A 72,089-nucleotide genomic window follows, 5' to 3' on the forward strand; every position below is an offset into this window, starting at 1 on the left:
TCTACCTTCTTTACTCAGTCTACCAACTCAAAAGTTAATCTCTTTAAAACACCCTCACAGGCATACCCAGAAATGATATTTTACCAGCTATTCAGGCATCTCTTAGACCAGTCAAGTTAACACATAAAATTAAGCCTCATTTCCTTACGGTGGAACACGACTTAGCAACAAAAGAAATAAACTATTAGGTACACAAAATGGCACGGATGACTCTCAAAAAATGTGCTGAGTGAAAGAAACCAGAAAAAAAAGAATACGTGGAAACTAAGACACAACTAAAATAAAGTGCTGAAAAGCATGCCAGTAGTTTTGGGGGATTGGGAGGGAGAGGAACTACACAAGGGCACATGGAAATTAGTGGGGAAGGTGATAAACATGTTCATTATTTTGATCATGATGATGGATTCATAGATGAATATGTCAAAACTTCCCAAATTGTACACTTTAAATACATGCAATTTATTGTGTTAATTATACCTCAATGAAACTGAAAAAAAATTTTAAGGATGTTATCTAATCAATTAAGAATTATGATCAATTATTGTGACTTGTGTCTTATTCAAAGGCAACTCATAGTTTTGCCTTAATAATAGTAATAATAAACTCAAGTTTTTATTACTGCTGTGCAGCTGACTTAATTTTATAATCAGTGTCACTAAGCAAAACATTAAGAAATGGTCCTTTGGTAATCTTGTCCATTGGAAATTTATTTTCATGGGAAAGAAAAATGGTAGTTTGAAGGGGTGACCTGAGTGGGCTTTTGTACCCCCATCATCTCCATGGCAACAGCCTCCTCCATTCTTTTAAATGGACAGACATTATAGACATAGTTTTTCTTAATGTCATGTAAAATGGTTAGAAGTGAATCTTCCAACCTCCAGTTCCAAACCAATAAGCTTCCTGACATACAATTCTGGGCCACCACTGGGAGAGATTGCCCCTTTTTAATGACTCTTCCTATACAATGGAAGCCACTTTGGTGGTTTTTATACCTGTGACCAGCAGCAGTAATTATACAGAGACTTGTAGAATATTTTGCTTCTAATTGGTATTCATGAAATTTCTCAAAACGTGGGCTTCAGGTGGGACCCTGTAAGTTCTTTGCTCCCACTGAAACTTTCTGCCTCACTTAGGAAACCACCTTAATTCCATTCTACAGCTTTGCCTTTCAAATGTTTGCTGGTTCACATAACAACAAGGATAAGAGAATTACTGAAGGATAAAGACTGCTTTGAAGCCAGTATGACCGCCATCCAACCCCAGAACCAATCTTGCTAAACTCAGAAGCACAAGTTCTCTTCCAGAGAGCTTTCCTTTGTCTTCTTCTTAAGCCACATGATTTACTTTCCCAAAGGGAAGTTATGTTCCATTATGTTTTGATAGTATCCAGATTCTCCAGATAGACTCATTTACAAGGTGGTAAACTCCTATAAACCAGGCCAACTGAATTATTTTCAAATTACTCACCCCCTTATTGAACTGGCAAAACAAGCTAGCTTGATTATTAACATAAAAGCACTGTAAAGTGATGTGCTTCTTCAACTTCAATAAAACATCGTTTTTATTAAAGAACGAGGTTTTCTGTGTGGTCAGGGTGTTACTTATCTGTGTTTACCACGGAAGGGAAAATTCAGTATTCTGTTAATTCCCAAGGGCAGGTAGCAAATTAACCAGAGGATTTAAAACCACTTCAATAAGAGTCTCAAACAATGAGTGGGTGGAAGCAGGGTTAAAAAAAAAAGTGATGCTCCTGATATAGAAGACTTTCCATCTTTTACAATTTGCTTAGTATGAGACGTTAAGAGCTCAGGAAGACCAGCCATTAAATGGCATTGGTCGATATTTAATATGAGAAGGTAGAGTTAAGGAGCAAGAACCGAAAGTCCGTGCTGTTCTTAGCTATATCAGCTATCTTTGAAAGGGCTGACTGTGTGTGGTTTTCCTGACAAACTTAAAGTGTTACTGAGCCTTCAGAAAGCAGCTTTGCAACAGAAGTGGTGTTAAATACGCTACCCAGTTGCCCCTTCAGGACTGAAGGACTTAATCCCTTGGGTGATGGGAGACCGTCCTCTCCAGAACTGACACAGCTTAAGAGTCTCCTTCCCTGAGGTCACTTCCTTTTCATGAGACAGCCTCATGCACCGACTGGTTGATGCCAGGGCCCATCAAGGTCTGGCCCTCTCACCCCGATGCTAGACAACTCTGCTGGGCCAGCTCAGCCTCAGAGATCCCCAAGGGCTTAGCTGAGACCGTTGTTGAGACTATTTCACATCCCATCTTCTTCCTGCCCAATCTTGCTCCCTTCTTTTCCCTTCCACAGATGTTGAACCCAAGAGTGCTCGCCAAGTAATAAACTTGCAGCACACTTATCTCTGTCTGAAAGCTGGCTTCCCGGGAACCCCCTTTTATCCCCAGCTTTAGTGAGATACAATTGACATATTGTGTAAGTCTGAGGTAGTTGAGTTGATACACTTATGTAATGCAAAATGATTGCCACCATAAGGTTAGCTAGTACCTCATCATATCACATACCACTTTTCCTTTATTTGAGGTGAAAACATTTAAGATCTACTCTCTTAACAACTTTCAAGTATATAGTACATACAGTATTACTAACTACAATCACTATGCTGTATATTAGATCCCCAGAATTTATTCATCTTATAGCTGAAAGTTTGGACTCTTTGACCAATATCTCCCATTTTTCCCCACACACCAATCCCTGGTGACCAATATTCTAGTCTCTTTTTCTATGAGTTTGGCTTTTCTAGATTCCTCCACACGTGAGCAATATTATACAGTATTTATCTTTCTCTGTCTGACTTATTTCACTTAGCATAATACCCCCAAGTTCTATCCACAAAGGGTGGAGTGTCCTTTCCCGTGCTGAATAATATTCCATTGTGTGTATGTATGAATGTGCGTGTGTGTGTGTATATATATATACACACACACACACACACACACATATATATATATGACATCTTCTTTATCCAAAATTCATCCAATAATGGACACCTGGGTTGTTTCCATATCTTGACTATTATAAATAATACTTCAATGAACACAGGACACAAAAAACCTATTTGTTTTCATCTTATTTTTTTTTAAATAGTTAAACAACAAAACAGGATAAAAAATAGAAGATTAAAATCCATAATTCCTACTCTCCTAGTTTCCCAGAGGAACAACTACTAACTATTGCTCATATATCCTTCCAGAAATGTCCTGTAAATCTACAACATGTACATATATGTCACTCTTTTTCACAGATGAGAGTCCAATATGCAAATTGTTGTACAACCTGATTGGTTTCATTTAAATATATTCTGTATATCCTTTCATATCAATATACACAGATTTCTTCCTAGTTGTTCCATATCATACCATTATATAGATACACTATAATTTTTTAATCAGACTTCCCTCCATGAATATCTAGTGTTCTGGTTTTTCTTTTCACAAATAATATTGCAAAGGAACATCGTCTAATAGTCTCTTTGCCCATTTGTGTAGTATATCCATAGCACAAATTCATAGAATTAGAATTCCTAGATCAAAAGCTGTAAGATTTTTTTTTTTTAATTTTAAGATACTGCCAAATTGCTTGCCTAAAATGCAGTCCCAATTTAAATTCCAAAAGTTCCCAAAATCTATGCGATACAATGCCTCTTTCCTTGCATCCTCACCAGTTGTGGGCATAACAAAAAGGTTCCATCTTTGCCAATAATAATACATGGGAAATATTACTTCATACCCCTTCAGACCTGTAGGATGCCTCTGTTTGAATTTTCAAAAACTGTCTTCTCTGGGCAAATGAATTTTCAAAGTTCCCTCCCCACCCCCAACTTTCTAGATGACACAGACCGCGCCAGAATGTGGAATTTTCCGTTCAGAAATCCATCTCCACACCACTCTCCCCTGGGCCAGTCACCTCTGCGCATTGCTCAAGCTGAACAGCTATGCATACATGGCGGCCCTGGAACCTCACTGTTGGAAACGGCATTTCTTTAACCAGGAGTTATGCACATACAACCCTTAGTATTTTTCTTGGCAATTTGTTTTTCATTTTTGCTTATGGAGAAAACTCTTCCAAGTAGCTCAAAACACATCAACGCAATATTTTCATGAATCTGTATTGGGTAGCCCTAACAGGACAGATGAATAGTAAATGAAGATATCATTTGGTACATTATTCACTGTGTTGAAATAAGTTGTCTTTAAATTTAATAATTCAAGACCATTAGCTCATCTGCCAGAACTAAAATTATACAACCAAATGTGTGAAGTGATTCCTAGACACTTGTCCTCTTTTAAGAGGACTAGAAGTAATGATGATAATAATAATAGATTCCATTAATCAAGTGTCTAGTAATGGTGAGCAGATTAGGAGACAGTGTAGGTTAGAGGCCTCACACCCTCCCAGCTCTGCCTAACCTATGACACAGATTCTGAGGTCTCATTGACTCTGCTCTGGCCTCTGTGCAACCTGGAGAATTTACTTAACCTCTCTGCAAACCCCTCCTTCCCTCTAAACTAAGGATAATAATAATAGCAGTAGTGGCTCCGTCCTGATGGAGTTATGGTAAAGATTAAATGATATAACGTACGTGAAACAGTTAATATGATACCTGCTGAGCAGTAATTGCTTGACAATTGTGATTTTTTTTGACTGGACATCTTACATACATTATGTGACTCTCCTGACTTTAACAAAAAAATCAATAAGACCCTACTGACAACACAACAATATTGTTTTTGAAACTGTGTTCCCTGGAACTGTGGTGGAACCCAGGAGCTGCCATATAAAAAGGATGGAAAGAAATGTGGCCAGTAAGGCATCTAGGCCCCTCCTCTTCAATTACAATAGTTTCATTCTTGTCTATCTGTTATACTGTGGTTCCAAGTAAAACTTTCTCTGAACCATAGGGGGTAAGTTCTGGCTCTCAAAATCTTCCATAGTTTGGCCCCAACCTATGTTTCCAGACTTACCCTCCATGATACTCAGCCACAAACGTATCATACTGTTCACTACAATGGTTATTTGCCGCCTGCACACTAGGCTACTCATTCCTTAGAAATGGACTGTCTGTCATTTTTCTCAATATTTTCAGAGACTAGCAGAGTATCTGACACCTAGCAGGCATTCAGTAACTGTCGTTAGATCAATAAATAAATCAGTAAATGAACCCTTCATTTGGGTTAAATTGGTGTCCTAGACACCTCTCAGATGTGTCTTGTATTTTCCTTCCGGTACTTTGTTCAGGAAGATTCCCTTGTCTGAATGTCTCCTCACCGTCTCACTTCCACCAAATTCTTAATTCAATCTTTAAGACTAAAATCAGATTGCTTGTTTCTTATAAATCCATACCTGACCCTCCTAATTGGAAGGCCTTCCTGCCCTAAACTCATATGGTTTATGAACTGTCTGTACTTTCTCTCAGTGCTTTAGCCTGGATTACTTCCTACTGACGTTATCTGCATGTCTTATCTTTCTGTTGTGGAGAGCAGCAACTGTGTCTTAAAGTTGTCTTTTCTCCTTCATGGCTTAGCCCAGTCTCCACATGCTCAAGAAACATTTAAGGAATGGATTAACGAATGAATGAATGTTCCGTCCCTTGATTTCCCAGCTAGGGTAGCACCAGAAAATGGGGGACACACAACAAGAAAGTAAGAGTAATATGATGTTTCTTAGAAATTTCAAACACCAGAATCCTGGAAATGAGCACTCTTACCCCTGGGGTAGGTGATTGAGGCAATCCTCAATTCCATACCCACCAGATGACAATCCTATAGATTTACAACCGTATAAGCTTAAATTCAGGTAACAAAGCAAATGTTAAAGGAAGACTTTCTTTACACTCTAGAGCTGTGCAATAACTTAATATGTTTGGAGAGAAATCCCTTCTTTCTTCAGCTTCCTCTTCAGCTTCCCCTATGAAGTAGAAGCTGTCTGGGCAGCCTAGGCGTCTACGAAGAGCAGTGTTTCAGATATCCATTGCTGTACAACAAACCACCCCCAAAACATGGTAATTTAAAATATCAGTGTTATACTGAGTGAAATAAATCAGTCACAAGAAGACAAATACTGTAGGATTCCATTTATGTAAGGTATTTACAGCAATCAAACTCTTACAGACAGAAAGTAGAGGGGTGGTTGCCAGAGGCTGGGAGGAGGGATAAGAGAAGTTACTATTTAACAGGTACAGAGTTTCAGTTTTACAAGATAAAAAGAGCTCTGAAGATGGATGGTGGTGGCTGCAAAACAAGATGAATGTACTTAATACCACTGAACTGTGCACTTAAAAATGGGTAAGTTAGTGAATGTTACATGTATTTTACCACAATTTAAAGAAAAAAAAAACAGAAAAAAAAAACAGAAAAAAAAGATAAAATATCAATGTTATATTATGTCTCACAATCTTGTGTGTTGACAATCCGGGCTCTTTTTCAGGTTCAGCTGGAATCCTGTATGTGGCTGTAGTCACCTCATCACTTGCCTGGAGCTGGAGGGTCCAAGAAGGTCTCACTCACAGGTCTGGCAGTTGGTGCTGGCTGTCTGTTGGGGCCCAACAGCTATCCCTCACGTATGCTAAACTGGGCTCCCACACAGCGTGCATCTCAGGATTGCACGATGACGAAGGCAGAAGCTGCAAGGTCTCTTAAGATCTCGGTTCTGAAATTCACACAGCATCACTTCTGTCACATTCTATTAGTCAAAGCAAGTCACAAAGCCAGCCCAGTGTCAATGGTGGAAAATTAGACTTCGTTTATTGATGGGAGGAGCAGCAAAGTCACATTTCAAAGGGACATGGACATTGGGAGCTGGGATTCATCGGGGGTCTCTATCATGACCTACCACAGGCAGCTCTAGACATTCATTTATACACCCGTGATTCCGGTGAATGAGAACCACCTGAGGATTTTTGGCTGATACACACTAACTTCTTATTTTAAAAAAAAGGAATATAGACTCTTGGGAGGAAATTTAGAAATACTATCAAAGCAAAGGAAAGAAAACAGCAGTCACCTATAACACCGCCACCCAAAATAACCATTGCTAAGGTTTAGGTTTATATCCATCCAGCCTTTGTTCTACATAAACTGTATATTACTGTACACTTTCTTACCAGGTGCTGCACTGTGTACTTTATATAGATTATCTCATTTAACACTCATCATAATCCTATGAGATAGATAACTATTATTATCTCCATTTTTCAGAAGAGGAAATTGAGGCCTTAGCTAACTTGCCTAATATCATGTACATACATGTATATGTAATACATATGCATGTATACACACTGACCATATTGTTGTAAACTCTCTTTTTAAAATATATTTTATCATGCAAATTTCTTTACTTGCTCACTTTTGAATGGGCTAAATCAAAACTGAAAAACAACAATGACTTTACAATATTTGAGATTCTGGTTCCTGGCCATGATCACTTCTTGAGTCCATCAGGTGGTGCAGATTAGAACAAAATAATAACATATGCCCTTTGCTGCAAAGTACTAGCTATGAAATTTTAATCTTTCATAAGAGCCTCACAGCTTGATTTTGACAAAGTTGGTTGGTGGAGAAAATAGCACCTGAATTTTTTGAATGTTATAACACATTTCCTAAAAGCCCAGCAGCAGACGTGCAAAGTTGGAACACGTCCACTTCTCCAAGGAGCCAAGGAGTGAGATATGACAGGCATCAGGGAAACTAAAAATCTTCCCAGGTGCAAGGTGTTTGTGGTTTGATACAAGATAATCCATTTCATTGATCACCCATCTCTCAGTATATGAACATGTCCTTCCAGTGACACATGCCTTACATTTCTATCTTTAATCTCTAAATGTTTTATATTCTAGGGCAAAAATTGGCAGGAGTGTGCGATAAGTGGTAGGGAAGTGACAGGTGGGAGTGTTTGGGAAAAGAAACACAACAAGGTCCCTGTTTACATGAAATTGTAGAGTAATAACATGAGAAGATGTGAAAATAGCAAATGCAATATGAGAAGCAATATGAATGTACAAAATAAAATTACAGACTTTACAATTACTTTGCAAATTTAGTGCTTATTTGTTTCTGTGTGTGAGACAATGACTTATTATGATTCAACTCAATTTCTACCTATCAGAAATAGAAGATTCAGTAAGCTTTACTGGAAAGAGTTTTTTAAGTGAAGCCCTTTAAACAGTTATTAAAATTATGTTCACAGTTCATTTCCAGCTAGCAATATAATCATAAAGGTAAGTTTATAAATAAAGCATTTTATTAATAAAAAGGAAAATCTTGTGTAGGCCTGATATTGTTTTTTGCTTAGCAGATACTATTGTGTTTTTAGCCTTTGAAGAAACATATAAGAAAAATAAACCAAATAAACAATGGAATTTCTATGTGTCAATTGTTCCGTAGCCCTCCTGTGGATACTTACCTTATCGAGGGATAATAAACCCTTGATTCCTAAATTTCTCTTTCAAACAGCACCATATGCCCAATCAATTAGAGATTAAATGCCATTGGTTTCTTTGTATTTTAAGGCACTATTGGTAAACAAGTTCTTTTTCATATGCCAACTACAATAGATTGGAAATAGTTGACAAGAACACTGAGCTGAAGTAGATTCTGAGGTTGAGTGTTCAAGCTCAGAGGAGCTTCCAAGATAATTTAGTGGCTTCTCACTGGTGAGTGATAAAAAGGCACGCCCTTGTTGCCATCTCTGCTAAGATGAAAAGAAATATTATTTACATGAAATATCTGTTTAATATTAATACTCTTTCTTCACAATCATTAATCATTCAACACATATTTACTGAGGACCATCTTTGTCCCAGAAAGTGTTCTAGGTACCAAGAATACAGCAGTGAACATACACACACACACAAACACAAACTGACATTTGAATATAATACTTTACTATTCTCAAAGGTCTTTTCTAGATGACATCTCATTTAATCCTCCTGAGCCTAGCAAAATAGGTAAAACAGGTGATGATACCTACATATGACAAATGAGGAGGCTGAAGCATTAAAAGCTTTAATATACTTCCTTAGCTTAAGTATATCCATCAAAAAAAGAATAGAGAAAAAAAGAGTAAACAAATACTTACTGATGAGTCTTTAAAGGCATTTTCATTAAAATAAAGAATAAGATTAACTATTTTCATTTAATACTGTACAGGATCAATATTAGAACTGGATAGGAAGAATCAAAGCTGTTCTTATTTACAGACTACAGATTGTCTACAAATTCTAAAAATTCTGCACACAATATGACGGCACAAGATTTCTGGATATGAAATCAACATATGAAAATCAATAGCATTTCTAAGCATCATTAGTACTAATCAGAAGATAACAGTAAAAAATCTCGTTCTCAACCACAATAACAATAGAATATAAATACAAATTTAACCAAAATCCCTGCTTAGTTATGTGTAGAATTTGACAAGCTCAACCCAAAGTTTACAATGAAATACAAAGGGTCAGCAATTGATCCACAATAATGAAGATCAAGATAGAGGGATACTCACACTACCAGATCTGAAGACCTATAAAATCATAGTGATTAAGGCAGCATAGCCTTGACCCAGGGATAGAAAAATAAACCAATGAAGCAGGTTAAAGGGCCTATAAACAGAACTCTCATAGAAGGAACCTTGATATATGGCAAAGTTGTATTACCATCAATGGGAAAGACAGACTAGTCAGTAAATGGTCTTGGGAAATTGGCTATTCTTATGGAAAAAAAATAGTGTTCGTACTTTATATCCACACACACACACACAAATACACATGCATACACGCTCAGAAACTTTTCCAGATGGATTAAACACTTAAAAATAAAAAGGTTTTAAAATTTTCAAAAGGAAATAAAGAAAAATATCTTTATGACCATGAGAGAAAAGAATTCTTACACAAAGCAGAAGAACAAGATTGGTCTATTTAAACTTCTATTTAACAAACTTTGAACAAAGAAAAAAGATAAGCTACAGATTTGGAGAAAGTATTTACAGGGAATGTAATTGATACAAGATTAGTTTTTAAAACACACAGAGTATCCCTAAAAAACACGAGGATAAGGAACCTCATCACCACCATGGACAAAGGAACAGGCACTCACAGAAGAGCTCAGTGACAAACAAGTGTTTGAAAAGATGCTCAGCATCACTCATAATCAGCAAAACACACATTAAAACTGATTTCCACCTTCAAACAGGCAGAAAGGTTTTAAAAGCTTACAAAGCTCAGTGTTGATGAAGATATGCAGCAAGGGAGATTCTCAAATAGTGACTCGTATGGTCATTCAGGGATACAGGCTAATGGAGGCCCCAAGGTCTTTGACACCGCCATTTAAAAACATGGATTCCCTGGTCGCTGCAGCAGAGGACAGAACACAGAGTTCATTCAGGGGAAGAGAGCACAGAGAATTTATTCTTCTCTGCTTACCTTGGAAGTTACACATACAGCACATCTGCTTACTGCCCATTGGCAGAACTAGTCTCATGGTACCAATCTCCCTGCAAAGGAGGCTGGGAGATCTAGTCTTTCCGTATGCCCAGAGAAGAAGAAAATGCAATAGAATTTCATGAGCACATGGTATTCTCTCCATCACAACTGACAAAATATTAAAATTTTACAAAACTGGGTGGTAGATATTTCTGTGATATTTTTCTGCCTGTCTGCATTTTAAAATAATTTTTTGAAAGAGAGGAAAATGAAGAGAGATTGAATGATCTGCCCAGAGCTTCAGAGCTAATTAGTGGTGAATTGGACTAGAATTGTTCTTTCTCTAATAAAATTTTCCTTCAAGATTCAAATCCAGGTACTGAATTCAGATTAATCATTTAAGACATATTTGTTGAGTTCCTACTATATTCCTGCTCTTGCAGAGGACACAGTACAAATGTAGAAGAGACTGACACACAAACAAATGAATACAATACATTACAATTATTAAAATGGAGCTGAAGAAAAATATGTACAAAGCACTCTTGATCATTATAACCTGGTAACATAATCACTGGAAACTTCTTCATGATGGTCTTAATTCCCAAAAAACTGAAATGTGCACTAGCAGTGCATGAGCTCAATGTAATCTTCAATTATGAGAGCCAAACTTTTGTGGAGAGTTATTTCAGGAAATTCCTGAAGCAAAACTTTGCCATGGACTCCACCCAGTTCATACTCAGCCTGTACAGACTTGCTGGAGAGGTGCTGATGAAACAATATATATATAGTCTTCTTTGACCTCATGTCTTCAAATAAGAAGCTAGTTGCTCTTCTGCACAAAGGCAGAATAGAAGGAAACAATGAACAGGAGAATTGTTCAGTTTACTAGTATTGAAGTCTTGTGCTTTGTTGGAGCATCTAGGCTGACAGCTCTCAAAGCAGTGCACACTCGTAGAGGTTAGAGACTAAAAACACTAGCATATTTTCCAGACCATCTTCCATGACCAAGTACTCAGTTGCTTCTGATAATTTATCTCCTTATATTCTCCTCAATGTAGTTTAAAAACATTTCCATTGTATATATAGCTCTGTTTGTCCAATGAGTTCCATAATCTAGTTCATTCATTTATTCAACACAAAGTTTTGAGTGGGGGTTACAGTGATTAGCAAAACAGACATAATCCTGACCTCATGGAGCTTATAGTCCAATTGGGGAAGGAGACGTTAATCAAACAAACACACCAATAAGTATTCTCATACATGGATAGGAGTTATGAAGAAAAATAAAGGGTCCTTTGAAGGAGAACACAGACAATTAGGGATTCTAACTTAGAAAAAAGGGATTCAGGAAGGCCAGTCTGGGGTAGTGACTAGTGGCTGCCTGGACTAGGGAAGTGGAAGAGGAAAGCTGAGATATTTCTAATATCTTTTGGTGGTTAAATTGATAGGATTTGATGATTCATAGATATGTAGGTGGGTGGAGAGGGAAGGTAGGTCCAGGATCACTCGTAAGCCCAATCCTCAATACAAAAATTTCCCTCATATTCTCAGAGTCCTTTTTCTCATCTAGTTTTACAAAAACACGCATTTTCATCTATATATTATTGCATTCCTTGCATGAGCATTTGATCCTTAGATACAGCTGTTTCATTATCTGGCAGGGGAATCTTTGGGATACTGGTCACATTTAACTCTGCTGCACTGAATACCACTTTTCTTCATTCTTTTTTTCTGCAGCCAAGATGATGCTAAACCCAGAGATACAAGGTCTCACCCCTGTACTGCTCCTTGCAGTTATTTGATACTCTCCAAGGATTTTACATTTGCGTTTAATTTATTGTATCACATTTACATGTATTTTACATGGTACGAATTTGACAAGGACAAAAAGATACACAATGAAAAGTAAGTCTCCTCCTGCCCTGAAGCCCAACTATCTATCTGCTCTCCTTGAAATCAGCCACCATTATAAATTTCTTGATTATTCATCAAGAGATAAGCTATGCGTATGCAAGTAAATGTTTTGTAAATAAATGGAAGGATACTATGAAGGCTAACTTTATGTGTCAACTTGACTGGGTGGGCTAAGGATGCCCCAAATAGCTGGTAAATATTGTTTCTGGGTGTGTCTGTGAGGGTGTTCCTTAAAGAGATTTGCATTTGAATCAATAGACTAGGTAGATCCACCCTCAGCAATGCAGGTGGGCTTCATCCAGTCCTCTGAGGGCTTGAATGGAACAGAAAAGCAGGAAAAGGGTGAGTCCTCAGAAGAAGGTGAAGCTGGAACATCCATCTTCTCCTGCCCTCAAATATTGGTGCTTCTGGTTCTCAGACTTTCAGAATCAGCCTGGGATTTACACCAGCAGCCCCAGATTCTAGGGTCTTTGGACTTGAATATACATTTTCAGCTCTTGTGGTTCTCAGGCCTTTGTGCTCAGACTGAATCACACCACTGGCTTTCCTGCTTCTTCAGTTTGCAGATGGCAGATCATGGGACTTCATGCCCTCCATAATCCCATGAGCCAATTCCTATGATTTTCTCATTTCTTTCTATCTATCTATCCATCCATCCATCCTTTTGGTTCTTTTCCTCTGAAAAGCCCTAATACAGATACTATACTCATTGTTCTTCCCCTTGCATTCTTCACTTAATATATCTAGAAGATCTTTTCATATAATCTTTTTAATCATAGCATACAATTTGACTTGATTTGATTTGATTAATCTGCTCTTTATTAATGGACATTTATGGTGGTTTCTAATTATAGGCCATTACAAACAATGCTGCAGTAAATAATCCTTACATACTTCATTTCACACGTATGTAGCTCCTCTATAGAAAGAATTCTTATAAGTAGAATGCAGAATCAAAAGGCATGTACCATTTGTAATTTTGGTAGCTATTGTTATAATTGTAAAGGATACTCCAATTTGCACTTTCATCTGCTATATATTGGAGTTCCTTCTTTCTCACATTCTCACCCACATGTTTTGTCATCAAACTCTTTGATCTTTGACAATGTGAGAAGTGTAAATATTACTGCATAATCCTAATTTGTATTTCTCTTAGAGTGAAATTAAGCATCTTTTCCTATAGCTATAACAGCCACAAGATTTTAGCTTTTCTGTGAAATTTGCACATCTGTTACTTTATGGGAAAGAAACTTTTCAAAGCTAAATGAATAAAAAGTGTTCTTTGATCAACTATGAGTGGATAGATTGTCAAATATGGTTGTACTGTCCTTTGAATATGAAGAAGCACAGATCAATTTTGATGAAGTCATTAACCAATTTACAGACTTTAAATCTTGAAATATTATTACTCATTATTGAGATGAAACTAAAATTGGCATATGTTCTTTCCTTTTTTTCAAAAGGAACAAGCTTTCATTTATGCAACAACGTGGATGAATCTTAAATGCACGTTGCAAAGGGGAAAAGAAGCCAGAATGTTAGTGTACATTCTAGAAAAGGCAAAATTCATAGAGATGGAAAACAGATCAGCCAGTCATTGCCAGGGATCTGGGAGAGAAGAGATCTGACTAGGTTAAGCGCAGGGGACTTATAGGAACCTGAAACTATTCTGTGTGTTACTGTAGTGGTAGCATATGACACTATCCATTTGTAGAAACCCACAGAGCTTTAATGTATGCAAAATGTTTAAAAAATCAATTAGGAGGGTGAGGGAATCCTGGGATGGAGTACCCTGTGGAAAGCCTGTGACAAAAGAATCTTAACTATATTACAAATATGCAACATAATCTCACTGAGGAGAATGGGAAAGAGAGGCTGATTTAGCTAACTTTGGAAATGACTGGAAACAAAGACTAAGGGCAAAAGAAACAGACAATACTCTGGTTGGTAAAGGTGTTTCTCAAGGTGTACAAGTTAACAATTCAGAAACTGCTGAATGAGTATGCTAGGAGTGAGCTAATAAGTAAATGGCTGGTGGATAGTGGGAGCCAGGGTTCTTTCTATCAGTGAGGGAGGTTACAGATCAGCAAAGGGAGGAGGCTAGAATGAACCCTGTTCTTCTGGATTTGAATGGGAGACATTAGTATGAACTCATGTTTATCTCAATATAGATATTAATGATAGATGTAGAAATAACCTATATCTATCCATATATAGATACAGATGAACAGTTTGGCTGGGTTATCCATGGGGCACTGAGAGCCCAAAGGGCAGCAGTTGCCATGGCAGCGTGGGGACCAGCAGCCTTGGCAGTGACTGCCCCGCCCCTGGCACAGCAAGGGCATCTGCAGGAGAAATCCGCGCTTTTGGCCCAGGCGTTGGCTACCTTGACCACAGACAGAATCGCAGGGAGCTGGAAGAGAGCCAGAGGAGGGAATGGTGATGCCACCTGGTATCTGAGGGAAGAGCCAAAGAAACACAGTTTTATATCAGGATCCCAATTTTATCCCCTTTCTGGGTTAGTCAAATCTTCAGGAGCACCTTTATATTTTCTATGCAAATTGTTCAAGAACAATTGTGAAAAGCATTGTTTTGTTGCCTTTTATAACTCATTTGGCTCATTTTCAACAGCTCCTCCCCACTTTCCTTATTTGTATAATGATAAATTAGATGTGCAACCCTGTTGTCAGCTGGGGCCTCCCCGCTCATTCCATTTTTGGCCCAATTTCCCTGGTTTTCTGAAAATTTCCTGGGTCCTTAGGTTCTCTGTTGCCTGAGGCATTAACTTCCATATTAGAGTCTCTGTTTTGTAGCGCTGGAGTTGGAATGTGAAACTCCACTGCCTCTCACACCCACGGTGGGAGGTACCTCTTCACGGAAGACTTTCGGAGGTGATGGAGGTGGATTTTACACGGCAATGCAAACGACTTCAAATGTACCGTCTGCTGGCTAGAAAGGCCCAAGTGATCTCCTGTCACCAGATCCTGGACTTGGTTCAAAGGCCCAGTTAAAGCTAGAAGTCTTCTCATTTACCAGCAAAAGGGCTGAAGCAGTATTCATGAGTGTGGGAAATGCTGCCTGCAGAACCCTAAGGGCCTACCAGGCATTGTTTCTTTCTTCCTAGTGGAAGGCATGAAATGCAAATTTGTCCTTTACTTTGGAGGGGATGCTCCAGTATATCCCAGCCTCTATACCCCTAAACATTTCACTGGTGTAGGAGAGCCCTGAATCTTGATAGCGTTTAACTGCCGCTCTCTGTTGCACAAGCATCTCACCCAGACCTTCAACTTACTGGCACTTCCTGCTCACCTAGTCTGATTAATATGATATCATTGGTATAGCAGACCAATTTGATGTGATGTCTTCTCCAAGCTTCTGAGAGTCATCCTAGCAATGTGATGGCACTACCTCCTGGGGTCCTTGGCAGAGTGAACTCCTACATCACAGGTGAATGCTCGCTTATGAATGAATTCTTCCTCATCCAACTTTATGTTCTCTCCACCTTGACCACATATATTCAGGACCTATCTATATATACTCTGTCAGCTTCCACCAATATAGCTCCTTTGAGACATAGTCCCTTTTTTCCATCACTCGTGTTGTGACTTAACCCTAGTTATTGGTTTTTGGGGTGGGGAGTGCAGGTGGCAGAGTGGGTTAAGATCCTTTGAGAAAAGGAAGTGTTTCCTCATAAGGCAGAAATCTCTGCATGAATTTCAGAAGTGAGGAGTGCTAACTTTTAACCTGGGGGGTGGGCCCCTCTTGCAGCTCAAAGGATTCAGAGGAAATCAGAAGAATGGAGATTTACAGGGACGTCGACCCATATGTCCTCATCCCACATTTCAGGATCTCATTCCTTCTCAATTAAGGCCATGACTTTGACACAGCTGACTTGTTAGGACTGAGAATTCTGTCTTCACTTGCTCTGCTACCTTAACATTTAAGTTCTGGGCCTCAGGAGGTCCAGCCTCTTAAGTTGGTGATTGGTCACTCTCCGCCCTTCTAACCTATCCCCAATATATTGACAGTGGCCAGTAACAGCCATCCCATTTCATTGTCCTTAAATTACTACTTTCCCTGGACCTCTGGCTGCCCAGGTTGCTGCATCCTCCAGTGCATTCCCGTCTGCTGGCATCCTACCCGAGTTTGCTACTGGTGAAAGTTTCACAATTGCACTGCTACCCATCAGGGACTCCAACTGCCACTAATGAGGGGTTTTCATTACCACCAGTCAGCAGGTGACCCAGCTCCAAAATTTTATTTCAGAATATGCTTCCCAGGACCACGCCACTTCTGTGCCAACTGTTGGAGGGAAGATTTCTCCAGACTCTCAGACTCTAAGGTTTGCTTAGAGGTAGGCATATATTAGGGAGGTAGGCATATATTAGGGAGTGCTTTCAGGAGCCGCCCCTGTGAGGAAGGGAGGGAAGAGGGATTGAGGAGAGGAAGAAGTTGAATTGCAAGGCAGTTGTAACATAGGCCTCAGCCGTCCCCCACAGGAATTTCTAGAGCTGGGATGGCCAATCAGAGATGTCCTGGATTGAAGACTGGGACTGCATCAACAGGCTACTGCTCCTGGGGACAGGGCATAATCTGAAGTGAGGCAGTGGCCTGAGTAGGGTCTCAACTGTGAGCCGACACTACCAGCAGCTGGTGAAAAGAGTGCCTTGGTCCTGAAGTGGGGATCTGGGTGGTATACCATGACATCTACTACAGGGAAGATGGCCAGGGGCAACCAGGCCTGAGGGACAGCCCAGGACATGGGCATATCAGTACTGAAGATGGAACAATCCCAAACAAATGAGGATGTTTTGTTACCCTAGAAGCCCTTGAAATACTAAAGGGAGCTGCAAATTTGCCACTAACACATTTCTCGGTAACAATGAATATATATTAGTAGAATATAAATCAGTAGTTAAGATGCTGGGCTATTGGATGAATATTTAAGGAGTAGCTTAAATACAAAAGGCTTCTAGAATATTTGTGACAGTATTTGACTTGTAAACTTTAGTAGATGGAGTCACTGGAACAGGAATATTAACATCTCTTCAGTCAAGTCCCTGACATGAAAACAGAATAGAAGTTGCTCAAATAAGGCCACTACAAGGAAATAAAAGATCATATCAGAAAACCTAACAACATCATAGACATCAGGTCAGCTAGCAAAAGCACCAGAATCATCTGGGATCACGTTGCAAGTGCAGAGTCCCACCAGCAGAAATACGGCTACGGCACCTCTAGGGTTGGGGTAAGGGACCATAGGGAGCTGTCTTTTTAACAGGCTCCATAGGGGATTCTGATGCAAGGGACACCAGATCACACTCTAAGAGAAAAGGCACTGTTTCGACCATTCGCCTTCTTTGAGCTCAATGATTAATCACCAATTATGTTTTTAAGTTTCTAGAAAGTCAGGTTGCTAGATATAACACAGGGCACCCAATTAAATTTGCATTTCAGGTAAATAATAAATAACATTTTGGTAAAAGTATGTCCCATAGTAACATAAAATAGTAATGTAAAAATATGAAATAATATTAACATGATGCTATTGAGATAGGCCATGTGAATAATATAAATTGTATGCAGAATTGTGGGAGATATAATGAAATATAATACAAATTATTAATAATAAGAAATTATTCATTATTTATCTGAAATTCAAATTTAACTGGGCATCCTGCATTTATTATTTGCTAAATCTGCCAACCCTCCCTGCTATCAAGGGAATTTCCAAACACACAAAAGTAGAAATTCACATGTAACCATTCCTCTGCTTGAATGATTATCAACATTTTGCCCCAATTATTTTTGATTTAATTTTTATGTCTACCATTACGTTCTATGCTGTGATACAGAAAAATTATGTCCTTAAGTAGCTTGTTGTCAAGTTGAGGGAACACAATCATTCAAGAAGTGCTAGTGCGGATAATGCTGACTGTAAGTTTCACAGGAGTTCAGAGAAGGGAGGATCAGTGGTGACTGGAATAGGCTTGGATAATGTGAACCTGGAGCTGAGATTGTGCTAGACCTGGTAATATCTGTATAAATAAGGAAGGGGTGAGCAGGCTTTCCAGGTAGGGTAACTGGCATGACTACGTTGTACTCACTTGGCTGTATAATGTCTCTCTCCACTTGAAAGCACTCACTCTCATGCTTCACACTTTAATCTTCAGGGCCCACAGCAGCTGTCACCCGTCAGGCTAATAGACATCGAGCACTACTGCAAATTACATCATCAGAACCGATTATCTCTTGAATGTGTCAGCACAATGGCTATTCAATCTTCTCTGGGTGACTCGTTAATTAGCCTCTGGAATATGCTGTCTTTGACATCATTGGAGAGTTCAATTTTTCCTTGATTGAAAGTAGCCCTGGGGAGAATTATAAATTGATAAGAGAAACAAAATTCTATTCCATTGGCCAGCTTTATGCTAATGCTTATGAAATGCTATGGCTACTTGAGTCTACAGGCATATGTCAAATAAGAAAAATACAGGATGATGCTGTACCTCATCTCTTGAATTGTATTATCATTTAAAATGGTCTACTCTTCTATGCAAGTGACAATAACACAGAATGTCAGGTCTTATAATCAAATAAGTTTTCATTTTTTAATTCCTCTCAAATTTAAATGCAACTAGTTCAAATACTAAGGATAAAAACTTGAAAAATATTTTATTGAAATAAAATACAGATACAGATGAAGAACTATTAAATGGCCAGTATCCTGAGAAGCCCCCTTCATGCTCCCTTCTGGAAAGTCATCACCCCCAACAAGAAAGTAACCACTATCCTGACTTCTAACACCACAGAATACTTTTGCCTGGATTTGCATTTTATGTAAATAGAATCATACAGAGTGTACTCTCTTTTGCATCTGGCTTCTTCCACTCAGCATTACGTTTGCGGGATGCTAATTTTAAAATGACTTTTGTTATTAAGTAAGTAATATCACTAAACATTAAAAATTAGAAAACACACCATCACTTTTAATTAGTTTAATGTCTCTACATAATTTACTTGATCAAGATTATAAGCTTGTACAAAGGTCCTGCATTAAAGAAAAAGGTTCTAATTTCTTTTTTTATTCTAAAGACAGCAAATCTCTGTTTCTTTTTTTTTAATTGAAGCTAGTTGATTTACAATGTTTTGTTAATTTCAGGTACACAGCAAAGTGATTCTTCTCTATTACAGGTTATTATAAGATATTAAATACAGTTTCCTGTGCTATACATTAGGTCTTTGTTGTTTATCTATTTTATATATAATAATGTGTATGTTAATCCCAAACTCCTAATTTATCCCTCCCTCCCCTCCTTTTCCCAGAAAAGTTCTCATTTCTTTTCGACATTTTTATTAGTCATTTTATCCTGGCTTATCATTATGACTATTAATCCCATTTCTCCAAAACCTAATCCTCAGTCAGCTCCAGATGCTTTACAATTCTTGCAGCATGTTTATAATAAGAAGAGAAATGTAAGAATACGACACAGTATATTTTCCAATTGGTGTGCTCGCTGGTAGCTGGTGGCCACTAGGGAAGTAGTTGTGTTGCCAGCTCTGCCCCTGTAAGGACATCTGTCATCTGTCAGAGCAACACTCTGGGGCTTACTTGGAAGACTGGGTGTGCATCCAAGACTTGGGGTAAAGAAACAGGGTTTAATTGCATCCACTCACCTCATTATGAGCATGAGTCCAATTCAAAATAGTCCATCTATCTCATAAACTACCCAGTAAGCACAGGAACCTCCACCCTTGGCAAGACATAGTGTAGATTTATGGCTTAATTGACCAGGCATAACGTAGTGCACAGGTGACTGTCACACACATTTACACATCATAAACCACAACCGCGCCCAGCCTTGCCCTGAGATACAAACTTTTTTTTTCCATTTTTAATTGTGGTAAAATACACCTAAAAATTTACCATCTTAATCACTTTTAAGTGTACAGTTTAGAGGTACTAAATACATTTATGTTGGTGTGCAACCATTACCACCATCCATCCCCAGAAATCTTCATCTTGCAAAACTGAACCTCTGTACCAACTGAATAGTAACTCCCCATTCACTCCTCCCCCTAGTCCCTGGCAATCACTATTCTACTTTCTTCGAGATAACAGACTTTTAAAATATAAAATGCAAAATTATTTCTCATGCACTCAAGCCAGGCTCTTGGAACACAAGTTTTCTTTAGGAGAAGTTGTTCTCTGCTCCTCAGGATGAATCCCAGCCCATCACCTTCTGCTCTCTTCATCTCTGCAAAGGTCATCATCCTAATCTCTCGATCCCCTTTGATGCAGACTACTTGGGGAGGAAGGAGGAGTTGGTTTAAATATAAGGACCTAGATGGTATCTCACCCTCAGCCATCTCTTGATGTCATTTCTGGTTCTTCCCATTCCAAAAAGTGCTCCAGTGAATTGCACCCTGGTTTACACCATGTCTTCTGGCTAACTTAGGAATCTTCTCAAACTCCATGAGGCAGGATGAGGTCACTGCTTTCTCCAACTAGGTAATTTCTAACTTTGTTCTACAATTCAGTCCTTTACCCCTTTCTTGGCTACTTCATCCTGCCTGACCCAATGGGTCTACTGTCAATTAAAAGCCTACTTACCATTGGAGACTTCTAGCCACAGGTGGTTAGAAGATCAGCAATAATGTCCCCAAAATGCAACCATAAAGCTGGACAGAATTAATCAAAACAGCCATTTCAGCCCTCTGAGAATAGATCAAAGGCACATGACAATTTGAAAAGTGCTTATGCTTGAACTTCAGGTAAGAACAGTGGGAGTCTGTGGCATTCTGGCTGCTAGCATTCCGCTGCCTGACCCCAGCCCCTGGTTGGCCAAAGTAGATGATCTGTCAGGGCAGAGCAGACCATGAATGCCAACAGCACCTCTGCCACAGTCGAAGGGGCTCATTCAATATGGAGTGCCCATACCTACAGGGAGAAACGAAGAACCAGTGATGATAATTATATGGACTAATATAAAAGACTATAGTTATCATTTTCTCATATATTATCTTAACTTCTTTAAGAGACATACAATTATTCAAAGCAATAATTATAACATTGTACTGCTGATTTATAGCATATATAGATATAACATATATGACAATAATAGCAAAAAAGTGAGGAGGGACTAGAGGTATATTAAAGTTTCTATATTTGTTTTAGAATTAAATTAGTATTAATCTGAAATAGATTGTGATAAACTAAGATGTATATTGTAATCTTTAGATTACAATCCCTAAAACTTAAAGCTAAATTGTTTTTCAAAATTAACAGAGTAATTTAACTGTTATACTGAAAACATTTAACACAAAAGAAGCCAGTCAAAGCAGAGCAAAAGAATGAAAAAGAGATTAGACAAATGGAAAACAAATAGATAAATGATACATATAAGTATGACCATATCAATAATCACTTTCAATGGGACGAGTCTAAACACTCCATTCAAAATGCAGAGATTGTCAGTCTGGATAAAAAGGCAAGATCCAACTATATGCTGTCTACAAGAGACACACCTTAGATCCAAAGACACATTCTCAGTGAAGTAAGCCAGAAAGAGAAAGAAAAATACAATATGATATCACTCATATGTGGACTCTAAAAAAAAAAAGAAAAAAAAAGGACACTATGAACTCATCTACAAAACAGAAACAGTCTTGCAGACATAGTAAACAATCTTACGGTTACTGGGGAAAGGGGGAGGGAAGGGATAAACTTGGGAGTTTGAGATTTACAAATCTTAGCCACTATATATAAAAATAGATTTTAAGAAAAGTTTCTTCTGTATAGCACAGGGAGCTATGTTCAATATCTTGTAATGACCTTTAATGAAAAAGAATATGAAAATGAATATATGTATGTATATGCATGACTGGGACATGGTGCTGTACACCAGAGATTGACACATTGTAATTGACTATATTCCAATCAATCAATCAGTCAGTCAGTCAATCAATCAAGAGAGAAGAGAGCCTGCATATGTGCCAAGGGGCAGCCCGAGAGAAGGAGAGGGTGAAATCATGGGGGATCGAGCAAGACTGCTGAGGAGGTCAGAGAAGTGATACAGGTGAGGCAATAGGCCCAGCAATATTTTCTTACTCTAGTTTTTTTCACCATCATTTGGTGACTATCTCTACACACAATTTTTAGAGTAGATTCAGTACATTGGGTAGCGACATTTTACATATTTTTGGATTTCCTGCCATAGTATGTTAGATGTGGCAGGTATAACTGCAATTTTAAAAATTCATTAAATCATTCCTCTGATCGATAACCCACAACACCCTATTGCTTACAGGGAATAAAAATAGACACTAATTCAAGACCTCCAGACTCTAGCTAAGTCTTGGTCTCCAGCCTGTTTTCATTGCAGCTCCTCACTCCAGCCAGGCTGTTGTGTTGGCTTGCCCACAGAGAGGCCATGCTCATTCTGCTGCATTTGTCCTGCTCCCGCCCCATCACAAAATTGTCCCCCTCCTTACATTTAGAGAGACTGAGAATAAAATCCCAACCTGCCCTGCCCTCTGAGGTCCTCTGGGGTCTGCCTTCTGCTTATGTCTCCTGCTGCGTATGCAACAACTCTCCCCACTCTCTCTTCTGCTCCTCCACCAGGGAAGTCCCTTTCTGCCTCTGATATTCACCCTCACTCTGACTGCTGCCTGGAATGCTGTTTCCTTAGCACTTTTCGTGGCTGGCTCCTTCTCATCCTTCAGGTCTCAGCCTGAATGTCACTTCATCTCATCTGATCAAAGTAGGTCTATATAAATTAGATCCACATCCACTATGAGTGATCACAATACACTTTTAATTTCCTTCAAAGCACTAAGAACAATCTGTACTTATGTTATTTTATTTGCCTACTTATTTCCCCTTTCCCCTCAACAGAATGGAAGCTCCATGAGGGCCGTACCCTGTCTGTCTTGTCTCCTTTTTACCCCCACTGTCTAGTATAGTGCTTGAAAAGTGCTTGACAAATACGTTTCACGAATGAATGAATGGGTAAACAGTTCCTACATAGTCTCAAATTCCAGCTTAAATCCCACCTCCATAGTGAATGATAATAAGAGCTTATGTGTGTTGAGTGCTTACCTTGTTCCAGTGGTTACACATGTTATCTTAATAAGCCCCCACCCAGCAATTTACCTCCTGTAACCCATATAACAATTATTATCGAGGCCACACAATTCAGCCTCTTGCTTTGTCATTTAATATATTCCATTACTCTGTTTGCTCCAGTGAAATAAAAATTCTTAGTGTTCCCCCATAGCACACAGAGAGTGCTGAAAGTATGCTGAGTGACTGAAAACGGCTTCCCGGGGTTACAGCATTAACATAATAAGAATGTTGATACGTTGTTTTTATTATAAACTTCAAACAGAAAATCGAACTCATCTTGCAAGTGTACAAACTCTATTCTACCTGTAAAATGTCAAAAATGGTTAAGGCAAGATAGAAGATACGCAGTTCAATGCCCTCAATTTCCAGAAGAATTTGCTCAAGTCTTAACTTTTTAAATAGAAAGGATTGTCTAGTCTGTCAAAAATGCTTGCAAAACCAAGTTATTTCACATCAACAAGCCCTAAGAAAATTTCCTAGCATTGTTTGATTATTGGGTTTTGAAATATCTGCTTTGCCATATTGTGGAATCCCAATCTGAAGAGCCCTCCAGTCCTTTGCACATATCTAGGCAGTGACTTGGGGAACCTAGAATCTATCCTGAAGGAGATGAGAAGGAAGAAGTTCCTCCCAAACTCCTCCAGATGCTTCAGCAGTCTAGAAATTCTGCTCCACATCTCACCTTGGGATTCAGTAGCAACCTACTTTACATTTTGAGCTCAGATCAGAAGGAGCAGCCCTAGATTCCAAGGAGTGCTGCCTTCACTCTAAATCATCACCTCAGGGGCAGTCTGCTCTGTTCACCCCAGCTGGGTGCAGCCCTCCACAAAGTCAGCAGTCAGTTTGGAGTCACCAAGGGCCTTTGTTTCTAGCAGTCTACCACTGAGAGTCTTAACAGTCATTCCTGAAATCTCTTCAGGTTTTGCACATCCCCGGTAGTGATTTTCTTCTTGAGTTCCACCCTAGAGCAGATGTGTGCAGCCAGAAAAATGTCAGCCAACCTGTCTCTCCCCATCTTCCAGGTGAGTTGGAAGCACTTGTCCTACTGGGTGTCATACTGGGTGTGCTTCCTTGAAGAGAATCTCCCCCTACTAGAAAGGTGTCTTCTCTTAATTAAATCTTAAACTTGACAGACCCAACTGTTCATCACAGCAGTCTAGGCAATGCTGTACCTTACAAAGGACTCTGTTTTTTAGCTTCTTGGGTGGCCATGGAGGTAATTAAATGACATCATTCTAATGACACACATCTTCCATTCCAGCTGCTTGAAGTTCCTTCTCTGCTAAATAGTTAAGCAATTATCTCTTTGGCCACCACTTACCTCCCCTGGAAGTGACCTGCCAGCGTGACCTGTACTCCTGCCATTTTACAGACCCGGTAAATCAGGAAGAACTCCTGCCATCTCAAGTAATGTCATGATGTGGCTTATTTATTTATTTATGAGTGTAACATGGCTATCTTTTCTCACTTTAAATTAGGACTACTGGGGACAAGCACCATCCAGGTGGCCATAATCTACCAAAATGCCAGTTATCAAAATTCTTAGATGTACAACATTCCAGAGAATAAACAGAGTAAAGAGGAAAGGAGACAAAATCCATCATTTCTTGCAAAGACTAGTCTCAGGCAGAGCCTCACATTCACTCAAAGGCTCAAATTTAGTTAATAACGTTATCCAAATAGAGACTATACAGTCCCAAAGAGTGCGTGTGTGTTACTAGATCATGCATCAAATGTAAATAAGCATTTTAAAAACGCCATAATGTAATCCCCTTTTTGGTATTTATTTGTTCACTTAGTATATCAAGAACGAACAAAAAAGTTGTCTGAATCAGTCCCAACCTCTCGGAGCTCGTGGCACAGAGTCCTATCACCAGCGGGGGCCAGGGTGAAAGGAGGACTTGGAAGGCGGGGTTTGGGTAGCAGGAGTTTCAGGGCCAGCTCCCAGGCCTCGGAGATTTGGGTTTCTGCGCTCCCTCAAAGGCTCACGGCCGGCGCTCCTAGAGTCGAACGGACGCCGCGCAGCCCTGCCCCGCCGCTTAGTCACCTGATAAAGGGCCTCCCACGAGTCTGCAGCGGGATGCAGAACGGGGCGTGGCCGCAGGCGGAATGGGGCGGGGCCCCGATTGGGATGGGGCGGGGCCGCGGGCCGGGGCTGGAACACAGGGTTTGGTCCCTCGCGCGGGGCGGTGCAAGGTCCCACCCCCATCCTCGCACGTAGCACGAGAGGTGACCTCTGCCTAGCGCCCCTGCTCCGGGCGGGGCGAGCGGCCCCGCCTCCAGGCCGAGAGCGTCCGCGGCTTTCCAGCGCCGGAAGAGTCGGGCCTGCGCACTCGGGAGACTTGCGGGCCGGCCGCGCGGGCACGGCGGGAGGGGCTGCGAGCGGGTCAGCTTGCTTTTCGTTTCCTTTTCCTCCCTTTCTCAGCCTCATCCCGAGCACCGGAAGGTGCAGGGGCAAAGCCACGTACTGGGTTAGAGGCCCAGCCACTCTGCCCCTCTAGTGTGTGGCCACGAGGGCGTCGATATCTCCCTGGACCCCACCCATTAAACCCGTTACAGGGTACGCGTAGTTGGCCGTTATCTCCCCAAAGTGGAAAGCTGCTGTTTAACCGTTTCGAAATTTGTACTTTGAGGGAGGGAATAAGCACTCCCGTGGGACAGAGGAGAGTCCAGGGGGGAGAGTCATAAGGAACTCACAGTCCTCACACGAGGAATGCTTCTTTCCTCAAGCCCTGGGCGTGCAGTTTCACCGGCCCTGGACTCCTGGGTTTATCCCTCTCAGAGTTCTGGGTGCCTGCCCGGGAACAGCTTGGGGCCGTGCCAATTTCACCCACTTTAACAGCCTTGCGTACTGATTTTTGTGTCTCCCGTTTAGGTCCTCGACTCTGGTTGCAGAGCCTTTCTTGGTTGGGAAGCCACAGCCCAGCCTCCCGATGCAGCCTGAATCCAGCCGGTGTGAAGAGGAAACTCCTTCCCTCCTGTGGGGTTTGGATCCTGTGTTTCTAGCCTTTGCAAAACTCTACATCAGGGATATCCTGGACTTGAGGGAGTCTAGCCAGGTGCCAGGTATGTGGCCAGTCGGCCTGGTGGAAGCTCTGTGCTGCATCTGCAGTCCACCCTCCCTTCGCCAGAGCTGTAGAAATCTGGGGCCTTAGGGGCTTTCCGGAGAGCCTTTCCTGCTGCAGGTTTTGAAACTGACCTAGCCTGGATCCTCAAATGAGTTCATTTCTATGCAAGTTAAAAACAGTCTAAGCTTTTTAATTTTTATTTTTTAAATAGATACGTTGGGGAGCAACCTTTGTACTGAGGAATGTTTTTACCTGAGTTTGAAGTCTTTCATATTTAAAAATGCTCAGTTGTTTTTCTCTGCTCCTGCTCATGGTGGAAAGCTCAGGCCTTGCTCCCATTCCTAACTGTGCCACTTAACCTGGCCTGGGCATGTGACTCACCAGTAAAGCTTAAGTGTCTTATTTGTAAAATGAGGATTGACCATGCCTGATTTTCTTGTGGAGTTTGATTTTGTTTTAAATAGATGAGAATCAAAATAATGTAAACCCCTTGAGAGGGAGGACATTATTTGCCTTGTTCACCGATGTAATCCCAGTGCTTAAAGAGTGCCTGGCATGTGATGGGCCTGCAAGAAATAGTAACTGGAGCAACACAGCATTATGTTCACAGCAAACATGAAGTTAAAGAAATCACTTAAAAAAAATTAGAGTGATGATCACTAAAGATAGGCTCTTTATATGCCAAAATACAACAAATATAGTTTGGGGTAGATTTAAGTAATTCACACAGTTGGGGATGGATCTTCACATGTTTACTGTGCTATGTGAGAAGTTTAGTTAAACTCTCCTTGCTATTTCGAATGACTAACAGCTATGAGTCAAAAGTAGTTAAGAATCTCAAGTATGCACAGTTTTAGTGAGACCACGTTTTGTGTGTTTCCAGTCCTATCTACAAATATATTTGGATAACCTTACACTAAAGCCTTTTGTACAGATTTTTCACCACACCTTTATTTTCTAATTATTGTTGGAAATGATCTGGTTTTTTCCTTGGAAGGCAGCCATCCTCCCCCACAGTTGTCTGTTCCAGAACAGTCTGGTATGCTTCATAGCTCATCTCCTTGTGAAAAAATTAATTCACACCAAATGCCAGCCTTGCTTGAGGGTCTTCTGTAGGTGCTCCAGGAAGCATCAGGGGTGTGATAGGGGCTTAATTCTTCCTGTGGGTGAAAGACTTTATAATATATTAACAACAAACCAAGGAAAAGTGCTCCCAGTCATCTTTGTTATGTCACCGGTGGTACCGTTTCAGATGTAGTTTTTAAAATGAAACTGTTGTCAAACCCAAGTTTGAGTGCCTGACACACAGTGAGACCAAATAAACCAAAATATCGGAGTTTGAAGCAGGGAGAGTTTTACTGCAGGGCCGACCAAGGAGAATGGTTGGCTTGTGCTCGAAAGACCCAAACTCCCTTGTATTTTTCAGAGAATAGGCAACCTTTGGGGTGAGGACTGCAGGGTGTATGGCCTTCTTCTGATTGGTTGGTGATGAGGGAACAAGGTGGTGTTCCAGGAATATCAATCTTTAACCTTCTGGTTCTGACCAGTCTGGGGTCTCAGCATGTAGTTACCATCCTCCACCTGGGTGGGGGCCTTAGTTCCTGTAGAACAACTCAAAGATAGATATCCGAGGAGGAACCAGGACTCTGCCCCGTTACTATTGTTTTTTGACAGCTTTTCCTTTGTTTTTGCATTCCCTCACTCCCCTAATTACTAACTGCTTGAATCTGCCCTTTGGAACTCAGGGAAGGTCTAGGAGGCTGAACTATTTTTCCTAGAGAGTGGAAATGGGGGACACAGAAAAGCTTTTGTACCCAGAAACCCTGCTCAGTTTCAAAACCTCATGGTTGAAGAAACCATTAACCATAGTTGCACAGAGTGATTTTCTTTATTCTGTAGGATTCTGAGGGTGGGAAATGCTGCAAGCTAGGTTTTTATTTTTGTGTTTTGTTCTTGTTGCTTTTGGTTTGGTCATCATAAAGAAAACACTTTTATTTTGAGGCATAAAATTTAGAAATGTTTAAATAGCAAAGAATATTTTTAAACAAAATAACCAAAGTTAACCCCCAAAGATGATAAAACAAGAAACAAATATATGATAAAGAATTTGGCTGGCTTTTGTCTGAGGTTCCTGGGAGATTTTTGGTTTTCTGGAATGATGGGAGTGTTTTTGTTATTCATGGTGGGCCCCTTGAACCACACTGAGCTTTATGCTAATGAGGTGCCTCATGCTGGGCCCCTAGATAATTTCAGGGTTGGGGCTGTTCAGGTCTGAAAGATCAACCACCTGATTAGAGGGTTGGGTTTTGAGCCGGGTGACATCAGCCCAACCCTTTGGGAGGAGAGGGGAATTGGAGATTAAGTTATCAAGTGGACAGTGGTTCAGTCAATCTTGTCTATGTAATGAAACCCTAATTAAAAGGCTTGGGTGAGCTTTCCTGGTTGTTAATCAGACATTGATGTGTGAGAGTGATGTGTCCTGTGGACATGAAGGCTTTGGGCTTGGACTCTCCCAGACCTTGTCCTGTACATTTCTTCTTTTGGCTAGTCCTGGTTTGTACCCTTTATTATAGAACTATAGCCTAAGCATAGCACCTTTCTGAGTCCTGTGTTTCATTGTATTAAATTATCAAACCTGCGGGAATTGTGGAAACTGCTGCATTTGTAGCCAGTTGGTCAGAAGTGTGTGTGGCCTGAGGACCCTCAAATTTGGGACTGGTGCCTCAAGTGAGAGCAGTCTTGTGGGAGACTGTGCCCTTAACCTGTGAAATTCGACCTTACTCTGGCTGGTTAGCGTCAAAATTGCCTTGCAAAATGGTTGCAAAATGTCAACTCCCCTAAATTAACCTGTGAATTTAAGGTTAAACTAATAGAATGTTATGAAATTTAACTGTAGTAGTGATGTTGTTTAAGTTTGGGGATTTTGGTTTGGTTTTATTTGGTTTGGTTACAGTTCATAGCACACAGAAATGGTCTCTGTTATTCTAAGTTTCTCTATTCATGTCAAGCTTTAACGATGGGATAAATAATAGTGAATCTTTTGTGGGGAGGGTATAGCTCAGTTGTAGAGCACATGCTTAGCATGCACAAGGTCGTGGGTTCATTCCCCAGTATCTCCATTAAAAATAAATAAATAAAATAAATAAATTTAAGTATTCTTGGTATAAATAAACAAATAAACAAACCTAATTATCCAGCCCCCCAAAACAAACAAAAACTAGTGGATCATTTATTTAAATCAAAATACAACACTTATATCATCTAATTCTAGAGAACCCAATGACATGGAAATAGTATATTCATAAAAATTATATTAAATGAATCTATATTTTTAGAATATTATCTTTGGCATTTTAATGCTATCTGACTTCAGTAAGAGCAGTTGTAGCATCAATTAAGTAACAGCAGTTAGACTAAGAAGAGATAAATCAAAAGTACTTTTTTAAAAGAGAGAAAACACAGGCAAATGTCTTTCTGTGGATGTGGCTGTTCAGGGATCACCGCTGTGAAAGCTGAATCAAAGCCGCCAGGGACCCTGGGTCCCTCAGCCTTCCCAGGGTGACCCTCCTCCTTCCTGGGGACCTGATGATCTAGGGGATGGATCCCCTGATACGGCTGGGGCTTTGTGCGCTGCATGTGGACAAAGGCAGCCAGAGCCAAAGGACCCCTTGGGAAAGGCTGCAACTTAAACTCAGCCTTAGCCAGTATCTGTTGTGGTGGTTATTTCTTTTCTTAGCTCATCTGGCTTCCTCTCAGTCCGCAGAGCTGCTGTCCAACGTTCTTGAGCTCTCTTCTCATAGAAGAGGCTCTTGTGTTGATGGAAGGAAGTGGTTCTCTCCACTGCTTTTTCCACATCCTCCTCCTTCTTGTGGAAGTTGTGCTTCTATACACATGGGGAATTTTCCTTCCTATTTCCAAGCAGTATATTTCTTCTCCAATCAATTATCTCTGATTTTATTCAAACCATCTGTTATTTTTTGCTAAATTTGTTCTCCTTTGTTCTCTCTGCTACACTTTTGAGATGTTTTTCCTGGTTTTTTGTTGTTGTTGTTGACGTTTTTTAATCTTTGAGTGACTATCCTTGAAGACAAGCATTGTCAGTCTATGAGCTGAAAGTTTAGGGGGCTCCCTTTTCTGTCCTTTTTCAAGAAAATCTATTCAAGTGGAGACCTGTTCAGATTTGTATCAGGTGTTGCCCAGTGCAGAGTTGGTCATATCGGTGGACTGGCATCCACCACAGGTGACTTGAGGAACCTCATTGGCTTGTGTCATTAGTCCAGCCTTCTCGTTGCCTTTTCCGTATAGGTCAGCCCAGGCAGAACACCTTTGGCTGGCTCTTTTCTCCTCCTTAAAGTGTGTTGGCTCTTCACTGTAAAAACCGCCATAGCAGCACGTACCAGGGTGTCCCAGGGACCCAAAGATTCCTGGGACTTGTCTCAAGCTTTCAACATCACTAGCAGAGCACCCTACAGCGGCTCAGGGAGCAGCTGGAAAAGCATTTCAGGGGCAGGCAGCAGGCCCTCCACGGGTCCGCAGGGCTCCACAGCTCTGCCTCTGATTGCCAGTGTGCTGGGGGCCACAACCAACCACGCAGAACCCACTGGAGTGCTCCATCTCTAATGCAGACAGATACCTAGCAACCAGGACAGACCATCAGTTGGGCTAGGGGAGGGAGAAGCCAGTCAGGTTCCAGGAAAGAGTTCTCTCTAACTTGGCTCTGCTCAGCACAAACAGAAAGTACAGCGCATTTGGGGAAGCAGAAAGTGCCGACTGCAGCCAAGGCCAGTCTGGAGCCTAGGTCACCCTCAGCCCCACATGGCCCTTCCACAGAACTAGAGAACCACCTCACGCCACACCACCGCCCTTCTCTGCACACGAGCACTTCAGGGCGTGGTGGTGGGGTACACTTCAACAGAGGACTCCAGTCCCCCGACCCTGGGGGAGGCTCATTCTCCGATTTAAACTTCCCTCTGCCACAGGGAAGCCTTAGCCTGCTGGTAAAGGTCCTACAGGGGTCGCCTCCTCTGAAGGCACCACTCTCCTTTGTGTCTGGTCAGTGCAGGTGGGCAGGGCCGGGGGACTGATTTCAGTGGTAAGAACTCTGGAGGAGTTGGTTAAGACTGTCCTGCTCTTAAGATTTCATGAATTTTCTGTGGAGTCAATTTGTTCCCGTTCAAACCAAGTGTTCCTGGATGGAGGCAACTCTTGTCCAGAGATGACACAGGACCCAGGCTCCTTCCCTTTTGTGGCTCTGACACTTTGGCTCTTTGCCCCAAGGTTGCCCTGCGCACTGTCTCTAGTCCACTAAGTCATCTTTAGAACTATGCCTCTGCTGGGGAGAGGCCCTTTTTTGGCTAAATTTGGCACCTCGTTCGATTACATCTCACTCTCCTAGAATCTCAGGCTCACTGAGGTTCAGAACCTCCCTGTCCATCCCCTGGTGACTCAGCCGTGAGCAACTGTCCTCAGCCCCTTTATCCACCCGGGAAACAAGGGAACCATCAGCAGAGGCCATTCTGGACATCCTGAATTGGGGTTCAGGCTGCAGGTCCCAACTCCCTCATTTACCCAACCCAGTGGATATGGAGAAGACAGGCTCAGACCAGGCTTGAGAGGGGATCCCAGGGGTGAGGGTGGCCAGATGCCTGAAGTGATAACTGATACTTTGTTTACAAATCATATATTTTTTTGAAAAGGAAGTCGCCATTTAAAAGTTTATAGCCTCTTTCTGAAAGTAAATAATTCAGCCATCCTGGGGAGGAAAAAAAGTCTGGAGAGGATTTTAGTCCAAACTCTTTAGCTGCAGGAGCACAAAGCAAGTAGCTTAAGCCCACACAGAAGTTCAGGTAAGGATACCGGGGCCACAAGGGAAGCTCCGTGGGAGCCGGGGCAGCACTGGGGCCTCGGGTCAGACTCACTGCTGCCAGGAGTCCCTCTCGCTGTTCCGTCCACCAGCCCATAAAAGGCCTCTGGGTGCTACTGGGTTGGGTTCTTCCTCTTAGGTTTCTCCTCTGGCGGGAACCTGCCTGCTGGCATCTGTTGTCTAGGCTTTGAAAATAGAATTTTAAAAAGAGACATTTTTGAGTTGTAATGTGCTGGCCCCAATGGGTGGCGTTTTGTAACCTAATTATCTTCTCTTTTAAAAAAAAAAAGCTACTGCTAATTTGTAGAAATGATGACTGGTTTCCTCGAAAAGCCAAAGAAGCCTTTCTCGTGGTTTCTTCTCTCTTTCCTTTTCCAGTCCCTCCACGGTGTCTCATGACACCGTGGCTGTTTTCAGGCTCCTTGTGAGTTCTGCGAGGAGGTACATTTCATTGTAACAAGTGGAAAGATGATTAACCAGATCTGGTTGGACAATTTTGGCTTTCTCCTTTCTGCACTAGTACAAGCTGCTTTAAAGTCAAGCTTTCCACTTACAACCCTCGAGGAAGACATATGAATTTCTTGGGGCTTGCCGTTTGTCAGGGGCTGATTCTTGAGTCTGGAATCTTAGCAAGCAGCAAGCCGCTGATATTTGACACAGTTAGCATTAACTGAAGCAGTAAACGTCATCATACATTATATGGACTTTGCCTTTTTTTCCTTTTAATTTCAGGTATATTTTTTTACAATGGGCACCCAATAAAACAGGTGGATATCTTGGGAACTGTAATTGGAGTGAGAGAAAGAGATGCTTTCTACAGTTATGGAGGTAAGAACAATTGTGTCTGACTGTGAGTTTACGTGGAAGGACCCCACTTAGCTGGACATTGAATCCGAGGCAATCCCAGCCTTTCAGAGCAGCTGGGGACTCTCACAAACCCCCATGCAGTTGAACTCTGTTGGGAACCATTTGCAGCCACCAACATGAACTAAGTATAAAATGAGGCAACAGGTAGGAATGATACTGATGATTACTGTTAGGTGAAACGCTGGGGAGGTAGGAGGTAGAAGAATTAAAATACAGTGTAGGATCACTGGTTGATCGGGGATGGACACCTGATACCTAGGGCATAGCTATAATAGCAAAGGATGTTTATATTGATACTTTTAAAAATAAAAAGGCCAGATTAACATTAAAGTAGACTCTTTAAGAAGACAGAATGGTATGAAAATTGATCTTTAAGACATATCCAGAACAGTTTTTTTTAAAAAGCCTTTTAATACTCAAAGGGGTAAATATCCATTATCAGAAAATTTCCCTTCCCTTATGATGATGAAAACTAAATAAACAGTTTCTATAGTTTGGATACCAGCCAGTCATTAGAATATGATTTTAGTGTCATGGGTCTTGATTTTTTTCGTTGAGTTTAATGTAAGCATTTTAATACAGTGCCTAAGATTGTCTGTAAGTAAGAGGCCAAGCTAGGTGTTTTGTGGGAAGCTTAACTTTGAATTCCAAACCTTTGCTGTAATTGACATAGTCACTTTTTGTTGTGTTGCCTTGGATTTGTTTTCTTCTACTTGGGGAAAAACAGAAGGCAGTTGAACTAGCTGACCAAGAACATTACATTGGCAGTCAGTGTGTGATTGATCACTTACAGATACAATATCATGGCATTTCTTCAACATATATTCATTTTCCTGAATGTGATTATTTTGTGCTAACAGAGTATCATGTGAGAGGTGAGATTTCTCATGACCTCTGGTTTTTCCTAGCCTGTAGTTTTTGAAACTCTGAGATAGATCATCTTGTCAGGCATTCCCCATACTGGAGCTCTTCTCTACTTTATTTTTGTTTTTTTTGTTTGTTTGTTTTTTTTTATTGTTGTTGTTTTGGGGTTTTTTGGTGGGGGGAGGTAATTAGTTTTTTTTTTTTTCTTTTCTTTTCTTTATTTTATTATTACATTTTTTTATGGAGGTACTGAGGATTGAACCCAGGACCTCATGCATGTTAAGGCTCTACCACTGTGCTATACCCTCCCTTCTTCTCTGCCTTATTTTATCAAAGATATCTTTTTTCTCCAGATAATTCAATAAGCATTCACTAAGTTCTTACAGCATACCCAGCTGCTGGCAAGTGTATTATCTGCAGTACATTACAGTACTTCCTCTCCAAATACCTGTGATGAAATAATAGTATCTCTCTGTTTACAAAGCACCTTTATATGCATAATTTCATGCTATTCTCCTCCTAATCTTTTGAAATAGGAAAGACAGATATTATTTCCATTTTACAGATGAGAAAACTAAGGCTCAGTTACTTGCTCAAGGTTCCACTGATGGATCCAGTCTATTTATTGACTCCAGTGTGCTTTGTAGTCTCTGTGCAACTCAGTTTGATTTTTCTCTCTCCCATGCCCATCCCCTCCAAAAAAATCATCTTCACTTCATTTTTAATTTTCTGATTTTTAAATTAAAATGAAACTGTTTGAGGACTTTAGTCCTGGCTCTAGAAACAGGCCAGATATAATGCCTCTGACCTAAAGGGGCTTCACTTAACCCCTCTCCCTATTATAAAAAGATAGGGGTACTGGGGGTATAGCTCAGTTGTAGAGTGTGCGCTTGGCATGCACAAGGTTCTGAGTTCAATCCTCAGTGCCTCCATTAAGGGGGAAAAAATAAAATAAAAAATAAATTTAAAAAATTAAAAAAAAAGATGAAGGCGATATGGCTGACTCTTCCCCAATAAACATTTCTCTTAGAGTGGATGTCGTGAGAGCATGACACATCTGTGGTTTGTGGGGTAATGAAAAGCATCTGAAGGTTGAAGTAATTGAGAGTAGAAACACTTTGGCAACTTTAATTCTTGTAAGTCCTGCTCAACAGAAAGCTACGCTCTCCTTCATGTCCTCAGGCCGGGCTTGGCTCTCAGGCCACTTGCCAGGCGGCCACTCCTGCCGTCCCAGGTCCTGTTCTGCCTGACTCACCACAGGCCTGTGCTGAGGTGCTTCCTGCTCACCCTAACTTATCCAGTGGCTGAAACAAAAGGCCGGCAGCCCCGGCCATGCAGCCCCGCTGGGGAGGATGCTGCACAGCCCTGCAAGGATGCTCTCCTTCCAGGACTTCCCAGCAGCCAGACCTCAGGGCGCCAGGAGAGGGTCTTTCAGGAGAGGTTACAAACCAGGAAGTCAGAGGGTTTGGTGGCACCGCCCTGAGCACACAGAGCACCTGGCAGCAACTCAAGCTCAGACCTAGACTCCTGGGAGGCTACCGTCAAGACCAAGATGACCTCACGTTTTCCAGAACAAATGTTCATGTGCTGATAGTTTTGACTATCTATCATAAATCAAGATTTTAAACTGACCAGAAAAGCAGTGTGCCTAGAAGTGTCATACATTATTTTTTAACTCAAAATGTCCTTACTGATTTTTTTGCTTCTTAAATCATGCTCATTATCCAATAAAATTTAGAGCTAAAGAAAGTTTGAATGAAGTACATAAAACTCATGTGAAACCCTGTAAATCAGACAAAAACAATGTCAGTGTTTAGGTGAACATCCCTCCTAATATTTCTAACATGTTCCTAATACAAAGAAATACAGATTTGCCTCATTTCCTCTTACTATTATGTATAGTTCTTTCTCTTCTTAATATTTCTGAAATTAGGCTTACAGTCACTGTGTACATTGAGTATGGACTTCTTTCTGCATACTCCAAAAGAAACTGCTATTAGCATTTTGAAATCTTAAAATCATTTCTGTCAAAACACATTATTTAATATTTTACATAAATTAGATTATCTATTAGATATGTATGATTATATATACAACTTCTGTTTTACAATGAGATATCTTTTAACAGCAATGAACATAGATCTTCATTATAATTTTTTATTCTCATATGTCATGCCATTGTAATTTATTCAACCAATTCCATATTTTATATAAACTTAGATTATTTCCAACTTCCAATACTATAAGCAATATTATGATAAAGAGCCTTATACAAGATGTAAATATCTGTGTATTTGTTTTGTTTTTCTCCTCAGGATAAATTACTGGAAGTAAATACTAAGTCAAAGGATATATACATTTCAAAATTTGATACACATTTCCAAATTTGTTCTTTAGAAATTTCATGTGAATTTATATTCCCATTAGCAGCATATGAGAATATCAGGATTTTTAATATGTTATTCTAGTAGTTGAGAAATTATTTAAATTTGCTTCTTTTTTTCTGGTAACTAGTGATTTAGCATACTGACCTTTGTCTCTTGGCCATTTTTAAACCGTCCATGAATTGCATAGTCTTTTTCTTTGCCATTTTTTCTCTTGTGGTCTTGGTCTCTTCCTTATTAATCTGTATTAGTTCTTTTTGTATTAAGATACTAACACCATCACTTGGAAGACTGCTATTCAGTATTAGTTTTTAATTGATCAAATGTATCAGACTTTTAAAAATGATGATTTTCAGGTCTACTTAAAGAAGTCTCCTCCCACCAACTGTAAGCCCAGGGTTAAAAGTATTCACTCATATTTTCTTCTTATCTTTTTGTTTACCTATATTATTTTTAATAAAATAAAATCCATCTAGAATTTATTTTAGTTTAAGAAGTCTTATTCTCAGCTTCTGTTTTCAACACAGATTTAAACCAGCAATGAGAAAACTTTGCCTTATGTTTCTTCTATATTACATGTGTTTTTACAACAGTCTAGCTAGTGATATTTTAAAAAATCATTAAGCCCACTGACCCCATGTTCAACAACCTCTGTTCTGAGATTGTCAGAAATTAGGCAAGGAGAAAATGCCTATCGTGCCTGATCAAACATCTCCAAATTTGTCTGCACTTATAAATCCAAGTGCAATGGGAATTCTTTGTTTTTGTTTGTTTGTTTGTTTGTTTGTTTGTTTTGCATTAGGGATAAAATAAGCCAGACCAGTATTGTTTGTGTAACCAAGATAAAATTATTTTTATTATGGAAATAAAACTTTGTTTTTCTATAATGTGCTTGGCTTTCCTTACATCCTCTGCAATGGCAAAGACTGGGCAGAAGCTCTTTCAAAGAGAAGCCCAGACCAGAAGACTTGGGATGCTCTGTCGTGGTAAGTCAACGAGCTGGCAGAAGAGCACATGGTGACAGATGGCTGTGCTCTGAGTGCCTCTAATCACAGACCAGGTGATAGTCTCTGGTTGTAGGGTGGGAGAACAAGGCTGATTTTATATGTTAGCAGTTTTTGAGATTTTTGCACTTAACTTCCTTAGGACACCCCTTTTAGGAGAAGTTTAGACAAGAATCAGTAGCAATGCCCTTGGGATAGGGTGAGAGAAATGTTGATGACCTTCTGCTGGGCTCATGTATTACACTGACATTGCAGACAAGCAGTTCCCACTGATGTGTGGTGAGAGATTATTTCTAAAGGTGGAAGGAAAATGTAATAAGGGATTTGCCAACCAGGCTGTTGAAAACTGTCATCTGAATGCGGCGGCGGCATGCTAATTCACCAGTCATGTCCACATCTCTGTTCTACTCTCTTACACTTCTCTTGCAGTGGATGATAGCACTGGAGTAATAAACTGCATCTGCTGGAAAAAGTTGAGCAATACCGAGTCCTCGTCAGGTAATTTTATTTGCAATGCTTCTTTACATTTTCAGCTAACCATTAGATTTTATTCAAGGTAGCTCAGCAGAACAGCTTTGGTGCTGAATTTTCACATTTATCCACTGGTGAGTTACATTGGTCAACTCGAAGCACTCTACCCAGAGCTTTGGCTGCTCTGCAAACGGCATTATAGGGAAGCCAGTTGCTTTTCTTGCTCCCCTTTCTTTGGCGCTCACTTCCTCCTAAGTCTACAGGAATGTGCATAGGTTCCTGGAAGTTTCAGCATTCCATTTTTACCGTGACAGTTATTACGCAAGTCAAGATGGTTTAGCCAAATTGCTAATCAGGTGAGAATCCCCTTCCTCTGGGCATATCACTTGACCAAAGCTTTCTTGAAAGCTTTTGCCCTGACATGGTTGCCACTAACTTCTATGCTCCTATGATCCAGATTTTCTGAAATCTCTAGCATTTTCAAACAGATATGCCAGGAATTCTAACATGAATGAGAAGGTGATATAGGATTCCCTTAAAGTTAGCCATTAAATAATATAAACTGAAAAAGAACTTTAAGATTGTATATTGAGCTTATTGACTGTAATTGAAACAGCGTTTGGAATTTCTTGAGTATGTTTTAATAGTCCTTAGGTAGTTTTTTGAGTTATTTGAGTTCATAATATTAAAAGAATATATTGCCTTAGTGGTGAACACTTTTGGTTGTAGCAAAGCTACAGAAACTGGGACCTTTGTTTTATAACATATGCAATATGTTGCTGTATGCCCTGGGGTTATTCAATAAATACTGCCTAGTCTGATATCTAACGTCTAGTATCTGTCTCCTGTTTTAAATGGTGAGACTGTGTAACACTTAGAGTGGCTTCTTCTTTCCCTTTTGACATTACCTGTCAGAATCTCAACTTTCTACTTTGCTGGTCAATGGAATGCTCACTTGCTTGATTTTCTGATGTATTTACATTTAGAATTTGGCCATCACTTTCACATAACTTTGATATTTCCATTTCCTAATTTGGGAACGTGTTTATCAATGGCATTACTTTGCTTAAGAAGCTTTGTAGATAAAAAAAATTGAAGAGAGACAACATGTTTTTATGGAGGTATCTCAGAGGTAAGAAATAAACCTATAAGACAATCAGATATTTGAATTTTCATATCTGTCTAGAGTATTAAAATCATTTGCAGATTTATGGTTGTTGTATTATCACAGTCTTCAATCAGAAAGCAGCGTTTGATTATGCATACTTGTTTTAGACCAAGAGTTACCCAACTTTTTCTGTACGGGGCCAGACAATAATTGTCTTCTGCTTTATGGGCCATGTGGTCTGCATTGCAGCTGTTCAACATTGTCATTGTAACACAGAAGCAGACATAGGCAGTGCATAAACAAATGGGCATGGTTGTGTTCCAATAAAACTTTATTTACAAGAACAGATTGTGGATGGATTTGGACCACGGGCTGTAGTTTACAGACTCCTGTTTTAGATATTGTTTTAATTTTCAAAATCAGCTTTTTTTTTTTTTTAAAGAAATGGAAATAACATCATCAGAAATATTATATAACTCAGTAATTTTTTAGATACAATGACTTTCAATACTGAAAGTGAGATTTTGTTTTAAGTATCTGTAAGTTGATGAATAGATGAATGGTCATAGTTGGTAGCCTTAATTGGAAATTGCTTTGGGAATAAAAAATGAGGGTGAGGGTACAAGTAGAAAGCCTGAAAATGCTTCTCATCGTGTTATGAAGTGTTATTTTTAAATTGTTCCCGACTAGCCCATTCTCTCCTGTTAATTTAATCGCCCTTGGTTTTAAAGCTTTCCACTGGAAAGTGGCCAACGTAGACTAATTTTTTTAAACAAAATTTGGTCTGAGTCAAAATCATGTTCCAGTCAGTTAAGGTATAAAAATATAATATTAACTCCTATAAATGTCACTTTGAATGTGCCATTTGGACTTAGCTTAGGAGAAAAGTTAAGAAAGCTTGGTCCTTAGTATTAGAATTTTAAAGAGGATTTATCTTTCAGGGTGGAATAGGCTACTTAAAATGAAATTCTGTCAGGCTCCAACCATCTCATTATATTCATTAAATTACACAGCTTGAGCCCTTCTTTCGGCAATTTGGTTCACCCTTTAAATGAACGCTGAGCCTCTTTTTCTCAGACCAGCCCTCAGTCTGATCATTTCAGCAGTGGAATATGAAGCATTTATCATCATCTATAATGTCTGAATAATGGCAGCGAAATTTATAAGTACGTTTAAAATTCAACCTACACAGAAGAGGACTTAGGAGTAGGAACGCAGATGGAATAACCCTTTAAAAAGCAATACTTAGGTATTTTCTGAAGAAACCCAGTAAGTTGAGTAACATTAACACTGATTGTGTCTAGATTCCTAGCTGTTGGTTACTGCTTGCACAAAGGTCTCCACCCTCCTTAGGTTGCTGTTTCCCTTAGTGTAGTCAACGTGTTAAAAGAAAAGTTAACACCTTGGCACATTACAGAACCACGGTTATCTAAGTTGAGTTAGATTAAAAAGCAGAAAATTTGATCAATATACCATTATTCATTCCATTATAGGACTATATCCTAGTATATGATAAACCAGAAATGATATGACAGCAGGAAATAAGTCAACATTTAGCAAATGTTGTTGATTCGGGTAGATAACAGTCTTAAAAAAAGAGGTGGCTGTGATCACAGGCTTGCAGCTTACATAAAATAACCCAAAGACAGAGTTGTATATTGATCACAATAAATGTGGCGGTGTATATGTTAGGCTCTTACAAGTTTAACAGCCTAGCTGCTAAAGCACTGAAAGCTGTCATCGGTGACAAGAGGGATAGACAGAAAGACATTTTTTTCAAACTTTTATTTAACAAAAAGAAATCAAATAAACATAAAAAAGAAAGCCATGGAATGGGAAGGGTGGACGTACTAAGCATAACTGATAAAGCTTCCCTACATTTTTTTCAGAAATCAACATAAAGTGTTCGAAAGAGATAAAGGGTTTATGCATGAAGAAATGCAGAGAGTAGATCGTCTTATAAAACACATAGTCTCTCTGGCAATTTAAAAGCAAAATAAAATGTTATAGAATCATTATGTATTTTTTAAGGTGTTAAAAGTCCCAGTGACTGAAGCCAGTGTGGGAGCTGCAGACCCCCATGTGTTGCTGGTGGCACCTTGTAAAAAGAGAATGGCTTGATTGTTTTTTTCTGGCAAACGTCCTGACGATATGCAATGAACTCTAAACCTGTTTGTATTTTTCTATCCAGTAATCCCCAATGAAAGACCCCCTAAGAAAACAAAATTTTTGTCTAAGGGGCTTGATTATTCGTTTTCACAAGTAGCTGACATTTATCCAATGTTTCCTGTGGATCTGGCATTGTGCTAATAAGCTTACGACGTGAGGGGTAACTAAGACTGTGCACAGCAGCTCCATGTGTGAGGTGGACTATTATTATCCTCATTTCATAACTGAAGAAACAGGCATATTGAGGTTAAGCAGCCTGCCCAAGGTCACACAGCTAATAAGAAGTGACCTGAAATTCAAGCCAGGCCTGTCTGACTCCACCACCCAAGTGTTGACTTCTACGCCCTGTACAGACAGTGCTAGTGATGGAAACCAAAATTTAAAAATTATGAAAAGGAGAAGGATGAAATAATGAGACTAGCTAAACTGGCCTATGAACAGGACAGAATGCTATACTGTTATTTAAAATGCTGAGTTGTATAGAATCTTCTGTGGATACATATGTGTATTTCAAATTATGCTAGACAGAAAAACAACACAAAATTGTTTACACCCATTAGCTAATAACTGTGGAAAACACTGGTGTCCTCACGGGGCCGGCAGCAGAGAGCGCAGGGTGAGCGGGAAGGCTGTGGGCTCAGAGACTGCCCGAGTTCCGACTCCAGCTTTGCTGCTAGCTAGCTGTCTTCCTTTGGGCAAGTTGCTTATCTGTGACTCAGTTTCCTCGTCTGTAAAATGAGGCTAAGGATAAAGAAGAGTGGTTGTGAGTGTTAGATGTGCTGACAGGCTGCAAAGTCCTTAGAACAGCAGTACTGTAGTACCCAAACATCTGGGGCTATTCTTATTATTTAACTCGTACATTTTGGAAGTAAATTTAAGTGATGGAAATTATTTAGAATTGAATGTGCATTCGATTCTTTTCACCATGATGTTTCTTAAGTTTATAGTTTTCAGCAATATGAGTGCGTGTGAGAGAGGCGGGTGGTGGATATTAGCCTAGTTACCCAACAAAGATGAGAAGTGAGAGGTTAAGGTGTTGAGCCCCTCGGTGGAAAATCAGGCTCAGGCGAATTTGCCTTCCCCATAAACAACCACAAATGGAGATTCTTGGGCCCCTTTCCCCTTCTGCCAGGCTCTGTGTCCCTGCAAGGACACTTTAAAGGGTTGTTTAGAGCTATTGCTACCATACCCGGCTGAACTCACCCAGAATACAGCTCAGAACCCCGCAGAGCCTTCTGACTGCACAGGCGATGCAGGGATAGGAATAAATGTCTGGTGTTGCTCCTACCCCAAAGTCTCTCTCAAGTATGGTCGAGTGATTGTGTTACGCATTTCTCTCTTTCCTTCTGGCCCCAACAACTACAGCTGCTCCAAGTGCAAGAGAACTGAGCCTAACCTCACAGCTTAAGAAGCTGCAAGAGACCATTGCGCAGAGAGCAAAGATAGAAATTGGGGACATCATCCGGATCAGAGGTCAGATCCGCACGTACAGGGAAGAGCGAGAAGTTCATGCCACTGCTTATTGTAAGCACAAGATATTTCTGCCTAGTTGGTTGTTATCCTGGGTGTGTGTCCTATAAGCTTGTTTAGCTAAAAGTCAAACTTCTAAAAAGTTCAAATAAAAAGATTTAACTCTGTCTATTGGAGGAAGCTATATTTCACAACATGCTTTCTTTAGAAAAGCAGCATTTCTTAATTTTATTTCAAAAAGAGGTAACTATAAATAAGTTGGGAAAGAAAACAAATGGTTTATTGTAAATGGCTGACAAATGTATTTTGGACAATATAAGAGTTTCTAAAATACTTTGAAGTTCTAAGTGTGAATCCATTTAAGGAAGACTGTTCATCGTCTTCAAAATGATGGAGATTTCTTGAACACCACTGAGTCCACTAACTTTGAAAGAAAACAGCTATTTAGAAGCATGACAGGCCTGTGTCTTCTGAGTGATACCCTTTGCACTGCTCTGGCTGATTTTCACTTGGAAATCTCAAGGGCAGCCCGGTTATCCACCATTGTAGCAGACGAGTGAAAACGCTAGTCCCAGTCTCCTCTGGCCATGCCTGTGACGCTTAGGATGTTGCCTCTCTCACAGGATGGCTGGGAACCGTGTAGTGCATCTAGACTGTGACCCCTGGGCAGCCATTGAGGAAGGGGACCCACCAAGTGCCCCACTTACTGCCACTGCACTCAGGATGTGGGAGAGAACTAATCTCAGCGTCATTTCTGTGGCACGTCTTCCCCCGTCACTTACTAGATAAAGTGGATGACCCGGTGTGCAACATTCAGATCGCAAGGATGCTTGAGCTGCCCACTATCTACAGAAAGATTTATGACCAGCCTTTCCGCAGCCCAGCCCTAGAGAAAGAAGAGGCACTGAGGTAAGTTATGGACTATGACTGCTGAACATGTGACCCCAGCAGGAAGGCCAACCAGTGGGATCCCAGATGCTGGTGGGGGAGCCTGGGTTCAGTTCCTGGACCATCCACCCACTCAGTGTGGGGCTCCGGGCAAGTCTGCTTGCCCTCGGGATGCTTATGTCCCCCTCCGTAAAGTGAAGATGATAATGGTACAAGTGTTCTAAGGTCGTGGTGAGGAAAATATATGTGTAGTTGGAGTCTCTGAAGGAGTGGAGGAGGGAGCAGAGAAAAAAATATTTGAAGAAATCATGGATGAAAATTTCCCAAGTTTGATGAAAACTGTAAATTCACAGATCCAGGAAGCTCAATGAACCCCAAGGCAAGAAACCTGAAGAAAACTGCACCAAGGCACATCATAATCAAAATACTGCAAAAGAAAAAAAAAACAGTCACTCCCTACCAGGGATGATTTTATTCTTTGGAGGGGTGGATAAACAGGAGAAAGGAATGGATGCATATTTGCTATAAATATGCCTCAAAGAACTCTGGGAGGAGACAGAAACAATCATAGTGGCTGTGGTGGGGGCACTGGGAGGAGGATAGGAGACTTTTCACTGTATATATACCCTTTAATTTTTTAACATTTTTATAGATTACATATTTCAAAAAATTATATTTTAAAACCCCCAAGCTAGAGACCTGTAGAAAGTAAAAAATGAAGGTTCTCCAATTTCCCGTCCCCCGCCTTAGTGCGATTCCCCAGAGGTTACCTCTGTAGAGAGATTGATGTGTATCCTGTTAGACTTTTTTCTTCTGTGCAGACACAAGCATGAGTATTCACCCATGTATTCCGTGGGTTGTCATTTGCTTTTTTACAAAAATGGTACCGTCCCTCACATACCATTCTGCAGCTTGACTGTTTTCTAAATCTATCATGATATCAGTTCCCATAGTTCTGCCTCATCCTTCTAAACAGCCACGCAGCGTTCCCTGGTGACTTGCCCCTTATGTCAAAAACACGCATTAATACGGCATTGCATTTGCTAGCGAAGTTTCAGTTTTACCCACATCCAAAAGGAACAAAGGTAATAGATTTTTGCAGAGTTTGTTAAACCTTTCTCCCAGCAGCAATCCAGGCACCCTGGACCTTGACAGTCTCACATGTCTGCTGAGTGAAAAAGTGAAAGAATTCCTTGTGGAGAACAGAGTGCAAACCTTTTACCAGCAGGAGTTGGAAACGGTGGAGTCCCTGCTGTCCCTTGCTAACCAGCCTGTAATTCATAGCACCCACTCCGGGCAAGTAAGTGCGGCATGCCCACGTGAGAATTCAAGGCCCCTGCCCCAAATCTGCAGTTGAAGGGTGTGGGTGGACATGACTGTGGCATTATGACTCCCAGGCTGTAACGGGGAGGGTATAGGTCAGTGGTAGAGCACGTGCTTAGCATGCACAAGATCTTAGGTTCAATCCCCAGTACCTCCATTAAAAGATTTTTTTTAATTAAAAAAAAGAAAAAGACTCACAGGTTATACCCAGAGTATAGAGATTATGTTGATTCTATTCTGGAAAGGTCACTGCCCACTGAGAATTTTGAAGGAGAATGGACATGGCCTTTTCCCCTGCTTAATCTCATTAAGCTTAATCTTTGGGCAGGAAAAAAAAAGTACTTAGTCCTCAGTACTCACTGAGATGGGTATTTAATCTCAGCAGGAGCCAGATGAGAGGAAATAGATGAGAAGAGCTCATTATCCTTCCAAGATTTTTTATTGATCAGCAAGATGATTCTTGAACTTGAACCGAGGTTTTTAAATGACCCTCTCTCTTCTCCAGAATAAAGTTAACCTATCGTGTTTTAGCAGTTTGATTAAAGACCAAGTTGTATTCAATCTGGTTTATAAGTAAAAATTTCAAGGAACACTCAAGTAACTTTTTATTCGTCTCTGAAAGAGCTGTCCTCATGTTTTCACCCATAGGTTAGAGTTGTTTGGTGTTTACTTATTTGCTTAGAATTAAGAATTATCTGAGACTGGTTTTAGGCTTTCTGTTTCACTGCAATTCTTTGGTTTTTTCGTTGCTGTAACAGGATTCGTGCTTATTTATTTCATTCATTCCGCTGGGGAATGGTCTCTGCCTGAATGTCACCTTCCTGCCCTCCCTGACCTTGGGAGGTTTTGGCTGGCTTTGAGAGCCACTGGCTTCCTCACTGTTATCACCCTGTTTCCACACCTCGTGATATCATTGGTATTTAGTTATTTGCCTGCCCGTTCCTCCACCAGAGTGTAAATCCTGTAAGAGCAGAGGTTTTGTCTGTCTTTTCTTTTCTCTTTAGAACCAGAGCCTAGAACAGAGTTGGCATAAAGTGTGTTCTCCACAATTATTTGTTGATTGAAGAAAAAATTCAAATAGTTCCTAAAATTATGTAGCTTTTAAGTCTCCTTCCCATTCCCTCTCCCACTCCCCTTTCCACCGAGACAAACACCATTAGGAGTCTCAGGAGTCTCCTTCCGTAGATAGTCTGCATGTATAAACTGGAAGTAATTGTATCCTTTTTTAACACAAATGGTATCATATAAAACACTGTATCTACCTAGCTTTTCATTGGACAGCATGTATTCGGTCCTTGCCTAGCCATCCATATAGATTTGCTGCTATATAATAATCTTTTATTACTTGTACCATAATTTATTTAACATCTCTCCATTCCTGGACTGTTTAGATATTTTCCAGTCTTTTGTTATCACCAGCAAGGCTGCCATGAATACCCTTGTGCGAGAACCCAAGTTACTCTTCATGATTCTGGTGGAAGAGATACTGGGTCCCCATCCTAACCTCCTAAGTGTGACCACTGCTTCTCAGTTTCTTTCGCAAACCTAATTATCTCTTCCTGGCACCAGGCTGTGTGCCCAGTGACCCGCGATTTCATACTCGGAGATGAAGGATATGGTTTCAGGAAACACCCAGGAGGAGCGGGTCAGGACTGGCCCCTTTGTTCTGTGCCACCGTTGCTTCTGCACCGTTGTAGCTGTCCAGCTGTCCACTGACATCAAGAGTGACCTCCTTCCCATTTAATCATTTAGAGAAGGCTCAGTGCCAGCTTGGCCTCCCAGGACTTCTGACCACTCTCTTGGCACGTTTAGAAGGAAACTTTGAAGCTGAGCGAAGACCACATTCTTCCTGTGAACCAGCTCTTCTGCGATAATTAAGTAGGGAGTCTTGAGGACTCTTTGAGGACTGAAAGTCCCCTCCATTCAAAACTTTCAGGGGGCCCTTTTGGCCTGATATCTTTTTGAAAATGCTTAGAGCAGAAACTCGTGTCTGCCAGTGCTGTATGTTTAAAAAGAAATGAATATGGCACTATGTCTGTTTCGTCTTTGGAAAGTATTTTTCCATCAATTATGAATTATTCCCTCACATGGCTCTGGTGGGGGAGGTCAGTGCCACTAAATTGAATTCTGTTTAATAGAGCCTGGGAGATCCAGGATATGTTACAATGATGGTGAAACCCTAGACCCCTTGGCACTTTCTCTTGTCATACGGATGAAAGCTTAACAAAAAAAGAAATCATAGTGATAGTGTTATAGCTTCCAGGCTGGGGAGAGTGGGTTTGATTGTTTTCCCTCCTTCTTTTTTTTTCCCATTGTGGCTCTTTTTAGCAAATCCAGAAACATGATAAGCAAACCTTACAAAACCATTGTTTCTTTGACAGCTGGATAAATGCTGTGTTTGTTTGGGAATGAAGACTATATATATATTTCAGAGACCCACCCAGTTCCTGCCCTGCGAGGAGAGGCCCACGAAGGCTCAGCATGGTTGTTCAGACGTTCACTGTTTTTGTTTCTGAGCAGTTTTGGTTTCCTGAATGGGATGGGTCTGTCATTGCTCTTTACAAAAAGACAAGAAAGACACACATCTCAGGCCAGGAAAAGCTACTGGCTGGAGGGACAAAGATTGGAGGCTTCATCCTTGAGCCTGTATCTTTATAATCAGCAGGGAATTTCTTCCCAAGGTCAGCCGAGGCAAATGTTTTTGGAAAGGAAGCTTCACATATTGTTTATATTTACAGAGAACCTTTTCTCCTGGGTCCTCCTTGTTCACAGCTGAAACTGTGCTTTTAATCTCATAGGCTTCACACCCTCTCTTTTCTTTTGCTTGATCTTAGGAGGAACCCAGTTTTTTGTATGGTCTGGGGATAACCAAGAGTCAATTTAAATGACAGGAATAATCATAGAGCGGCATTTCTAGTCAGTTTCCACTGTATTTCTATATTGGTAAGAGATGTAATAAACTTGAGCCTTTGGATCCTTATATTAAATTGACTGAGGAAGACAGATCTCCTTAGAATGATAAAGAGGAGTAGTTATAGAGTTTTACGGGGGAGCCTGCCCTGGGTTGATTGTGCTTCTCCTAGGAGAGCACTCGTGTGTGAAATTAACAGCAGCTTCACCTCTAGCCCCTCTGACGGGCAGCCGAGGATTGCTGGGCGAGGTGTTTATTCTAAACATGCCCAGATAGCTTTTCTGCTCGTGGGAGTCGTCAGCTATTTCTCAGCCTTATTCTCCCTTCAGAGAATGGGTGCTGTCATAACCTGGAACGTTTGTCAACTTTCGGGCCCTAATGGCTGGGTTTTCCAGGCCTGTTCTGTTAGGGGAAAAACGTAGACTATTAATTTAATGAAGAGTATCAGACTCCCCTCCTCAGCCCAGGAGAGCATGTTTGTGAGACATGGCCAGGATCTAGTAGATTCAAGCAAGGGCCATCTGAAGGGCTCTCCTAGAAAGCGAAGTTTTCTTTAGGGATGGGATTGTCACTACTTCAGGTCATTTGGAGGTGGGAGGTTCCCTTTCTTTTCCTATCACTTTGAGGGAATGAATGTCAGCAGCACATCCCAGGCCCCTCTCTCTGTCCCAGCATCTGCAGGTATTTCCCCGAGACGGCCTCCCCAGGGATCTTCCATGTAGTAGGACTTTGCCTTCAGACACTCTTTCAGATGTATTGCCACTGCTTCTTTGGCCCTCTGATCTTTTTCTTTTTCTTTTCTTTTTTTTTTTTTTTTTTTTTGAGGAGGGAGGGGAAATAATTAGGTTTATTTATTTTAATGGTGATACTAGGGATTGAACCCAGGACCTCATGCATGCTAGGTAAGCAGTCTACCACTGAGCTATACCCTCCCCCGCCTGGCCCTCCGATCTTTGTACTATCTTTACAGGTTTCTGTCACATTAAAAATGGGTCTGTACCTTAAAGGACAATTTTTAGTCCCTGCTTGCTTTGTTTTAGGAATGAACTGAAAATTCTAATGAAATAATTAGGATACCTCCTCTGTAACGGGGTATTTTTTCCCACCGATTGCACACGTATTTTTCTAGATCACCCTGTGTGCCAGGGAGGAGGTGGCCAAGATGACATACAAATCTCCCAACTCAAGAAGCACACAGTCTGGTTTACCATGGTGGGACATAGCTGCAAACCTGGCTTCCTTGAAATAAGGAATAGAATGACCTGGTAGCCTCTCTAGGCAAACTGGGCTCTTAGAGAAGGGCCGAGATACTGAAACTGGAGACAGCAAGCTGACAGCAGCCGGGGGTCCTTCCAGGCAGTGCTCTTGCTTCCCCCTAGGACCCTGTCCACCTTCAGCCCATGGACCCTCCCCTCTGACAGGTCCTCCTTTAAACTGTCCTCCATTTAAAATAGGGAGTCTATTTAATACTTTCTATATGCTGGAATCCCCAACTTATTTCAATGTGTAGAAAATTCTTTGAAGTCTTTAGGAAGAGGTTGTATATTATAGCCACAATTTTAACGAAAAAAGTGAGCCAATATGTATAGAATTTTTGGTTCTGTATAAAAAAGTAAATCAAAGATCATCACTTTGATTTTTCCATTTCATGTCATTGAATTAAACAAATTGAACAAACAAACAGAAAAACCATAACTGAGGTGTGAAACAGTTATCAAGCTTGATTCTGCCTGAGCAAACTTCCCAGTCCTCCTTAAATACCATCCTGCTAGGCCCCTGCATACCTCAGTCTTTTTGACTCAGCAGATAAAAAGCCTGTTGGGTGAATTCATAACCAGTTGGTCTAGGGAGTTGCCCTCAAGTGCTATAAGATGGGACTTATTTCTTTTCTTCTTTTTTTTTTTTTCCTTCCTACAGGTGGATTTTAAGAATGACACCACTTCCAAGGCAATTCATAGTATATTTAGGAATGCTGTAAAGCTGCTGCAGGAAAAAGGACTCGTTTTCCAGAAAGATGGTGGTTTTGATAACCTATTCTATGTAAGAGACCTGCAACTTAATTTTTTTCCTTCTTAGCTTCAATTCTAAATATATTTATTATTAGGAATACTTATTTACTGTTTTTAAAAATCAATCATGAAGGAGTTACATAAAGTAAGGAGCAAAAGTTGGCCCTTATCTTTCCTCAAGGTACCACTTTTAACACCCTTCTGTGTGCGCACACACACACACACATATGCTCCTGTTACCAAAAAAATGAGATCATCCCCCTAAATCAGGATTTCTCAATTTCAACACTGTTGGGGCCAGATGGTCCTTTGTTGTGAGGGGCTGTCCTTTGCATCGTTTGGCAGCATCCTTGCCCTTCACCTGCTAGATGCCAGTTGAGACCCACCACTCTAAATAATGCTCAGCAACTCTTTTGGATACCAAAATAGCACATCACAGGCATCTTTCCATATTAGCCCTTATAAATCTACCTCACTCTTTTTGACACCTGCATGGTATTCCATATTGTGGGAATCTGCCATAATTTTTTAACCTTGTCTCTCTGGTTGATATTATGTTGTTTCCAACTTTTGTTCTTAAAAATTGTGTTGCTATGGCAATTTTTTTGGGCACAACTATTTTTGTGGAGCTATGTAAGTGTTTCCGTAAGATTGAGTCTTAAAAGAGGAGTGGCTGGAGCAAAGGGCATGTACCTTTAAGCCTTTGGTCAACACAATCTGATTGGCTCCCCAGAAGGTGGTACCCATTACAGGTGCTTGCCTGCCTTATGCTTTCAGAGGTAAATGTTCACCTCTCACTGCCTACTTTTCATATTGGAGGAACCAAGCCGATGTTGATATGAATATTGACATATAGATGTGGCTTCAGCTGCGAGTGATTCTCCTGAAGACAGATCAAAACTCAGAGGAATCCCAGAAGTTCCACTAAGTACAGGCATGATTCCTGAGGGGAAGCTTTCCTTCATAGGACATTTTCTTGATGTTGATTTACTCTAGTGATTCCTCATTTTGGAAAGTTTTTAAAAATTAAGGCATGTTTTAAATACTATTTGAACAACTTTTGAAAAGGGTACTCCATTCTGTATAAGGGTGAATGCTGTCCACCGTCCCCCAGGATGGGAAGGCCAGGTGGGAATCGGCTGCCACCTGTGGGGCTGGAGAAGCTCCTGCTGGGCCCCTCACCTTAACACCTCCCACCCCCACCCTACAGTCCCGTTCGCCCAGGGGAGCCCTGGGCCGGCCTCCTGGGTCAGTAGGAAGCAGCTTTTCCTGAGGAACAGCAGGCCATGGGCAGCCGTCCAGGGCCGAGGTGTGGCAGGGCTGGGGCACTTCCTCCTGTGAATCAGTATGAGCTGGAATGGGGTGATCAAGCAGTAATAGCTCTATTTCCTCAACAGAACCATCCCCAGCTCTGACTTCACCCTCAGCCCTGGCCCCCTGAGTTTCTGTTTTCCTGAGGGCATTGCCTCACGAAAATTGTTCTCTTCTCTTTGCCCAGTGCTTTCCAGCTTTCACCAGCTCTCCCATATTGCCTTACTTAATCTTCTCATGTTGGACAGAGGGAAGCAGCACCCAAGTGGATATCACCGTCGTGTTCAATAGTAAATCTAATACCAAAAAAGAGAAAGGAAGGAAGGAAGGAAAAGAGGAAGAAAGGAAGAAAAAGGAGTATGCAGACAAAGACCCGTGTCAGGAATGTGTGTTGGATGGACTTGGAATGAGCAGATTTAAGGAAGGTGGTACAGATAAGGACTCCTCTTGACTCACAATCTGCTCGTTCGAAGTTCATCTGACACACATTCCTGACACAGGTGTTTGCATACTTCTTTGTTTCTTCCTTCCTTCCTTCCTCCCTCTTTTTTCCTTCCTTTCTTGTTTTTTGATACTAGATTCGCTATTGAACACGATGGTGAAACCCATTTGGTTGCTGCTTCGCTCTTACCTGAGCTGATTGGGAAAGGAACTAGGTTATGTTTGCCTTTGACAACAAGAAAGTGTTTCAGTTTATAGGCCAGATTTACTCTCTTGCTAGCCTTTTCTTACAGTTTCATTTCTTTTGTTTTTTTCTGGTTGGGAGAAGGAATGTGAAACACAAAACAGGAAAGAAGAAACACAAGAGGAAAGAGTCCTGGGGTTTGATTATGTGAATGTGTTATGAATATTTAAGAAGAAAGTTGCTCCTCAGAAGCAAGGGATTCCAGCTTTTCTTTCCATCATGGCCCCAGTGAACCACCTCCCGAGGGGATATGCCTGTGGGTCAGCCATAGAGCAGTGAGCTGTTTAGGGACAGAACTGGTTTGACAATAGGCCAAGTATTGAAAACCACATTCATTGTTGGTGTAGGGATGATGATTGTTATGACATTTAGAAACTATCCTAAATACTAGTTTGGGAGTCTGGATGACACAACCTCTGTGTTACTTGAGAACATTTTCTTACTGTACTATTTTTCCTATTTAGGTAACCAGAGAAGACAAAGGATTACACAGGAAGATCCACCAGATCATTCAAGAAGACTGCCAGAAACCAAATCGTAAGTGGAGTCATGTACATGTGTCCCAGTGCCCAGGAAGGGGATGTTCCCTCCCAGAGAGCACTGGACAGAGAGTCAGGAGACCCGGAGCTTTCCCCAGTAGTGACTTGGAAGCATGACTGGTCAAGACAGGTGCCCTCTCTGAGCCTCAGGACCCTCCTCTCTAAAGTGAGTGTTAGCCTGGCACAGCTGTTCTGACTTGGGCCACACGTAAGATTCAACCTTGGAGCTTTTTTGAACATGCAGTGCTTGGGTCCCACCCCTAAGGATTCTGATTCAGTCGGGGCTGGGATGGGGCTAGCAGGTGAGCTCCTCCAGTGATTCTGTTACAGTGAGGCAAGCCGCTAGGCTAGGACTTTTGGACATCCTTCTGGTTTCATGTTCTGTCTGATTGTGTTATTTCTTGTTCCCCTCCTCTGGCTTGTCTCTGAACCCAAACCTGACATTTTCCTCCCTTCTAACATCAAGGACTTCAGTGTTGAGAGGAATGGTTCCAGACATTACAATTTATGAACAATGTAATTCAGTCACCTTGAAACCTGATAATTTGCAAAAGAAATGGTTTAGAAAATAGTTGAGGGGATGAGTGGGTACAGCTCAGTGGTAGAGTGTGTGCTTAGCATGCATGAGGTCCTGGGTTCAAGCCCCAGTATCTCCATTTAAAAAAAAGTAAAAAGAAAATTTAAAAAAAGTTGGTTTTAGTGGAGTTAGGTCAACCCCTAGTGGTTAGAAACTTGAACTGTACACAGTCTGACAACAGATATTAGCATTTTCACACTAGTTAGAAAGAGAAGAAGTCATTAGTCCATCATTAAATCCTGTGTAAACTGATTGCTCTTAAAGGTGACTTTTCAAAGTCTACCTTTTGCAAACATATGCTAATAACAAATGTTGGCATATGTCAACAAATGATGCTAGAAGAAAAGTAGAAAGGCTTGTTAATGAGCACAGGCCTCCTCATCCTGCTTTCTTTCTCTCCGGAGAGGTCCACCTCCAGTCCTTTAAGCCCATATGTCCCTGGGGCCTGGACCTATTCCAGGCTGAGTCAGCGGGTCGAGCTGGACCAGATCTCCAGCCCTGGTGTTTATGGTATGCAGCCCTATTTAGCCTTTAAGGACCAATGAGGTCACTTCCCAGAGTGGTGTGACAACAGCTCTTAAAATAAACTGAAAGCAATCTATTATTTTAATGCCGGGTTTCTGACTATTGTTCACTTCATTCAGAACAAAAAGGACAAGCATTGTTTAGTTGAGGGAAAAATTATCTAACCACAATTTAAGGAGCTTTTTAGAGAATTGAAATGAGGGATTCCTCAACCAAAAAGGGATGAGAGGAGAGGCTGGTCCCCATATGACATTCGTGTACTCATGCTAGTCCCAGGCCATCTGGCCAGATTGTTATTTTGATCTGTATTAGGAATGGGGTGGATTGAAATAATCCTAGGGCCTGGTGAAGCAAATGGAAGCAATTCACACTCTATTTCTCAAGAGAACCAAACAGCCTTGGTGACCCTAGGGTCTATAAAGTGGCAGCTTTTATATCCACGTCTAATCCACAGGCCAGCTCCTGCTTTGGTGAGTGTGTCAAGGTGGACAGGCTCTGCCACTCAGTCTGTCAACAGGAGCCTCTAAAAACCATAAGCCAATTCCTTGGAACTAGTAAACTCACAGGAGCTGAATTATGGAGCATGAGTAACTGAGAATGCCAGTAAGAAAAAAAAAAAAAACCTTGTAGGGACTGTCTTAGAGTCTGGTGCAACCACCCCTTTCCATAGGAAATATCTATGACATTAAGAAGTTATTCTGAATAATATATGCACAGGGTAAAAGCTCAAACAGTGCAAAACTACACAGAGACAAGTCAGACTCCCTCCTAACACTGAGCCCCAGGCTCTGTGTTCCCCTTTCCAAAGGCAGTGGTTGCTACTAGGTTCCTTCTAGAGATGTTATATGCAGTTATAAACATATTTGTATAGTTTATCCTTTTTAAAAAGCGCAAGTAAAGCTTAGTGTACGATACTCAGTATTCTATGCCCTGTATTTTAAATCTAACATTGGCTTCTAGGGGTCATTTAGCAACAGTACATATAAAAGTACCTGTCTTTTTAATAGCTGCACAGTATTTCACTATGTGTGTTGGTAGATATTTGACCATTTATTTAACCATTCCTACTGGACCTTTAGTTTGTTTCTAACCTTTCATACATACTCAGAGCATTGAGCTTTCCTTAACAGTATGATTGGTAGGAGAACTTAAAATCTTTAGTCATTTAAGAGTATTTCAGCAAAGGGTAAATCTACAGTAATGAAAGGACCATAAACACAGGCCTGTTTTAGGTCCCTAAAGCACTGATACTGGGCTTGTCTAAAGATGGGCAGCAAGGCATAGTTCTGAAGAGCTGGGCTCTGGAGCCACCTTGCCTGGGTTTGAATCCAGCTCTGCCACTTCGTAGCTGTGTGGCTTGGGTAAGTCTGTGCCTCAATTTCTTTATATGCAAAATAGGGATAATAACAGTACCTACATCATGGATTGTTATGAGGATGAAATAGGTTGGTGTTTTATCAAACTCTTAGGAAGATGTCCAAGTAGGAAGCACCAGGAATCCTTCTCTCCACATAGACAGCAGTTGCCTCTATCTGATGTAGCTATTTTAGAACTCTGGAATCTATTAAAGTCTTGCAACTTCTTAAGGAAGGGTTGGACAGTCAATTTGAAGATCTTAGTAGTAGCTGCCTGTCCCTCACTCCTAGCTACATGGCAGGCAGCTGTGTATGTGTTTCTGGACCAGCTTGTACAGAGCTCACCAGAGCCAGGGTGGGCAGAAAGGATCGCCACGTATCGGGGATTTGTGTTCTAATCACTGATTGCTGCTTCTGATCACAGAGGTGCAGACAAAAGAGGTGGGTTGTCATTGTTGCAAGCTCCTCACCTAACAGATGAAGTGACTTCCAGGGAATTTAAAAGACTGGCATCCTTTTTTTTTTTGTTCAACCGCCTTCATGTCTCTTTTCACCCCTTTTGGAGCCAGTAAAGAAAGACTAGGGCATTTAAAAGCAACTGCATACATGGGAAAAATCAGTCAGGGATCGCACATGCCCAGGGAAAGGCACAGGCTCAGAAGGAGACCTGAGAAGACCTTAGGTTTCCATCTCAGGTTGATCCTTGGCACAGAGAAAGCCTATAGCAACCAAAAAAAGAAAAACAATAACAAAAAACAGCAAACATCTGGAAGGGGGAGAATCTGATCTCCAGACTTACCACATTATTAGATTCAAATGCCCAGTTTTCAACTAAAAAAGAAAGACATACAAAGAAACAGGAAGCTATCGCCGATTCAAAGGGGAAAAAAATCACCAGAAACTGTCCCTGAAAAAGACCTGATGGCAGATCTATTACAGAAAGACTTTAGAACAGCTTTCTTAAAGATGCTCAAGAAAATGATGGATGAACAAAATGGAAAATACCAATAAAGAGATAGAAAAACTAGAAACCAAAAAAATTCTAGAGCTGGAGAGTAAAGTAACTGAAATGAACGTTTTACTAGAGTGATTCAGAGGCAGATTTGAGCAGGCGGAAGAAAGAATCAGCAAGATTCTGGAGCAAAGTGAACAGAACCTAAGGGACCTGTAGGACATCATCAGATGGACCAACATATGCGCTGTGGGTGTCCCAAAAGGAGAGGAGAGAAAGGGGCAGAGAGAATATTTGAAGAAATAATGGCTGAAAACATCCCTAAATGATAAAAGACATGAATATAAACATCTGAGAAGCTAAATGAACATCAATTAACATGAACTCAAAGAGACTCACACCAAGACACATAATCAAACTTTTGAAAGACAAAGTGATAATCTTGAAGGCAGCAAGAGAAAAGCAATGTATCACATACAAGGGACCATCAATAAGATTGTCAGATTTTTTATCAGAAACTATGGAGTCCAGAAGGCAGTGGGAAAAACTGTAAACCAAGAATCTTATATCCAGCAAAGCTGTTCTTCAGAAGTGAGGGAGAAGTTAAGGCTTTCCAAGATAAACAAAAGCTGACGGGGTTGTTACTACTAGACCCACCCTGCAGGAAATACTCAAGGGAGTCCTGCAGATGAAATGAAAGGACACTAGGCAAAAACTCGAAGCCGTAGGAGAAATACAGCTCTCAGCAAAGGGAAAAACAATGGCAATTATAAAAGCTAATATGATTGTAACAATGGTTTGCAACTCCACTTTTTGATTTCCTCATGATTTAGGAGACAAATGCATTTAAAAGAATTCTTGGTCTACGTTCTTGGGTGCACAAGTATAAAGATGTGATTTTGTGACATCAGCAATTGAAAGGGGTGGGACAGAGCTACAGAGGAGAAGCCAAGGTTTTATGCATTATTGAAGTTAAATTGGAATGAATTCAAATTAGTGTTATAACTTTAGGATGCTAAACGTAACCACAAAGAAAATAGCTCTAGAACACACACAAAAGGAAATGAGAGAGGAATTTAAACACTTCACTACCAAAAACTCAACTAAACACAAAAGAAGACAGTAATGCAGGAATTAAGGGACCAAAAGCTATAAGACACGTACAAAACAAATAGCTAATAAGAGAAGTAACTCCTTCTTATCAGTAATTAGGTTAAATGGAAATAGAGTGAGCTCTCCATTCAAAAGACAGAGATCGGCAGAATGGATTAAGAAAATAAAAACATGACCCAACTATATGATGTCTATAAGACACTTTAGATCCAAAGACACAAATAGGGTTAAAGTAAAAGGATAGAAAAAGATATCCTATGCAAATAGTAACCAAGAGAGAGCAGGGGCCAGCTATACTAATGTCAGTCAAAAGAGACTTTTAAGTCAAAAAAATTTACAAGACACAAAGAAGGACACACTTATGTACCTAACAACAGACCGTTAAAATATATGAAGCAAAAACTGACAGAATTGAAAGGAGAAACAGTTCTATAATAATAGTTGGAAGCTTCATTACTCCACTCTCAATAATGGATAGAACAACCAGACAGAAGATAAGTAAGGAAACAGAAGACCTAAATAACACAATAAATAAACTAGATCTAACAGATGTACACAAAACAATCTAGCCAACAATAGCACACATACTCTTTTCAAGGTGTGCCTGGGACCTTTTCCAGCACAGACCATTGTTAGACCACTGATTAAGTCTTCGTAGATTTTAAAAGATAGGTATCATACAAAGTATCTTCTCTGACCACAGAAGTTGGTAACAGCAGTAAAACTGAAAAATTAACAAGTTTGTGGAAGTCAGACAACACACTGTTAACCAGCAGACCAAAGAAGCAATCACATGGGAAGTCAGAAATTCTTAGAGATGAATGAAAACAAAAACACAACATGCCAAGATTTATGGGACACAGCAAAAGCTATGCATAAAGGGGAACTTTATAGTTAAAAACACTTACATAACTTTACAATTTAAGGAACTAGACAAAGAAGAACAAAGTAACCCACAGCTCCCAGAAGGAAGGAAATAAAGATTAGAGTACAGATAAATGAAATAGAGAATAGAAAAACAATACAGAAAAATCAATGAAACCAAAAGTCGGTTCTCTGGAAAGATCAACAGAACTGCCAGACATTTAGCTAGGTAGACTAAGAGAAGAGAGAAAACTCAAATTACTAAAATCAGAAATGAAAATGAGGACATTAGTACTGATTCTACAGAAATAAAAGGGATTATAACAAAGCACTGAATACAGTTGTACACCAATAAATTGTATAACCAGATGAAATGGACAAATTCCTAGAAATACAAAACCTACCAAGACTGAATCATGAAGAGAGAGAAAATCTGAATAGATCTGTAACTAGTAAGGAGATTGAGTCAGTAATCAAAAATCTCCCAACAAAGAAAAGCCTTGGACCTGATGACTTCACCGGTGAATTCTACTAAACTTTTAAAGAACTAACACCAACCCTTCTCCCCATGTGACTGGAAGGCCACTTTGTGAACAGCCCTACCAGACAACCCTCAGACTGCAGAATGGCCTTTCTGAAGAAGCAGTTTAAAGCCAGGCAGCATTGCTGACCACATATGACTGTAAGTCATCTGGAGCCCTAAGCCTGAGCACTCAGGTCTTGACAAAAACTAAGATTAAAAGCCGAGTGGTGCTGAAGTTCCTGGTGCCCCGTCTCTGCTGTGTGCAGGCCCAGTGTGACTGGAGCCCACTCCACCTTCCGTCATCAACCCTTCCTCTAGGGATGAGTTGAAGCTTCCCAAGAGCAGTGACTAGGTTATGTGCATCTTCTCAGGCTGTGGGTGTGATGATAGAATCGTAGTAATTCCCCATGGAAGAAGCACCCATCACGAGCCTCTTCACCCACACGACCACTGGCGAAGTAGTGCTTTTCTTCCCATTTTACAGATGATGATGCAGACTGAGACACAGACCACTTTGCCTCAGCCATAGAACCGGCACTCGAGTTCGGGTCCTTTGGACTCCAGAGTTAGCTCTCCATCTGCCTCTCTGTACTCGCTCCTCCTTGCTCAGAGCTACACATGTCAGGAAACCTTGATCCAATGAATGTTGAAGATGCAGCCTGGAAGTGTGGACAACAGCGGAGGCGGCCGATTTTCCAGCAATAACCCCAGCCTGGCTGGGAGTAATGAGTCGATGTGGCCACTAGAGGTCAGGACTCACAAAGTCTTTGTTGGCCCAGAACCCCTGCCTGTGATCCTCTCTGACCCTTAGAGCTGGAAAGGACCTCAGAGGTACCCCCCAGCCCCACTCCCTGTGGGTCAGAAAACTGAGGCTTAAGGATGCAGTGACTTGCCCAAGGCCACAAAGATACACCAAATCCCAGCCGTTCTTTGCCCGACACCACGACCCCTCTGAGCACTTTCCAGGAACCTAAAGCATTTTATCATCTGAAAACTGCAATCAGTGACTGCTCGGAGCACTGATTTACTGGGGATACAACGGTGAGAGGCCTGGCCCTGCGGATGGGGTGTTAGTGGAAACTGGGAGGTTCCTAGAACACAAATATCACTGGCAGACTTTTTGGAAGCCCGGGCAAAGAGGAGTGAGAACAAGCTGAAGGAAGGAACCCCTTCGTCACCACCACAGTCCCATAATTCTGGATTTACTGAAGGAATAAGGAGGCTGCTGTAAGCCTGCTCTGCTGTCAGCCTCAGGAGGGCTCCCACCTGGGAAGCTAGGGTTTAGCACTGAATACATGCCTGTACGTGTAACTTCATTAGAGAAAAAAGATTATCAAGCAATAAAAACCCACTGGGTTATGGACATTAAATTACTGACTGGGAACCCTTGAAGGTTGAAGGCCCGCATCTCTGAGCAGTGGGCCACGTCACTGAGAACAGGTGTTTTGGTTTGTTTTCACCGATAAGCTGGGCTGGTGCATCTCCTACTTTAATTTGCCACAGGTTCTGACTCAGGAAAGTTGGAGAAGGGCTTGCATGTAGAGGAGAGGACAGGAGAGAGAGGAGGGTCTGACAGGTGTGTCCAAGCTTAGCCAACTTCCTTTTTCCTGCAGATGTGGAGAAAGGCTGTCACTTCCTGCACATCTTGGCCTGTGCTCAGCTGAGCCTCAATCCAGGCCTGAGTGAAGCTGTGCTGCGGCAGGTGCTGGAGCTCCTGGAGGACCAGAGTGACATCATCAGCACCACCGAGAACTACTACACAGCGTTCTGAGGAGAGGCCGGCAGGCTGCACGGGCAGAGCTGGCGAGGAGGAGAAGGACCAGGTGGTGCTCACGCCCAGGCTGCGACTTTCACGTAATGCAGAGGCTTCTAGGTCTGGGGGCAGTTAGCTCATAAAAAACGATAAACTATGGTAACTTGAGGAATGGAATTTGGCATAAATTCTGAAGGCTGTCTTCTACCTGCTATATCCTGAGATGAAATGACTTACCTCAGCCATGACATACAAGAAAACCGTCCTGGTTGACCTCCTGGCTGGACCCAGCATCACTCACGGAGCAAAAGGGGAAGAAACAGTGTTGGTGGCTGAACTGATTGGAGGCTCTGTTGTGGTCAAGGGGCATCCTGTGGAAGAGGCCCATGTGCTGCGGGAACTGAAGAGCATACAGGTCACCGGACCAGACACTTTTTAAAACGTCAGACTGTCTTCTCGTGGGCCTCTCTTAATGGTTAAGAACCAGTGTAAGGGACTAGTTCTCCCTGAATGAGTGTTGCTGACCTATAGTTCCTGTGGGTCAAACACCAGTGATGGGTCCAGAGTCTTGGGCTGAATTCTCTTTATAGACTGACCCATGGTTGGGAATAAACAGAACCTAAGGCATGGCTCTGTATTTGTTGTTTTATTTTCCTTCTGGCAAAAAGGGGTTTCGGTAGATTTCCCTGTGCTTGAGGACACATGTGACTAAATACAGTGTCCCCTAATACTCTGAAGTTCTTGGAGGCTGCCAGCCAACTGCTTGGCAGTGGTAGATGTTATTTTCAAGGTTACCATTGAACGTGCAGGATGTCCTGACACCATCCAAACACTCGGTATGTGCCCAGACAGGTGATGGGGTCTCGGAATGACAAAGTAAAGGGGAAAAAATTTGAGGTATGTGATAGGCTTGTTCTAACAGCAAGATGACAAATCCAGCCAGCAAAAAGAAAGTGTGGAGAAAGATTTGGAGTTAATTACAGTCATTTCACAAAAGGCACATTTGCCTTTGGCGGCTGCATTTGCACTTGACATGCTAAGCTTTTAGTGTCTCTGCTGGAGAGCCTGCAGGCCTGGCCAGGGGTTCTGCCCCACGTGGAAATGGGGTGGTCTTAGGCTCAGAAGTCGGCTGCAGCTCCGTATGTCAGGCCTTGAGCTAGTGCCAACGGATTGCTTCCTGTCTTGGACTTTTCTGACTTGACCCTAACCTCTGCCTGGTTTCTAAGTGCGATTTCCCAGATCCGCCCTGTGTCCAGAAGGGACCCTGTAGAACAGAGTTTACCTGCAATGACACCCCAGTGGTTCTTCCTTCAGGGCAGCAGCTGTTCGTATTGAATGCACCTCAGATTATTGAGCTGCCAGGAAGGAGTCTTGAATCAGAGCATAAAAAGGGCACATCTCTGCGCACAACCACCCCACTTCTAGGGATTATCCCAAGAAAATGATCGCTCAGGTGGGAGGGGATGAATGCACAAGATGCCCACTGCCGTGTAATTTAGAATTCTACAATGGGGGAAATATTTACCTGTGGGGAAAAATTAATTATGGTACATGTGCCCAGTGAAATGCTATGCAGCCATTAAATTAATGGAGCAAACAGCTATCATCACCATGGAGGACTATTCCCAGTAGATTTAGAGTGGGGAAGGGGAATTGGGTTACACATCTGTTTATATAATACCATTGATCTAGAACTACCTGTGTGTATGTATATATCTAAACTGTGTTTCTGCATATACTTCTGTGTAAATGTAGTGTGTACAGATGTACCTACAGCTGACCACTCCCCGGTCCTAGGGTTCAGTCCCAGACCTCTCGTCTATCAGCTTGTTCCCGTGGGGATCTCAACCAGTCCCAAGGTTCAGACCATCTATATGCTGACAAACTCACCAGTTTACATCCAGTTTGGACCTCTTCTAGCTCCTGACCCTACACTCAGCTTCCTGCTGACACCTCTACTTAGGTGTCCAACAGAGATCACAAATGTAATGTGCCTAAAGCCAGGCCCCCAGTCACCCCTGACCCCGCACTTGCTCCTTCTGAGATTTTCCCTGATTCATGAAAATGCAGCTCCAGTTTCCCAGTTGCTCAGGCCAAACTCGCTGACTCTCTCTCGCATCCCACATCCGACCTGCTCACAACCACATCTCACTGCTCCACCGCCCCCACCTGGAGTACTGCAGGTGCCTCCTCTCCTCCCTGCTCCGCCCTCCCCCCTCTTCAGTTCATTCTCAGCCCAGCATCATGGCTCGAGTCAGATTCTGTCATCTGCTCCAGGTAGGCGCCTGAGATGTCACAGTGCCAACAGGGCTCTGCTGTGAAGGGCCTCCTCTCCTGCTGTTTCCTCTCGCCTCCTCCACTCAGCTTCCCAGGCCCTGCTGTTCCTCACACATACCAGGGACATGCTTGCCTTAGGGCCTTTGCACCTGCTGTTTCCTCTGCCTGGAATGTTCTTCACCCTGATAACCATATGGTGGCCTCCCTCCTCCCCTCCTTTGGGTCTTGATTTGAGTGTCCTCTTCTCCATGAGGCCTGCCCTGGTGCCTCTCTTGCTGATTGCAACCAACCCCTTCTCCTTCCTCCCCAGAGCTCCAGAGTACTGATTCTCCTCCACACTCCTTGTCACCATGGAGCACACTTCGTATGTTTCTTACTTACCCTGTTTATTATTATCCTCCCCAATAGAAGGAATGCTTCGTGAGGGCAGGACTCTCTCTGTTTTGTTTCCTGCTGTGTCCCAGCGCCTAGAACAGAGCCTGGCACATCTTCCAAGCAGTACCATCTCTGTGTGTGTGTCTGTCTGCCCTCCACCTGCTGATTAGTGTCCTCTCTTTCCTGGGGGACTTTCTCCAATGTCTTGGAGGGCTGCTCAGGCTGGAAGTACTCAGAATAAACACCCATCGGGGGCAGCCTTAGCCAGTGGGGCCTGGGGTATGAATACTTCTGCTTCCTCGCCCTCCCAGTGAGATACCTCTGACGTGTTCTACAGAGCTTCCCAGAGTTTCTCTGTGGGATTGCACTCCATCCACCCACAGCAGCAGCCAGCTTGATAACCACCCTTAACTGGCTCCTGGACTCTCCCAGCTTCCCCACTCCACGCTCCTGTTTGCTGCACCTTCCAAGTGAACTGCTTCCTTTCTGATCCTTGTCTCAGGGTGAGCTTCTGGCTGAACACAGTGAACACCATGCTCACAAATATATTTGAGAAATTGTCATGAATAATGGTGCACATCAAACAGAGAGAGATTACTAGAATTGCTCACCAAAGTGACACTCTTGTTACCCCTGAAAGGTGAGATGTCAGATGCTTTTTTTTAACTCCGTATCTGTATTTTGATACTTTTACAATTAGCAAGGATGATTTCTACAGAAATAAGAAAGCCGTTTCTCACTCCCCACCCCACACTCCCATAACCTAAATCACGAGGGAAGCAAGAATGCATCAGGCTCTTTCCTCCACAGCAACATAAGGGCTCTGAGAAGGTGAGGGAAGCTCTTGGAAAACTCCCCGAGGCTAACCACAGCTGGGTCACTGTTCACGTCCTGAAGAGCGACCAAAGGCTTCCCCCGAAGAGGAGGGGACTGAGCAGACATTGTCCAGCTCCTTCCACGTCCACATGCTTCAGGAGCTGCGGACTCTGCATTTAGTTAATACAGGCGAGAAGACAAATAGTGCTTTGTCTGCTCAAGGATTTGTTTGAAGATCTGTGATTATCCCCATCTGGTAAACTACCAGTGCCTCTCATCCTTATAAGACACTTCTTTCTAATTATTTCTCCCTGTGATACTGTGCCAGAGCACTGGCCGAGGGAAAGCCAAGTGGAAAGAAGCCTGTTCAGTGACGAGGAACCCAAGACTTGGTGCCAAGGATTAAAACCAAGCAAACTTGTAATTTTCCATTGGAGAAAACATCCACACTTTCTCATTAGCGTAGTTTCTTCTCTACAAGTGCCCTCTACAGCAGCTGCCCCAAAGAAGCATCTCATTGTTTTCTTACTCGATGTACATGAAGCATACAGACAAACTCAGAAAGACCGCAATGAGGCTTCCTGCAGAAGCCTGTCTTTTCTGGGAGAGAAGCAGGACCATCCTGTAGAGAAATAGTGTCTGTGGATGAAGAACCTTGCAATAGAGTTTTTATTTGCATAATTGTCTACTGGTGGAGGCTCTAAATGTGATCCCACACTCCCACATAAGCGAGTTTTTACTTAATCCAGATTTTTTTTTAAAAGCCTAGTTTTATTGAACTTTTATTAGGTAAACCCAAATAGGTAAGTCCTAGCACAGGGTTCCGTGTTCACAAGAATTCTAAATCAAAACCCCAATTCCCGAATTGATTCCTGTCTCTCTTTATATGTCAGATTAAAATGATAGGTTTTGCTTTGGAACATAAAAAGTGGAATTTTGAAGACCACATAATAGCCCTAGTTTTTTTTTTTTTTAATAGAGACAATAAAGTGGTGTCTCATTAATTCAGACGAATGTGGTGAAAGATTTGTGTAAATAAGTGAAAAACCTGGGTTTGAGATCATGCCATTTTATGACTTTAGGTCCACCCAGTGTTCCAAATTACATCTGAATTACTGTGAGGGAACAGGTTTGCTGCCCTTAGGAAAATTGCTTTAATGACTAGAATTAGTTAAATTATGTATCATTTGTTATTATTCAGTATCATTTAATTTTTATGTGTTATGTATCATTTAATATTAATAGGTAATTTAAAAGTACTTGAATTTAAGAGATTTGAAAACATACTTCCATACAAAAACTTGACACGTACACACCAGTTATTTTTCCTAATAACCAAAAAGTAGAAACTACCCAAAAGTCCAACTACTGAGGAATGGATAAACAGCTGTGGTATTTTCATACCATGGAACATTATTCAGCTGTAAAACGGAATGGAGTACTGACACGTGTCCCAGCATGGACGAACCTTGAAAACAGTATGCTAAGTGAAAAAAGTCAGCTACAGGAGGCCACATATTGTATGATCGCATTTAAATGAAATGTACAGAATAGGCAAAACCATAAAAACAAAAAATAGATTAGTGGGAGCAAGAGGAGAGTGGGCAGTACAGGGTTTCTTTTGGGGGTGACAGATTTTCTGGAATTAGATAGTGATGTTTGCACGACCCTAAATATACTCAAAACCACAGAACTGTGGGTTAGGCTGGGGTTCCTCACAGCGTGGTGGCTGGTTTCCCAGGGCAGGCACCCCAAGGAAGAGCACACCCTAGAAAGAGGCTGCATGGCCATTTTGTGCAGAGCCCTGGAAGCCACACGGTGTCACTTCCATGGCATTCTTATTGTAGGGGCTGTCACAGAGTCCCACCCAGTTTCCAGAAGAAGGGAATAAACCACCTTCTGATGGGGAGTGACACTGTTTTAGAAGGGCATGGAGGATTGAGAATATTGCTCTGGCCATTTTTGGAAGATACAATCTCTCATAGATACCTTTCAGCTTTTATGCACATACAGTATCGTTCTTTGAAAAAAAATTTTTTTAATATCAAAAAGTACAAAGAAAGGGGAAAAATAGCCTACCACTGCCCAGGTACTCTGTATTTTTTTTTTTAGATTATATTATATTGTTAGAAAAATAACAATATTTTGTCTGTCCCTCCGGGAAAATATATGTCAGCATTTCAAATGCACCACCTCCTTTTTTAATTTAATCTACATCTTGGGGTTTGGGTGAGATTTTTTTTTTTTTTTCACTTCAGTGTGCAAGATTGACCACATCCTTTTAAATGGCCAGATAATTTCATTGTATAGCTTGTCCCTTAATGTTTTTAACTAGACCACTATTGAGAAACATTTAATTGGTCTCTGGTTTGTTGCTGTTGCAACCAATTCTGCAGGAAACGTCCTTGTACATTTTTCTTTTCTTGGCATACATTTGCGAGTATATTTGTACAGTAAATTTTTAGCAACACAACTGCCAGGAGAAAGGTCTTGAGCATTTAAAATTTTGAATAGACATTGACAAATTATCCACTGAAAAGACTGATCCTGTTTCTACTCCTGTCAGTGGTTTATCAATCTACTGTTTGCGCACAAGCTCACCCACGCTTGGTATTATCAATAGTTTTAATCACTGTCCATCCGATAGGTAAAAACAATTTCAGGGTTTTGTTTGCATTTATACTTCTTCAGTGTGAGTGGCGTCATGCATCAGTTCATTAGGGGTGACCTTTGGACAGATGCAGATCTGCCCTGGACGTTAGCCACTGCTTCCAGCAGAGGCTGAGGGAGGCCTGGGTCGTGTGTTCTAGCAGTGGTATCAGCTGCGGAAACAGTCCAAGGCCGGATGCGGAGGTCCTAGTTAATACACAGCTGGAATAAACATCCTGAAGAACTCAAACCTCAGTGTTCCCAATTTGCTACTTCAAGTGCTTGGACACATGCCTGCCCAAATGTTATATAATACACGAAGGCAGCAATCTTTTCAAAACCAATCACCATATTATTGACTGAGACCTCTCGTAAACTAGATGCCATTCAGCTCTGGTTCAGTGACTCTGTCCCCAGTCAGATTAATGTGAACAACTAAGGGTGTTTTTAAGAAAGTGCTAATTAAGTGGAGAAGATAGTTTTAGTAATAGAAATGGTCCTAATACTGCTTCCACTTTAATCGACAGCCTCATTATCACAATAAGGCGATGCTTGCATTTTCATCACTGACTGGGTTTGGCACAGTTGGTTGGGGCATTGGGCAGCACCCATTCTGATAAACTTCTTGGCTAGAAATTGCATCCTCAGGGAGAAGGGCTTATAATTTTTGTTCTGAGGACAGTCAGTGAATGGAGGAAATAAAGCAGAGGGGGAGGACAGAGTATCCTTCCATTTTTTCAGCTCCACTTTAGGACAAAACAACAGCGATATCACATAAGCTGTGATGTGTGGCGCCATTAACTTATGATAAGTACTAAGTTTTCTGATGTACTGAAATTGGTGAATGATGAGTTTATTCTAATATAACTTTGGTGGTAGAATAAGGTATTGAGCGATTAGTGTGGGGTTTGTTTTTCCTGACTTTTATATCTTCTGCCAAACAAGAAGCCAGCCTTGCCTCCAGGAGGTTTGGTTTGGAGGCCAAATCCAGAAGTTGTTTGTGCAGACAAGCTGGCTTATGTTTTCTGGAAGCCTGGAGCCTGGGAGGGATTGGAGATTAGTGGGCTTCAGGCATTGCAGACCAGAATGTGCTGCCCCCGGTGCCTGAGAGGTACTGCAGTCTCTCACAGACTTAAAGCCCTGGCCTGTTATCCCCAGCTTCAGCCAAGATTCCCAAGCTTGGAATGGAAGCTTCTGCAAGCCTCCTTCTCTAAAGGGGACACACTGGGGATCTCATTGGAAGACTTGGTCTCAGAAGAGTGAACCCATCATTTTCCAGGCACCATGTATCCTTTTATGCGATGGATATGCACGCATCCGCAGAGAAGGGGAGAGCCTGCCCCACCCCACTACCACCAACATTATTTTCTTCCCAGGCCAGAGAAAGAGGGCTCCAAGCCTCAGCTAACTTGAAATAAAGAAAAAAACTTACTTCCATAACTCATCCACCTGAGTTATGGAAGTAAGATTCATACTGCACTACAATTACAATCAAGTCAAGGTGAATCTTAAAACGAGGTCACACACACACACCCCCGCCCACTTGCATTCCAGAATGGTCTCATGAGTGAGAAAGAAAAGTACAATGTCGCAGTTTGGGTCCAGGGAAATTGCTCATGACTGTCTCACAGGAGCATGCTATGTGGGGAAACCACCTGTCCTGCGTCTCTGCGGAAACAGCTGGAAATCAGTGCCTCAGGGGATGGAGGAGGGCAGTGTGGTAAGAGTTTGCAATGTTTCCTCAGTGGCGTCCACCTTGTCGTGAATGAAAATATTACCCTGTCCTGTAGCCATCATACGTGCTGCCTGGCCGGAGGTGACCAGACCACAGGCACATGAGCAAAGAGGATCTAATTTAGGAGAAGGCCCCAGACTACCTGAGCAATGAGTCTTCTCCCAACATGAAGAAGCTTGAAAAACCCTTACTTATCCAGCAGCCAGCCCTGCCCAGCCCTGCCCAGCGCCTCAGGAAGAGTCAGCAAGCGGCCTGTGCCTTTGGTTTGCATCCAGTCCCAGCTTGCCTTGACCAAGTGGAGGGCAAGAAATAGAAACGCTGCTCCTGGGAATGGCAGCCGGCTTGGACGTGCTGGTGTCAGCACTGTGTCGGGGGCTGGGCCGTCAGCACACGCAGACAGCCTGCTGGGGCGAGACGGAGAGTGGGGGTGACCTGCTGTTTCTGTCCATTTGTTGTAGACCCAAGTCACAAGGAAAAAAGGGAGGTGGGTGGGTTCTGAACCTACACCCAGGCGACTTCTGGTTGTGTTTCCACAGGGCTGGAGACTTAACTAGACTTAACTAGCTGTTCCTGTGTTCTCTCAGAGGTTGGCCACATCACAGCTCATCTGGACTTCTGTGATAGACCCTGTGGTAGGCACAGAGTGGTGCTTAATAGATGTTTCAACAGATAGGCCATGTACTGATTGGGTGCCAACTGTGTGCAAGACGCCATGTCAGGTGTAGAGGGGGACACCAAGGCAAAGGCGAATGTGTGGGCCTTCCCAACTGGATTCAGCAGAAATGCTGAAAGGGTGCAGCTCCTGGAATGCAAGGACAGGCCCACATAGGAAATGCACTAGCTGGGGCGACTGGTCCCTCTCCCCCATTCCAGGCTCCCATGGTGTCTCAGTGATTAACCAGAGAAAACAGCCCCTCTGGAGAACACAGCATAGGAGAACTGGAATTTCAGACAGAGAAACTTAATGCTTGTGGTTAAAAAGGCAAGTAGGCACCAACTGAGAAGTAGTTGAAATCATATTCCTTTAGGGAATGAATTTTCTTGGATCTGTATGCATCCTTTACAGCTTCATTAGTCACTGCTAAAGCCCTTTTTGGGTCACAGAGCTGCCAGCAGGGTGCTGTTCCTGGGAGGATCACCTTGAGCAACCAGCCCCAAACAGCAATCCTGCACATCAACAAGCCGGGCTGCCCTGGCAACACCACCATCCAAGGGGAGGGGCAGGTGCCCCAGCCCCGAGATCCAAGGCAGCCAGTACATGAACCAGCCCGGAGCTTCTGGGGTTCTCTTTTCCAATCCATGACAAAGTTTGATCACATTTACTACTTGGATCAGAGTTGAAAATATTTTCCCTTTGAGGCTTGCTGGTCAGATATCAATTTATTAATGCTGTAGCCTTACCTCAGACTTAATCCATGATGTATCAAAGATGTTTAAAGCCTTAAAAAAAATAGGTAGTTACTATTCTCATTCCCACTTTATAGATGAGGAAACTGAAGCCAAGACTATATTCTCCAAGGGTATGCAACTAGTAAGTGGAAGAGCTTAACCACCAGGCTGCATTGCTTTCGGGATCAGAGACGTCTGTTCTCTGGTGGCTCTGGACTGTAAACTCAACACAGTGTCTTCAAATGTAGGTTGATGTATAAATTTGATTTTTGGTACAGTGGAGCCTGCACTGAGAACACCAGTTCTGGTGATAAAGGTTATAAGGGATGCTGGGCTGAATGGGTGGGGTGACATTGTGTCATACTGGTGGCAGAGAGGGAGCAGGTATTTACTGCAGCATGTAGGAGATCTGGGACAAGGCAGCAAACATTCCTTCTTAAACAGCAATATGGTCTCAGAGGGAGACCAGAGAATATGGTTCAGTAATCTCCAGGGGGGTTGGTTTCGCCCATGCAGTATTGGTATTCTCAGAGGTTTTATTTTTTTTAATATTAAAAACGTTTAATGATGTATGATCCAGCAATCCCACTCCTGGGCATATATCCATAGAAAACTATAATATGAAAAGATTCATGTATCCCAATGTTCACAGCAGTCCTGTTTACAATGGCCAAGGCATGGAAACAACCTAAATGTCTATTGACAGATGAATAGATAAAGGTGTTGTATATACTCATACAATGGAATACTACTTAGCCATAAAACGAATGAAATAATGCCATTTGCAGCAACATGGATGGACCCAGAGATTATCATACTAAGTGAAGTCAGACAAAGACAAATACCATTCGATATCGCTTATATGTGGAATCTAAAAAAATGATATAAATGAACTTATTTACAAAACAGAAAGAGACTCACAGACATAGAAAACAAACTTATGGTTACCAAAGGGGAAAGTGAGGGGAGAGATAAATCAGGAGTTTGGGATTAGCAGATACAAACTACTATGTATAAAATAGATAAACAACAAGGTCCTACAGTATAGCACAGGGAAGTATATTCAGTATCTTGTAATAACCCATAATGAAAAAGAATACATATATACACGCATAACTGAATCACTGTGCTGTGCACCAGAAACAAACACAACATTGTAAATCAACTATACTTCAATTTTTAAAAAAGGGCCTAAACAATCCAAAAAAATGTTTAATGATGAAATATTTCAAACATACAGAAAATAATAAGAAAGCAGAAAACCTAGATACCACTGGGATGAGGCAGCAGTTATCATTTTCCCATGTGTACTTCAGTTCTCTCTCTTTAAAGAAATAATGTTAGAGATACAGACAAAGGCAACCCCATTCCTTCCTTGCCTCCACTCCCACAGGTAACAACCACCTTGACGTTGATGTGCATCATTCCCATGCAGGTATTTTATTATGGCATAATTTACTAGTAGTAAATTGTGCAAATCTTAATCATACAGCTTGATGGATTTTTACGTGTGTATACTCCCAAAACAAGATACAGATCAGTAACACGTCCAGGACCTCAGGGGGCTCCTTGGCCTCACGTTTCAAAAATTAATTGACAGACTTGCCAACATTTCACAGTTTAAAAATCTACAGATTTAATATAAAAATCCAAATTTCTAGCTTCTCTGGAAATTTTGGAAAAGCTGACCACACTAAGCTCTTATCTGCCTGCTTTAGATGAGGAGTCAGCTCCCCGGGGTACCTACTGCATCCATTACATCCTGTTGTTGTATCCAGCCCACTTCATTCGTTTATGCAAGCTGACCTGTGACTCGTCCCCTGAAAGGTGCCACCACCTTTATCATATTTCGGAAGTTCTGCAAATATAAAGAGGCCGAGGACGGTTGCCTTAGCCATCCTAAAGAAGGCAGAGTTAGAGGAAAAGTGTCCTCCTCTCCCACCTGCTAGGTGATTTGGAAGCTGCTGACAAAAAGGAACCTGATTCTCCACTCTTTGCTACTCAAAGCGTGGTCCTTGGACCAGCAGTGTCAGCTTCATCCAGGAGCACGTCAGAAACGCCAGTTCCCACCCCAGACCTACTATATTAGTCTGCTGGGGCTTCCCTAACAAGGTACCGAGGACTGGGTGGCTTAAACAATGGAAATTCGTTTTTCACAGTTCTGGGGGCCAGAAGTCCAAGATCCCAGTGTCAGCAGGGTTGATTTCCTCCCAAGTCTCTCCTGTTGGTTTGTAGACAGCCGTCTTCTCCCTGTGTCTTCACGTGGATTTTCCTCTGTGTCTGTCTGTGTTCTCTTCTTACGCTCAGATTAGATTACAGCCCACCTCAGTGACCTCATTTTACCTTAGTTACCTCTTCAAAGACTGCATCTCCAAGTACAATCACATTCTGAGGTACTGGGGATTAGGACTTTGGCGTATAGATTTTGAGGGGACACAGTTCAGCCCGTAACACCTACTAAATCAGGATTTACATTTTAACAAGATCCCAGGGAACTTGCATACACATTTAAGTTGGAAAAGCACTGCCCAGTGCCTGTTCCCTAGTGGATGAAACACCAGTGTGTCTGTCTAGGGCTGGAGGCAGAGAAAGGAGATGCTGGGTGATTTTTTTCTCTCTCCATTCTACAGGTCTGGTTGGGGGAGAAAACTGGGGAAGTATTCCCTCTTTTTGAAGTTGAAAGAGGTCAAGTCCCTCTTGAGGGAAAGTCTCTGTTTCTCACTGAGGAACAAAGACCTCTGCACCTTTGGGAATGTGAGCAGGTA

At 41.6% G+C, this 72,089-nt stretch overlaps 1 protein-coding gene and 1 long non-coding RNA gene across 6 annotated transcripts; one reads left to right on the top strand and one right to left on the bottom strand.

The window, feature by feature from the left end:
* Nucleotides 1–6,893: 6,893 nt before the first annotated feature.
* Nucleotides 6,894–25,519, bottom strand: LOC123613146 (uncharacterized). 3 transcript variants are annotated; one of them, XR_012510142.1, is made up of 5 exons: nucleotides 25,330–25,519; nucleotides 21,888–21,969; nucleotides 20,974–21,300; nucleotides 18,467–18,730; nucleotides 6,894–14,772 (listed from the first exon to the last, which is right to left on the bottom strand). It is a non-coding gene; the product is annotated as an uncharacterized LOC123613146 (long non-coding RNA). The 3 variants fall into 3 exon arrangements; XR_012510140.1 differs by having other exon boundaries at nucleotides 6,894–14,815; XR_012510141.1 differs by lacking the exon at nucleotides 21,888–21,969 and having other exon boundaries at nucleotides 6,894–14,815.
* A 170-nt stretch (nucleotides 25,520–25,689) lies between these two features.
* Nucleotides 25,690–60,712, top strand: STN1 (STN1 subunit of CST complex). Of its 3 annotated transcripts, none has more exons than XM_045507415.2 (10): nucleotides 25,690–25,873; nucleotides 26,363–26,553; nucleotides 33,151–33,246; nucleotides 37,967–38,035; nucleotides 42,651–42,809; nucleotides 43,541–43,664; nucleotides 44,769–44,943; nucleotides 49,795–49,917; nucleotides 52,347–52,419; nucleotides 59,944–60,712. In XM_045507415.2, exons 2-10 carry the CDS (start codon nucleotides 26,421–26,423, stop codon nucleotides 60,099–60,101), a joined length of 1,110 nt encoding a protein of 369 aa, XP_045363371.1. In that variant the 5' UTR covers nucleotides 25,690–25,873; nucleotides 26,363–26,420; the 3' UTR covers nucleotides 60,102–60,712. The 3 variants fall into 3 exon arrangements, with proteins under 3 accessions (XP_045363371.1, XP_010969261.1, XP_045363372.1); XM_010970959.3 differs by lacking the exon at nucleotides 25,690–25,873 and adding an exon at nucleotides 25,892–26,047; XM_045507416.2 differs by lacking the exon at nucleotides 25,690–25,873 and adding an exon at nucleotides 25,892–26,047 and having other exon boundaries at nucleotides 44,772–44,943.
* The last annotated feature ends 11,377 nt before the right edge of the window (nucleotides 60,713–72,089 follow it).

The sequence above is a fragment of the Camelus bactrianus genome, chromosome 11 (assembly GCF_048773025.1).
Source record: "Camelus bactrianus isolate YW-2024 breed Bactrian camel chromosome 11, ASM4877302v1, whole genome shotgun sequence".
NCBI classification, from domain to species: domain Eukaryota; kingdom Metazoa; phylum Chordata; class Mammalia; order Artiodactyla; family Camelidae; genus Camelus; species Camelus bactrianus.

Bases quoted from the DNA above. Each gene is read 5' to 3' on its own strand.
- STN1 (XM_045507415.2), top strand. From the start codon at position 26,421: ATGCAGCCTGAATCCAGCCGGTGTGAAGAGGAAACTCCTTCCCTCCTG. The intron at 33,247-37,966 runs GTAAGAACAATT...CTTCTCTTGCAG, and splicing joins TGCTTTCTACAGTTATGGAG to TGGATGATAGCACTGGAGTA. The intron at 44,944-49,794 runs GTAAGTGCGGCA...TCCTTCCTACAG, and splicing joins ATAGCACCCACTCCGGGCAA to GTGGATTTTAAGAATGACAC.